The sequence below is a fragment of the Salmo salar genome, chromosome ssa19 (assembly GCF_905237065.1).
Source record: "Salmo salar chromosome ssa19, Ssal_v3.1, whole genome shotgun sequence".
NCBI classification, from domain to species: Eukaryota; Metazoa; Chordata; class Actinopteri; order Salmoniformes; family Salmonidae; genus Salmo; species Salmo salar.
Window position 1 is genome coordinate 47,753,700 of NC_059460.1, and position 68,014 is coordinate 47,821,713.

Here is a 68,014-nt window from a genome sequence, read left to right on the forward strand (position 1 = left end):
ATTACCGATGCACTTGCTAATATACTCACTCACCGAATCAGCGTATTCATCAATGTTGTTGTTCAACGCCATGCGGAACCTATCCCAGTCCACGTGATAGAAGCAATCTTGAAGCGTGGAATCCGATTGGTTGGACCAGCGTTGAACAGACCTGAGCACAGGTGCTTCCTGATTTAGTCTATAGGCTGGGAGCAACAAAATGGAGTCGTGGTCAGCTTTTCAGAAAGGAGGGCGGGGGAGGGGCTTATATGCGTCGCAGAAGTTAGAATAACAATGATCCAGGTTTTGCCAGCCCTGGTTGCGTAATCGATAGCGATGCTGGCCCATGTCATCGCCAATGCTTCCCACAGTTGTGTCAAGTTGGCTGGATGTCCTTTGGTTGATGGACCATTCTTGATACACATGGGAAGTCGTTGAGCGTGAAAAACCCAGCAGTGTTGCAATTCTTGACAAAAACCGGCGAGCCTGGCATCTACTACCATACCTCGTTCAAAGGCACTTAAATATTTTGTCTTGCCCATTCACCCTCTGAATGGTACACATACAGAGTCCATGTCTTAATATTCTCAAAGCTTGAAAATCATTGTTTAACTTGTCTCCTCCCCTTCCTCTACACTGGTTGAAGTGGATTTAACAAGTGACATCAATAAGGGATCATAGCTTTCACCTGGATTCTGTACCCCCTGTATATAGCCTTGTTATTGTTATGTAAATATTTTGTATTACCTTTTGATTTATTTAGTTTATTACTTTAGTTTATTTAGTAAATATTTTATTAAATCTATTTCTTGAACTGCATTCATTGTTGGTTAAGGGCTTGTAAGTATTTCACTGTAAGGTTGTATTCGGCGCATGTGACAAATAAAATTTGATTTGATTCGCCTGGTCAGTCTGTCATGGAAAGGTGTTCCTAATGTTTTATACACTCAGTGTAGATAGTGTTACACCAGTATAGAGGGAAATATTGAGTGTGTGTTCTACTTGTCCAGTAAACACTGTTGAACGCTTCTGGGACAAAGGACCTTGTGGAAACAACTATGTAAATGAGATTGGATGGGTGTGTGGGTTGATTGATTTGATTGTTTCAGAATCATTAATTAATGACCGTTCTCAAAATGGGTGGAGAGCTCTAACGATCAGAAAGAGGTTGGATCGGGATTCCGGAGACAAGTCTGCACCAAACATTCTGGGAAAGACGGATCAATAGTATTAGGGGACAGAGGAGGCTGGTGGGAGGAGCTATAGGAGGACGGACTCATTGTAATGGCTGGAATGAATTAATGGAACAGAGTTTCCATATGGTTGATGTGTTTGATGCCGTACAATGAGCCCTTCCTCTTATAGCTCCTCCCACCAGCCTCCTCTGTTAAGGGCATGGAGGGATATAGCAGGGAAAGTAGGGATGGATTAGGGGAGGGATGGAAGGATGCTGGAGGGGAGATAGAAGGATGGAAAGGGAGAGATGGAGAGTGTTGGATGTGGGTAGGCACTGATCCAGGGTCCATAGGGCAGTTTTAGTCTGATTGGAGATTTCTCAGCATGCGTAGCGTTGATCCTGTTCAAAGTAAAACAGGGATTCATTTTATTGATTAAAAACATGATTCTGATTAAAACGGCTGCTGCTGAGTGTGTGAGTGGATGAGTGTGTGTGTTTGTGTGTGTGTTTGCACGCTTGTGTGTGTTCGCCATTTTCAAGAACTCCCCGGATCCCAGGTGACCCCTGCAGTGATGCATCCTGGGTATCAGACCTGGGTTCAAATACTATTTAAGTTATTTCCATAAAAGTGGAGACTGGTGGGAGGAGCTATAGGAGGACGGGCTCATTGTAATGGCTGGAATGGAATTAATGGAATGGTATCAAACACATCAAACATATGAAAACCACACGTTTGACTCCGTTCCATTTATTCCATTCCAGCCATTCCAATGAGCATGTCCTCCGATAGTTCCTCCCACCAGCCTCCACTATTCACTAACTTTAACATACATTTCAAAGTAAGTATTTGAATATTTTTTGTCTTTGGAAATACAAGTAGTTTAATATTTGGAAATGTATTTGGAAATACACTTGGAAAGTATTGGTATGTATTTCAAATACTCCCATGCATTTGAACCCAGGAATGTTTGGTCCTAAGGGTGTTTTAAATTTATTTGGAAACAAGTATTTGAAAATAGTTTCAAATAGTATTTATAGGAAATTATTTGAAAAAATTGTCAAATACTTTAAATAGATGTAGTTGATTTTGCCACTTTATTTGAAAACACTCAAATACACAGAAAAAAAGTATTTCAAATACAAAAACTTACAGTGCCTTCAGAAAGTATTCACACCCCTTGACTTTTTCACATTTGGTTGTGTTACAGCCTGAATTTAAAATGTATTACATTTTGATGTTTTTGTCACTGGCCTACACACAATACCCCATAATGTCTAAGTGTGTTTTTTTTTTTTTAATTCATTCAAAATGAAAAGCTTAATAAGTATTCAACCCCTTTGTTATAGCAAGCCTAAATACATTCAGGAGTAAACATGTGCTTAACAAGTTCTTAACTTGTGTGCAATAATAGTGTTCACCATGATTTTTGAATGACTACCTCATCTCTATACCCCACACATACAATTATCTATAAGGTCCCTCAGTCGAGCAGTGAATTTCAAACACAGATTCAACCACAAAGACCAGGGAGGTTTTCCAGTACCACGCAAAGAAGGCCACCTATTGGTAGATAAAAGAAAAATGTAATTATCCCTTTGAGCATGGTGAAGTTATTAATTACACTTTGGATGACGTATCAAAACACCCAGTCACTACAAAGATACAGGCGTCCCTTCCTAACTCAGTTGCCAAAGAAGAAGTAAACCACTCAGGTATTTCACCATGAGGCCAATGGTGACTTTAAAACAGTTACAGAGTTTAATGGCTGTGATAGGAGAAAACTGAGGATGGATAAACAACATTGTAGTTACTCCACAATACTAACCTAATTGACGGAGTGAAAAGAAGGAAGCATATACAGAATAAAATAATCCAGAATATGCATCCTGTTTGCAACAAGGCACTGAAGCAGCGTTTCCCATAGTCAGTCTTCGGGGGCCCCCAAAGGGTACACGTTTAGTTTTTTGCCCTAACACTACACAGCTGATTGAAATTATCAAAGCTTGATGATTAGTTGATTGTTTGAATCAGCTGTGTAGTGCTAGGGAAAAAACCAAAGCATGTACCCCTTTGGGGTCCCCAGGACCAAGTTTGGGAAATCCTGCACTAAAGTAATACAGCAAAAAATGTGGCAAAGCAATTCACTTTTTGTCCTGAATACAAAGTGTTATCTCGGGGCAAATCCAATACAACACATTACTGAGTACCACTCTATATTTTCAGCATAGGGGTTGCATCATTTTATGGGTATGCTTGTAATTGTTAAGGACTGGGAAGTTTTTCAGGATAAAAAAGAAAGCACAGGCAACATCTTATAGGAAAACCTGTTTCAGTCTGCTTTCCACCAGACACTGGACGATGAATTCAAATCAAATTTCAAATCAAATGTATTTATATAGCCCTTCGTACATCAGCTGATATCTCAAAGTGCTGTACAGAAACCCAGCCTAAAACCCAAAACAGCAAGCAATGCATGTGAAAGAAGCACGGTGGTTAGGAAAAACTCCCTAGGAAAAACTCCCTAGAAAGGCCAAAAACCTAGGAAGAAACCTAGAGAGGAACCAGGCTATGAGGGGTGGCCAGTCCTCTTCTGGCTGTGCCGGGTGGATATTCACCTTTCAGCAGGACAATAACCTAAAACACAAGGATAAATCTACACTGGAGTTGCTTACCATGAAGTGAATGTTCCTGAGTGCCAAGTTACAGTTTTGACTTAAATCTACTTCAACATTTATGTCAAAACCTGAAAATGGTTGTTTAGTAATTATCAACAACCAATGTGACAGAGCTTGAAGAATTTTTAAAAGAATAATGGGCAAATGTTGCACAAATGTTGCACAGCTGTAATCACTGTCAAAGGTGTTTCTACAAAGTATTGACTTAGGGGTGTGAATACTTACGTAAATTAGATATTTCTGTATTTAATTTTCCATAAATTTGCAAACATAAAAAAAACATGTTTTTACTTTTTCATCGTGCGGCATTGTGTGTAGATGGCTGAAAAAAACATACGTTTAATCCATTTTGAATTCAGGCTGTAACACAACAAAATATGGAATGAGTCAAGGGGCATGATTACTTTCTGAAGGCACTGTTTTAAGAGTCAGTGATCTTGTTAATGTGTTTCCACTTCCGCAGGCGTTAAAGGGAGTCAGGTAGCCTAGCGGTTAAGAGCATTGGGCCAGTAACTGAAAGGTGTTGATTAAGGCAGCCCCCTGCACCTTTCTGATTCAGGGGGGCTGGGTTAAATGTGGTTGAATGCATTCAGTTGTGCAACTGACTAAGTATCCCTTCCCAAATGAATTAGCCTATGATTTTTGTGCACATAAAGATGTATGTAATTCATCTCTACTGAACATTAAAACAAATCTGGAAATTCTGGAGTCCTATTTTCACAGTAAAATACAGCAACTATAGTCTACATATCAACTCAAAATTCATGACAATCACTGGATTAGGATGCACATCAAAATATATTGAGTCATGCATGCCTGCTTGGACATGTTTAAATGAAACAAAGTATTTATTGAATACTTCAGTAGTCCATTTATTATACTTCTTAATAAAGCACTATGAATGTCTATATAAGATAATTACTTATGATGTGGGTCTGACCCAAATCGTGGACTGGTTCCACCACCTGTAAAAGTTCTCGGCACCAGTGATACCAGGAGAACATGTTAGTATGGAGACCTGTAATGTAATGAACACTTAGGGGAGGTAATGATTCAGGAGAACATGTTAGTATGGAGACCTGTAATGTAATGAACACTTAGGGGAGGTGATGATTCAGGAGAACATGTTAGTCTGGATACCTGTAATGTAATGAACACTTAGGGGAGGTAATGATTCAGGAGAACATGTTAGTCTGTAGACCTGTAATGTAATGAACACTTAGGGGAGGTGATGATTCAGGAGAACATGTTAGTCTGGATACCTGTAATGTAATGAACACTTAGGGGAGGTAATGATTCAGGAGAACATGTTAGTCTGTAGACCTGTAATGTAATGAACACTTAGGGGAGGTGATGATTCAAGAGAACATGTTAGTCTGGGGCCCTGTAATGTAATGAACACTTAGGGGAGGTGATGATTCAGGAGAACATGTTAGTCTGGATACCTGTAATGTAATGAACACTTAGGGGAGGTAATGATTCAGGAGAACATGTTAGTCTGTAGACCTGTAATGTAATGAGCACTTAGGGGAGGTGATGATTCAAGAGAACATGTTAGTATGGAGACCTGTAATGTAATAAACACTTAGGGGAGGTGATGATTCAGGAGAACATGTTAGTATGGAGACCTGTAATGTAATGAACACTTAGGGGAGGTGATGATTCAAGAGAACATGTTAGTCTGGGGCCCTGTAATGTAATGAACACTTAGGGGAGGTGATGATTCAGGAGAACATGTTAGTATGTAGACCTGTAATGTAATGAACACTTAGGGGAGGTGATGATTCAGGAGAACATGTTAGTCTGGAGACCTGTAATGTAATAAACACTTAGGGGAGGTGATGATTCAGGAGAACATGTTAGTCTGGAGACCTGTAATGTAATGAACACTTAGGGGAGATGATGATTCAGGAGAACATGTTAGTATGTAGACCTGTAATGTAATGAACACTTAGGGGAGGTAATGATTCAGGAGAACATATTAGTATGTAGACCTGTAATGTAATGAACACTTAGGGGAGGTGATGATTCAGGAGAACATGTTAGTATGGAGACCTCTAATGTAATGAACACTTAGGGGAGGTGTTGATTCAGGAGAACATGTTAGTATGGAGACCTGTAATGTAATGAACACTTAGGGGAGGTGATGATTCAGGAGAACATGTTAGTCTGGATACCTGTAATGTAATGAACACTTAGGGGAGGTAATGATTCAGGAGAACATGTTAGTCTGTAGACCTGTAATGTAATGAACACTTAGGGGAGGTGATGATTCAGGAGAACATGTTAGTCTGGATACCTGTAATGTAATGAACACTTAGGGGAGGTAATGATTCAGGAGAACATGTTAGTCTGTAGACCTGTAATGTAATGAACACTTAGGGGAGGTGATGATTCAAGAGAACATGTTAGTCTGGGGCCCTGTAATGTAATGAACACTTAGGGGAGGTGATGATTCAGGAGAACATGTTAGTCTGGATACCTGTAATGTAATGAACACTTAGGGGAGGTAATGATTCAGGAGAACATGTTAGTCTGTAGACCTGTAATGTAATGAGCACTTAGGGGAGGTGATGATTCAAGAGAACATGTTAGTATGGAGACCTGTAATGTAATAAACACTTAGGGGAGGTGATGATTCAGGAGAACATGTTAGTATGGAGACCTGTAATGTAATGAACACTTAGGGGAGGTGATGATTCAAGAGAACATGTTAGTCTGGGGCCCTGTAATGTAATGAACACTTAGGGGAGGTGATGATTCAGGAGAACATGTTAGTATGTAGACCTGTAATGTAATGAACACTTAGGGGAGGTGATGATTCAGGAGAACATGTTAGTCTGGAGACCTGTAATGTAATAAACACTTAGGGGAGGTGATGATTCAGGAGAACATGTTAGTCTGGAGACCTGTAATGTAATGAACACTTAGGGGAGATGATGATTCAGGAGAACATGTTAGTATGTAGACCTGTAATGTAATGAACACTTAGGGGAGGTAATGATTCAGGAGAACATATTAGTATGTAGACCTGTAATGTAATGAACACTTAGGGGAGGTGATGATTCAGGAGAACATGTTAGTATGGAGACCTCTAATGTAATGAACACTTAGGGGAGGTGTTGATTCAGGAGAACATGTTAGTATGTAGACCTGTAATGTAATGAACACTTAGGGGAGGTGATGATTCAGGAGAACATGTTAGTATGTAGACCTGTAATGTAATGAACACTTAGGGGAGGTGATGATTCAGGAGAACATGTTAGTCTGGAGACCTGTAATGTAATGAACACTTAGGGGAGGTGATGATTCAGGAGAACATGTTAGTATGTAGACCTGTAATGTAATGAACACTTAGGGGAGGTGATGATTCAGGAGAACACATAAAAAGGCATTAATTTGTGTCTCTAGTCTAAGTCGTTAGGTTTTATAACATGTCTTGAAGATGCATTCCGGGATCTTAAACACAAAAACATATGATATGACTTGACAAATTCATATGACATATAGAATTGGATGAGGTATTGCACAATTGGATGACGTAGTATATAAAAAATGCATAAGTTGGCGGCATACACATGATGTGGGCTGGTGTGAATAAAATGCCAGGGCTGAATTCTTGTCCTAGTCCGCCACTGACTACAAGGCAGGCGTAAATACCAGTAGATATTGGATTATTACGCTACAGAATAAATCAAATATAGTTGATCTGGTCCTTCTCTTCTACAGGACATATCCAGAGGCGTTCGTGTGTGTTGGTGTGTGTGTGTGTGTGTGTGGACATGTTTGACTATAATTCGACCAACTGGGGACATTTTGCCCCACAAGGAAAAAGGCTATTTCTAGGGGGGGTTAGGGTTAGGGTTATAATTAGGGTTAAGGTTTTGGGGTTAGGGCTAGGTTTAGGTGTAAGGGAAAATAGGATTTTAAATGGGAATCAATTTTCTGTCCCCACAAGGATAGTAAAACAAGACTGTGTGTCTGTGTGTGTCGATGTGTGCGCGCGTGCGTGCGCGGCTTAGATGCTGGGTGATGAAGCACTTGCTCACCCGGGGTGGTTGCTAGGCGTCCGTGTTACGGTCCAATGCAGTGCTTCGTGTGCTCAACACTACTCACCTCTTCACCTGCTCACACCTAGAATATACCCCCAACAGACAGTGTGATTATGTTTGCAACTTTTTTCATTCATTAGCAGGAAACACTTTTCCTGTAGAAACCCTGCTTCTTAAAATAACTTTTCTAAATAGGAGAGAGAGATGCAGAGTGGATACAGAGATAAAGATGTAATTTCTTAATTTGAGCCAGTTTACTATAGCAGGAAAATACTCCTGCAGCAACAGGAAATGTGAATTATTATGTGGATTATAATGAATGGACATTTTTTTGTAGGGGTTGATACATTTTTCTTCAGGGCAAATCAAGTATGACATTTCAAAGTGGAAATAACAAACTCCGGAATCGTTGTTAAACCTTGAATACACTACAGGTTTGCATTTCCTGCTGTGCAGCAACAAAAGAGTGATCAAATTAAGATCTGTATCGAGAGAGAAATATTTAAAGTGATGTAAATAAATAAATATAAAATGTGGATGTCACGCTTTAGATTCTGCAGGGGAAATCTGGGTGTAAAAATAAACTGCAGTTTCTAAATTTCTCTCCTCCTCCTCCTCCTCCTCCTCTTCCTCTTCTCCTCTCTTCCTCCTATTTTTAGATCAAGACATTTCTCGTTCAGAGAGCAGTGTGTGCCAGTCTGCCACAGGAGCACACGTGCAGGCTCTGGCACGTGTGTTAACACTCACATTGCTCAACGATGCAGGCGCAACTAGAGAAGGAAAGATGGAAGGACAGAGATGGAGAAAGGGAGCAGAGACAAAAGATGAGGGGGAACGAGGGAGGAAGAAAGGGAAAGAGGTGGAGGGAGATTAAAGAGAGGATGAACGAAAGGAAGAGAGGTGACTCAGAGAGAATCATAAACAACAGGACGGACAGAATGAAAGGAAAAGAAAGGAGAGTGATATTGAAGGAGAGAATGGTTGCAGACGGTTAATCAAACAGATTAATATTCCTTTGAGGAGAGGAGAGGCGAGACATAGGAAGGCGAGACATAGGAATGCAGTTACATTCAATTGTCACTCACACACACACACACACACACACACACACACACACACACACACACACACACACACACACACACACACACACACACACACACACACACACACACACACACACACATACATACACACACACGCATGCTTGATTGGATGAGGGAGTTGTGTCTCTCTGTTCAGCTACAGGATGTGATTTCCTTTCCAAGACTCACTGTAGCAAACTGTCACTCACAACTTAAAATGAGCAAACGTAACGTTTTTTTTGTTGCTTTATTTAATAAGAGTGTCACACTGAGACCAAGGTTTATTTTACAGATGAGCCCTGAATTACGCTACCGTTCAAAAGTTTGGGGTCATTTAGAAATGTCCTTGTTGTTGAAAGAAAAGGAATTTTTTTTGTCCATTTAAATAATATCAAATTGATCCGAAATACAGTGTAGACATTGTTAATTAATGTTGTTAAAAGACTATTGTAGCTGGAAACTGCTGATTTTTAATGGAATATCTACATAGGCGTAGAGAGGCCCATTATCAGCAACCATCACTCCTGTGTTCCAATGGCACGTTGTGTTAGCTAATCCAAGTTTATCATTTTAAAAGGCTAATTGATCATTAGAAAACCCTTTTGCAATTGTGTTAGCACAGCTGAAAACTGTTGTCCTGATTAAAGAAGCAATAAAACTGGCCTTCTTTGGACTAGTTGAGTATCTGGAGCATCAGCGTTTGTGGGTTAGATCACAGGCTCAAAATGGCCAGAAACAAAGACCTTTCTTCTGAAACTTGTCAGTCTATTCTAATTCTGAGAAATGAAGGCTATTCCATGCGAGAAATTTCTAAGAAACTAAACATCTCGTACAATGCTGTGTACTACTCCCTTCACAGAACAGCGCAAACTGGCCCTAACCAGAATAGAAAGAGGAGTGGGAGGCCCCGGTGCACAACTGAGCAAGAGGACAAGTACATTAATGTCTAGTTTGAGAAACAGACACCTCACAAGTCCTCAACTGGAAGCTTCGTTAAATAGTACCCGAAAACACCAGTCTCAACGTCAACAGTGAAGAGATGACTCCGGGATGCTGGCCTTCTAGACAGAGCTCCTCTGTCCAGTGCCTATCTTAATCTTTTCTTTTTATTGGCCAGTCTGAGATGTGGCTTTTTCTTTGCAACTCTGCCTAGAAGGCCAGCATCCCAGAGTCATCTATTTAGTCATTTAGTCATCCTTTAAAAAAATCTGCTTGTCATCTATTTAGATGCCTGGATATTGGACACGATCAATATGGACACCATCTAAAGTACATATGCTGAAATCATCAGTTATTTTTATGTGCTCTAGAGAACAACATATACTTAGTTTTACCTGCATTCAGTACTAATTTCAGGTCAATTAAGTGTATCTGTAATACAATTGCCACGTCTGCTCCCCTCCGGCATTTGGCTTTGCCGGTTTACTAACCCCTGGTCCTAGCAACCATCATTGCGCACACCTGGCATCAATCATTACGTGCACCTGCGCTTCATCATACCTGGACTCCATTACGTCACTCATTCCCTCCCCTTTATCTGGCACTCCCTTAGGTTCATTCCCTAGGCAGTATTGTTTCTGTGTTTCATGTCAAGGAGCTACTCCTATGTTGTATCGTTCCATGTTCTTTGTTGTATTAAACTTACCACCTGCACCTGCTTCTTGACTCCCAGCGTCTACGTTACAACAATGAAGGCAGACTCTAGATCAGATAGCGCCTGGTCAACCGTGGGGGCAATAGCATACGCAATAGTATACGCAATGAGCACAAGTTCTCATTTACAATTGTGACCTGGCCAAGATAAAGCAAAGCAGTTCGACACATACAACAACACAGTTACACATGGAGTAAAACAAACACAGTCAATAATACAGTAGAAAAATAAGTCTATATACAATGTGAGCAAATGAGGTGAGATAAGGGAGGTAAAGGCAAAAAAAGGCTATGGTGGCGAAGTAAATACAATATAGCAAGTAAAACACTGGAATGGTAGATTTGCAGTGGAAGAAAGTGCAAAGTAGAAATAGAAATAATGGGGTGCAAAGGAGCAAAATAAATAAATAAATACAGTAGGGGAAGAGTTAGTTGTTTGGGCTAAATTATAGATGGGCTATGTACATGTGCAGTAATATGTGAGCTGCTCTGACAGCTGGTGCTTAAAGCTAGTGAGGGCGATAAGTGTTTCCAGTTTCAGAGATTTTTGTAGTTCGTTCCAGTCGTTCCAGCAGCAGAGAACTGGAAGGAGAGGCGGCCGAAGGAGGAATTGGCTTTGGGGGTGACCAGAGAGATATACCTGCTGGAGCGCGTGCTACAGGTGGGTGCTGCCATGGTGACCAGCGAGCTGAGATAAGGGGGGACTATTGTAAAGTGGTTGTTCCACTGGATATTATAAGGTGAATGCACCAATTTGTAAGTCGCTCTGGATAAGAGCGTCTGCTAAATGACTTAAATGTTAAATGTTAGCAGGGTCTTGTAGATGACCTGGAGCCAGTGGGTTTGGTGACGAGTATGAAGCAAGGGCCAGCCAATGAGAGCGTACAGGTCGCAGTGGTGGGTAGTATATGGGGCTTTGGTGACAAAACGGATGGCACTGTGATAGACTGCATCCATTTTATTGAGTAGGGTATTGGAGGCTATTTTGTAAATGACATCGCCGAAGTCGAGGATCGGTAGGATGGTCAGTTTTACAAGGGTATGTTTGGCAGCATGAGTGAAGTTGTCAGGAATCCCGCTTCCTGAGTCTGTTTCTGCCTGAGCTGACTGTTTTTTGTTTGGAGTGTTGTCTAAGGTTCCTGAACGCACCCTGTCTGGTTGCTAGGCAACGAAGTTAGGCGGGAGATCTAGTAATTACCCGCACCTGCATCTCATCAATCTTCTGCACACCTGGTCCTGATCATCACCTCTTCTTAAGCCCTGAGCTGACATCCATTCCCTGCCGGATCGTTAGCAACGAACAGTATGTTGTGTCAGCGTATCAGCCTCATGTTTCCTGAGCTAGTTTTGTTGTTTTGTACTTGTTGCTGGTTACTCACTCCCGTTTACTCTGTCTACAGTCATTCTCCCGGAACATTCAACTCCCTTGCCTGGCCGTCGGTGGATACAGTGACTTCATTGGATCAACCCATTTACTCTCATCAACTCACCTCCGCTGCCGCTCCGTCTCCTGGTTTACTCAATATACACATCAAGACTACCAATAAATACTCACTTTCATTTTACTCACCTTGTCCTGGTCTGCTTCTGGGTTCTGTCTTAGAGAATCGTGACAGAAGGATGCTTTGTTGCGAAATAGGAAGCCAATTCTAGATTTAACTTTGGATTGGAGATGCTTGATGTGAGTCTGGAAGTAGAGTTTTCAGTCTAACCAGACACCTAGGTATTTGTCCACATATTCTAAGTCAGAACCGTCCAGAGTAGTGATGCTGGACGAGCGGGCAGGTGCAAGCAGCGATCGGTTGAAGAGCATGCATTTAGTTTTACTTGTATTTAAGAGCAGTTGGAGGCTACGGAAGGAGAGTTGTATGGCATTGAAGCTCGTCTGGAGGGTTGTTAACACAGTGTCCAAAGAAGGGCCAGAAGTATACAGAATGGTGTCGTCTGTGTAGAGGTGGATCAGAGAATCACCAGCAGCAAAAGCGACATCATTGATGTATACAGAGAAGAGAGTCGGCCCAAGAATTGAACCCTGTGGCACCCCCAGAGAGACTGCCAGAGACCCGGACAACAGGCCCTCCGATTTGACACACTGAACTCTATCAGAGAAGTAGTTGGTGAACCAGGAGAGGCAATCATTTGAGAAACCAAGGCTATTGAGTCTGCCGATGAGGATGTGGTGATTGACAGAGTCGAAAGCCTTGGCCAGGTCAATGAATATGGCTGCACAGTATTTTTTCTTATCGATGGTGGTTAAGATAGCGTTTAGGACTTTGAGCGTGGCTGAGGTGCACCCATGACCAGCTCTGAAACCAGATTGCATAGCAGAGAAGGTGCGGTGGGATTCGAAATGGTCGGTAATCTGTTTGTTGACTTGGCTTTCGAAGACCTTAGAAAGGCAGGGTAGGATAGATATAGGTCTGTAGCAGTTTGGGTCAAGAGTGTCCCCCCCTTTGAAGAGGGGGATGACCGCAGATGCTTTCCAATCTTTGGGAATCTCAGACGACACAAAAGAGAGGTTGAACAGGCTAGTAATAGGGGTTGCAACAATTTCGGCAGATAATTTTAGAAAGAAAGGGTCCAGATTGTCTAGCCCGGCTGATTTGTAGGGGTCCAGATTTTGCAGCTCTTTCAGAACATCAGCTGACTGGATTTGGGAGAAGGAGAAATGGGGAAGGCTTGGGCGAGTTGCTGTGGGGGGTGCAGTGCTGTTGACCGGGGTAGGGGTAGCCAGGTGGAAAGCATGGCCAGCCATAGAAAATGCTTATTGAAATTCTCAATTATAGTGGATTTATCGGTGGTGACAGAGTTTCCTATCCTCAGTGCAGTGGGCAGCTGGGAGGAGGTGCTCTTATTCTCCATGGACTTTACAGTGTCCTAGAACTTTTTTGAGTTTGTGTTGCAGGAAGTAATACCTTTCGTAATATCCACGAAACCTGAGTTAACACCATCAGTAGACACACAGTGAGTTCTATTTGTGAGAAAAAAAATTCAACCACTTACATGCAGCCTGGTCTAGGCTAATTGAGGAAAGTCTATGAATTAGCAATGAGTGATCAACAGTATCGAAGGCCTTTGACAGGTCAATGAAGAGGGCCGCACAATGTCACCTTTTATTCATACAGTTAACCACATCATTTATAAACTAAATCACAGAAACAAATGCATATGTATTCTGGTTTATGGACACATCTACAACCAGGAGCTAAAACGTCTTTGGAACAGAAATATTTGAAGATTGGGACGCAATGAAATACGATTTTACCTATATGGCCCCTCCTCCCCCATTCTGTAATCTGTCACATCTAAATACATTATAATAATTTACTTCAATGTCTTTATCAGATACAGAATAGTTTAACCATGTTTTCAGCGAGAACCAGAATGTCAGGACACGAATCCTGTACCCAAATGTCAATTGTGTCCATTTTTGAAATCATACTTCGCACATTTAGGTGCATTAGCCTAAATCCCAATGAGATTTAATGTCAGAGGGTTTATTCAGCTCATTCCCATTAGAGCTTACAGCCATAGGGTGATCTGCAGCTATTTGTTGAGTGAGCTGAGACTTTGCCAAGTTCCCTGGCCAACCACGTGAGAGCAGAGCAGACTGAGCATTTGACAGACCTCCCTCAAGCCGGTGGATGCAGGGGCTGGGGAGGGAACTGGGAGAGCAGCTGGCAGAGCTCAGTCCACCCTGATGAAGCTCCCGCCAAAGGAGTGCAGCTGCTGCAGGGATCAGGGTGGCTCCCAATGTTCCGTTCTAGGTGTGCACAGGAGGCCTTGGTTTGGCTCCTGTTGCAGGGTTGGGGCTACCAAGGGGGGCAGGAGTGTCCCAGGCTTGTCCTGGGGAGGGGAGTAGGGAGGGGAACCAAAACTAGCCTGGGAGGGTGGTTGTGGGGGAATTGAGGAGGGTGATGTGGAAGGAAGTGTGGCTGGCGAAGCTCCAAACTCTCAGCATATGAGGGCTGATGATGTGACTGATACATGGTGAGAACTGACTGCATCATGTGGTGCACTACCCTCAACAGTGTTTTGCCAGGACTTAGGGTAGTGGTCGGTGCTGGGTAGAGCCGGGCTGAGATGAGGTGGGCATGGTCCCATACAGTACAACTGTCCTGTGATAGGCCAGGTCTGATAGAGCTGTGCTGTGAAGGGACCGAGTCTGGTAGAGCTGTGCTGAGGCAGGCCGGGTCTGGTTGAGCATTGCTGTGACGGACCAGATCTGTTTGAGCTGTGCTGTGGTGGAAAGGTCCAATGAATGGAAATGACAGATAGGACCGGCCGGCCGGCCGGCCAAATTAGGGCGACAGATCGATTTGGCTGGCCAGGTAGGTAGGTCCAATCAGCAAAGTAGGTAAGTAGGTCTCGGTAAGTAGGTCCCGCCGGCTGGCCCAACAGGTAGAGAGTTCCAGCTGGAATGCCAAATAGGCCAGTTAGGTCCGGACAGCCGGCCATGTAGGTAGGTAGGTTCGGCCTGCTGGCCGAGTAGGTAGGTCCGGCTGGCAGACCAGGGAGATAGGTCCGGCCAATCTATCTGGCCGGATGGCCGGATGTTACTGACCTACAGTTGAAGTCGGAAGTTTACATACACTTAGGTTGGAGTCATTAAAACTCGTTTTTCAACCACTCCACAAATTTCTTGTTAACAAACTATAGTTTTGGCGAGTCGGTTAGGACATCTACATTGCAAGACACAAGTAATTTTTCCAACAATTGTTTACAGACAGATTATTTCACTTATAATTCACTGTAGCACAATTCATGTGGGTCAGAAGTTTACATACACTAAGTTGACTGTGCCTTTAAACAGCTTGGAAAATTCCAAAAAATGATGTAATGGCTTTAGAAGGTCCTGATAGGCTAATTGACATCATTTGAGTCAATTGGAGGTGTACATGTGGATGCATTTCAAGGCCTACCTTCAAACTCAGTGCCTCTTTGCTTGACATGGGAAAATCAAAGAAATCAGCCAAGACCTCGGAAAAAAATGTGTAGACCTCCACAAGTCTGGTTCATCCTTGGGAGCAATTTCCAAACTCCTGAAGGTACCACGTTCATCTGTACAAACAATAGAACGCAAGTATAAACCCCATGGGACCACGCAGCCGTCATACCGCTCAGGAAGGAGATGCGTTCTGTCTCCTAGAGATGAACGTACGTTGGTGCGAAAAGTGTAAATCAATCCCAGAACAACAGCAAAGGACCCTGTGAAGATGCTGGAGGAAACAGGTACAAAAGTATCTATATCCACAGTAAAACGAGTCCTATATTGACATAACCTGAAAGGCCGCTCAGTAAGGAAGAAGCCAGTGCTCCAAAACCGCTATAAAAAAAGCCAGACATGAGTACAAAAATCGTACTTTTTGGAGAAATGTCCTCTGGACTGATGAAACAAAAATATAACTATTTGGCCATAATGACCATCGTTATGTTTGGAGGAAAACAGGGGAGGCTTGCAAGCCAAAGAACACCATTCCAACTGTGAAGGACGGGTGGCAGCATCATGTTGTGCGGGTGCTTTGCTGCAGGAGGGACTGGTGCACTTCATAAAGTAAATGGCATCATGAGGTAGGGAAATGATGTAGATATATTGAAGCAACATCTCAAGACATCAGTCAGGAAGGTAAAACTTGGTCGCAAATGGGTCTTCCAAATGGACAATGACCCCAAGCATACTTCCAAAGTTGTGGCAAAATGGCTTAAGGACAACAAAGTCAAACAAAACCCTGACATCAATCCTATAGAAATTTGTGGGCTTCTGAAAAAGCGTGTGCGAGCAAGGAGGCGTACAAACCTGACTCAGTTACACCAGCTCTGTCAGGAGGAATGGGCCAAAATTCACAACACTTATTGTGGGAAGCTTGTGGAAGGCTACCCGAAACATTTGACCCAAGTTAAACAATTTAAAGGCAATGCTACCAAATACTAATTGAGCGTATGTAAACTTCTGACCCACTGGGAATGTGATGAAAGAAATAAAAGCTGAAATAAATCATTCTCTCTACTATTATTCTGACACATTCTTAAAATAAAGTGGTGATCCTAACTGACCAATTTTTACTTGGATTAAATGTCATGAATTGTGAAAAACTGAATTTAAATGTATTTGGCTAAGGTGTATGTAAACTTCTGACTTCAACCGTATCTGGACAAATGGACGGACCTAACTATATGGCCGGCCGGCAAGTAAGGTCCGGCCATCCGGACAGATAGATCCGGTCTGCAAGGTACAGTGGGGGAAAAAAGTATTTGATCCCCTGCTGATTTTGTACCTTTGCCTACTGACAAAGAAAGAATCAGTCTATAATTGTAATGGTAGGTTTATTTGAACAGTGAGAGACAGAATAACAACAAAAATATCCAGAAAAACGCATGTCAGAAATGTTATAAATTGATTTGCATTTTAATGAGGGAAATAAGTATTTGACCCCCTCTCAATCAGAAAGATTTCTGGCTCCCAGTTGTCTTTTATACAGGTAACGAGCTGAGATTAGGAGCACACTCTTAACCTGTTGGGGATAGGGGGCAGTATTTGCACGGCCGGATAAAAAACGTACCCGATTTAATCTGGTTACTAGTCCTGCCCAGTAACTAGAATATGCATATAATTGTTTGATTTGGATAGAAAACACCCTAAAGTTTCTAAAACTGTTTGAATGGTGTCTGTGAGTATAACAGAACTCATTTGGCAGGCCAAAACCTGAGAAGATTCCAAACAGGAAGCGCTCTCTCTGACTATTTCTTGGCCTTCTTGATCATCTCTAACCAAAACAGGGGATCTCTGGCATAACGTGACATTTTCTAACGCTCCCATAGGCTCTCAGAAGGCGCCAGAATGATGAATGGTGGCTTTGCAGGCCATGGCTGAAAAACATTAGCGCATTTGGATAGTGGTCGATCTGAGGACAATGAGACTGGAGGCGCGTGCACGAGCCAACACCATGTTTACTTTCTCTCTCTTTGAACGAAAACAACGACTCCCGGTCGGAATATTATCGCTTTTTTACGAGAAAAATAGCATAAAAATTGATTTTAAACAGCGTTTGACATGCTTCGAAGTACGGCAATGGAATATTTTGACATTTTTTGTCACGAAACGCGTCGGGCGCGTCACCCTTCTTTACCCTTCGGATAGTGTCTTGAACGCACGAACAAAACAGAGGATATTTGAACATAACTATGGATTATTTGGAACCAAACCAACATTTGTTATTGAAGTAGAAGTCCTGGGAGTGCATTCTGACGAAGAACAGCAAAGGTAATCAAACTTTTCTAATAGTAAATCGGAGTTTGGTGAGTACCACACTTGGTGGGTGTCAAAATAGCTAGCCTGTGATGGCCGGGCTATCTACTCAGAATATTGCAAAATGTGCTTTCACCGAAAAGCTATTTTAAAATCGGACATAGCAAGTGCATAAAGGAGTTCTGTATCTATAATTCTTAAAATAATTGTTATGTTTTTTGTGAATGTTTATCGTGAGTAATTTAGTAAATTCACTGGAAGTGTTCGGTGGGAATGCTAGTCACATGCTAGTCACATGCTAATGTAAAAAGCTGGTTTTTGATATAAATATGAACTTGATTGAACAAAACATGCATGTATTGTATAACATAATGTCCTAGGATTGTCATCTGATGAAGATCATCAAAGGTTAGTGCTGCATTTAGCTGTGGTTTGGGTTTATGTGACATTATATGCTAGCTTGAAAAATGGGTGTCTGATTATCTCTGGCTGGGTACTCTGCTGACATAATCTAATGTTTTGCTTTCGTTGTAAAGCCTTTTTGAAATCGGACAGTGTGGTTAGATTAACGAGAGTCTTGTCTTTAAAATGGTGTAAAATAGTCATATGTTTGAGAAATTGAAGTAATAGCATTTCTAAGGTATTTGAATATCGCGCCACGGGATTACACTGGCCGTTGAGTAGGTGGGACGGCCCAGAGAGGTTATATGCATATTCTAGTTTCTGGGGAGTAGTAATAACCAGATTAAATCGGGTACGTTTTTTATCCGGCCATGTAAATACTGCCCCATAGCCCTAACAGGTTAATCTCATAGAAAATCTGTGGAGGGAGCTGAAGGTTCGAGTTGCCAAACGTCAGCCTCGAAACCTTAATGACTTGGAGAAGATCTGCAAAGAGGAGTGGGACAAAATTCCTCCAGAGATGTGCGCAAACCTGGTGGCCAACTACAAGAAACGTCTGACCTCTGTGATTGCCAACAAGGGTTTTGCCACCAAGTACTAAGTCATGTTTTGCAGAGGGGTCAAATACTTATTTCCCTCATTAAAAGGCAAATCATTTTATAATATTTTTGACATGCGTTTTTCTGGATTTTTTTGTTGTTATTCTGTCTCTCACTGTTCAAATAAACCTACTATTAAAATTATAGACTGATCATTTCTTTGTAAGTGGGCAAACGTACAAAATCAGCAGGGGATCAAATACTTTTTCCCCCACTGTAGGTACGTCAAGCAAGGTCGGGTACAGTACTCATCAAAGTTTGGACACACCTTCTCATTCAAGGATTTTTCTTTATTTTTTATATTTTCTACATTCTAGAATAATAGTGAAGACATCAAAACTATGAAATAACACATACGGAATCATGTAGTAAACAAAAAAGTGTTAAACAAATCAAAATATATTTTAGATTTTAGATTCTTCAAAGTAGCCACCCTTTACCTTGATGACAGCTTTGCATACTCTTGGTTCTCTTAACCAATTTCACCTGGAATGCTTTTCCAACAGTATTTTCCTTCAATCTGCGGTCCAACTCATCCCAAACCATCTCAATTGGGTTGAGGTCGAGTGATTGTGGAGGCCAGGTCAGCTGATGCAGCACTCCATCACTCTCCTTCTTGGTCAAATAGTAATTACACAGCTTGGAGGTGTGTTGGGTCATTGTCCTGTTGAAAAACAAATGATAGTCCTACTAAACACAAATCAGATGGGATGGCGTATCGCTGCGGAATGCTGTGGTAGCCATGCTGTTTAAGTGTGCCTTGAATTCTAAATAAATCACAGACAGTGTCACCAGAAAAGCACCCCCACACCATCACACCTCCTCCTCCATGCTTCACGGTGGGAACCACACATGCAGAGATCATCCGTTCACCTACTCTGCATCTAACAAAGACATTTTCGGCTGGAACCAAAAATCTCAAATTTGGACTCATCAGACCAAATGACAGATTTCCACCGGCCTAATGTCCGTTGCTCGTGTTTCTTGGCCCAAGCAAGTCTCTTCTTCTTATTGGTGTCCTTTAGTAGTGGTTTCTTTGCAGCAGTTCAACCATGAAGACCTGATTCATGTAGTCTCCTTGAACTCTGTGAAGCATTTATTTGGGCTGCAATTTCTGAGGCTGGTAACTCTAATGAACGTATCCTCTGCAGCAGAGGCAACTCTGGGTCTTCATTTCCTGTGGTGGTCCTCATGAGAGACAGTTTCATTATAGCGCTTGATGGTTTTTGCGACTGCACTTGAAGAAACTTTCAAAGTTCTTGAAATTTTCTCTATTGACTGACTTTCATGAATTAAAGTAACGATGGACTGTCATTTCTCTTTGCTTATTTGAGCTGTTCTTGCCATAATATGGACCTGGTCTTTTACCAAATAGGGTTATCTTCTAAATACCACCTCTACCTTGTCACAACACAACTGATTGGCTCAAACGCATTGACAAGGAAAGAAATTCCACAAATTAACTTTTAACAAGGCACACTTGTTAATTGAAATGCATTCCAGGTAACTACCTCATGAAGCTGGTTGAGAGAACGCTAAGCATGTACAATGATGACATCAAGGCAAAGGGTGGCTACTTTGACCAATCTCAAATATAAAATACATTTTGATTTGAATGATTAAGTGTGTCCAAACTTTTGACTGGTACTGTAGGTCCGCCAGGCAGGCCAGGTAGGGAGGTCCGGCTGGCCAGCCAGGTAGGTAGGTTCGGCTTGCCGGCCAAGTAGGTAGGTCCGGCCGGCCAGGTAGGTAGGTCCTGTCCTGCCGGCCAGGTAGGTAGGTCCATCCGTCCAGCCAATCAAATTGGTGCGGCCGACTGGTCAGATAGGTTCAGCCAGCTGTCCAGATTGGCCCTGATACGGTCAGCAGGCCAGCCAGGTAGGTCCTGCCAGACATGTAGTTCCAGCCGGTAGGTCTGTTCCGCCAGCCGGCCAGCTAGATCGGTCCGGCTGTCAAGGGAGAGTTACGTCCGGAAAGTAAGTTAGGCCAGGTAGGTCCGGCCGGCCGGTCAGCCAGGTCCGGTAGGTTCGGCCGGAAGGTCCTGATACGGTCGGCAGGCTGGCCAGGTAGGTCCCGCCTGCCATGCAGGTAGGTAGGTCTGTCCTGCTGGCCAGGTAGGTAGGTCCGGCTGGATGGCTAGATCGGTCCGGCTGTCAAAGTAGATCGGTCTGGCTGGCCATCCAGATCGGTCCAGCCAGGTAGGTATGTCCTGCCGGTCAGATAGTTGCCCAGAACAGAGCTGCACGTCTTGCTCTTCATTGTAATCAGAGACTATGCACTCTTGGCTAAGAGTTGAGGCTAGACTGACTGCGTCACTTGTTTCATAAAAAGCATTCATGTGTTGGGAATTCCAAGTTGTTTGCATAGTCCACTTACACACAACACTAACACACACACTTACCACACCAGACATGCCACAAGGTTTTTTTTTCAAAGTCCCCAGGTCCAGAACAAATTCAAGGAAACGCACAGTATTATACAGAGCCATGAGCGCATGGAACTCTCTTCCATCTTATATAGTGCAAATGAACAGCAAACCTGGTTTCAATAAACAAATAAAGCAACACCTCAGGGTACAACTGGAGGACCATCCTCCTCAGTGAAATTTCATAAAAACAGTGAAACATTAAAAAACGTTATCCTTTTTAGATAAAACTATACTAAATATATTCATATGTCACCAAATAATTGGTTAAAATACACTGTTTTGCAATGAAGGTCTACAGTAACTTCAATAGCGCTGTCAGAGCGAGCAAAAGCGCGAGAGAAAGAGAGAGAGAGAGAGAGAGAGAGAGAGAGAAAGAGAGAGAGAGAGAGAGCGAGAGAGAGAGAGACAGAGAGAGAGAGAGAGAGAGAGAGCTCTATATTGTTGCAGTAAGTCTCTATACGGACCTCTTCTGGTTGATTGGCAGACTTCAGCTAAATCCTCATTGGCCAGGACCTGGTTATGAGTCATAGTCAGTTTCAGTTTAGGTATCAGTTTCACTATATAGTGTGGTGTATACTCCATAAAGCCAAATTTGTAAGGATCACGCAATGCAAGAACACATTTAGCTACTGCAAAATGGACAGATTTGACTGACATGTTTATGTGCAGGGAATACATTTGCATGGCTAATTGCGTTCTTGCTTTGCGCACTTACGTCAGGTACAGTATAAATGACGGTTAAACGCTTCTCCCTTCACAGACAAAGCAGCCAATGAGAAGACAAAGCCAGATGAGTGGTTACATCCCCAGTAGCAGAGCAGTGGTAATAACTTTATTATGAAAAAATACAGGATCCCTCTTTCCCCCCAGCAACGATACCCAAACACACATTAACACACCCACACACACACAAATCCCTCTCTCTCTCTGGAAATGACTCCTAGCCTTCTTTTATCCTCACACTCTAATCACACACATACATACTTCTCTATCCTTCATCCTTCCCTTCATTCATCATAGCTCTCTTTCTCTGTCTTTCTTCCCTATTGCTTTTTTTGCATTGATTTCCATTGGCTGTTCCTACTATGGTAAACAGTATACCTTCTTACAACATAGAGAACCACTTCAGTACTATATATATACAGTTGAAGTCAGAAGTTTACATACACTTAGGTTGGAGTCATTAAAACTCATTTTTCAACCACTCCACAAATGCCTTGTTACCAAACTATAGTTTGGGAAGTCGGTTAGGACATCTACTATGTGCATGACACAAGTCATTTTTCCAACAATTGTTTACAGATAGATTATTTCACTTAAAATTCACTGTATCACAATTCATGTGGGTCAGAAGTTTACATACACTAAGTTGAGTGTGCCTTTAAACAGCTTGGAAAATTCCAGAAAATGATGTCATGGCTTTAGAAGCTTCTGATAGGCTAATTGACATCATTTGAGTCAATTGGAGGTGCACCTGTGGATGTATTTCAAGGCCTACCTTCAAACTCAGTGCCTCTTTGCTTGACATCATGGGAAAATCAAAGAAATCAGCCAAGACCTCAGAAAAAGAATTGTATACCTCCACAAGTCTGGTTCATTCTTGGGAGCAATTTCAAAATGCCTGAAGGTACCACGTTCATCTGTACAAACAATATATAAACACCATGGGACCACGCAGCTATCATACCGCTCAGGAAGGAGATGCGTTCTGTCTCCTAGAGATGAATGTACTTTGGTGCGAAAAGTGCAAATCAATCCCAGAACAACAGCAAAGGACTTTGTGAAGATGCTGGAGGAAACAGGTACAAAAGTATCTATATCCACAATAAAACATGTCCTATATCGACATAACCTGAAAGGCCGCTCAGTAAGGAAGAAGCCACTGCTCCAAAAAGGCCATAAAAAAAGCCAGACTACGGTTTGCAACTGCACATGGGGACAAAGATCGTACTTTTGGAGAAATGTCCTCTGGTCTGGTGAAACAGAAATAGAACTGTTTGGCCATAATGACCATCGTTATGTTTGGAGGAAAAAGGGGGAGGCTTGCAAGCAGAAGAACACCATCCCAACTGTGAAGCACGGGGTGGCAGCATCATGTTGTGGGGGTGCTTTGCTGCAGGAGGGACTGGTGCACTTCATGAAATAGATGGCATCATGAGGTAGGAAAATTATGTGGATACATTGAAGCAACATCTCAAGACAGTCGGGAAGTTAAAGCTTGGTCGCAAATGGGTCTTCCAAATGGACAATGACCCCAAGCATACTTCCAAAGTTGTGGCAAAATGGCTTAAGGGAAACAAAGTCAAACAAAGCCCTGACCTCAATCCTATAGAAACTTGTGGGCAAAACTGAAAAAGCGTGTGCGAGCAAGGAGGCCTACAAACCTGACTCAGTTACACCAGCTCTGTCAGGAGGAATGGGCCAAAATTCACAGCACTTATTGTGGGAAGCTTGTGGAAGGCTACCCAAAACGTTTGACCAAAGTTAAACAATTTAAAGGCAATGCTACCAAATACTAATTGAGCGTATGTAAACTTCTGACCCACTGGGAATGTGATGAAAGAAATAAAAGCTGAAATAAATCACTCTCTACTATTATTCTGACATTTCACATTCTTAAAATAAAGTGGTGATCCTAACTGACCTAAAACAGGGAATTTTTACTAGGATTACATGTCAGGAATTGTGAAAAACTGAGTTTAAATGTATTTGGCTAAGGTGTATGTAAACTTCCAAATTCAGCTGTATATGGCGCAAATCTGAAATCACCCACTATTCCCTATTTCGGGCTCTGGCCAAAAGTGGTGTGTACTATGTAAGGAATATGGTGGCATTTGGGATCGAGCCTATGACTTACTACAGAGTTCAACAGCAGCATTTAATCATGTATCTTCTGTACTTCATTTTGTATAAAAGTGTCCGTTCGTGAGCGTATCCACTTCCTGTTTCCGGTCTGTCAGTTCAGAGGTCATGGGTCAGGAGGGAAGGTTAATTTGCATAGCGGACTCATGCGCTACAGTTGGCTACAGTCTCCCACGTCCACAACACAAATAACAATAACAAAACAAACAGATACATTTAAATAAATAAAATGACAATGTTAAAGACGGAGATCTTTGTCTAAGTGCCAACCTTTGGTTTAGATACAACAATAATTTACCAGTTCTGTCTCGATCTCGTTCTGCACTGGCCACTAGTCTCCAAATAGGGATTAGTTATAATGTATTATATCTTTGTACATATTGTGTATGTACATAGACATGCTATGTACATATTATGACATAACATGTTCAGTAGGTTAAAACATATCGTAAAATTTCAAGACATGTCAGTATATTTCAGTTAAGTCTACATCAGAGAAATGAAATGTGTTACTTACTTAACTTTTTTCTAACTATGTTATAACTGAAGGATGAGAGACAATTCCCATTAATAAAATATATCACGGCATAGCCTAAAATATATCTCTAGTACATACAGTACATACCATATATAAAGTATATTTATAATATAGTGTTTCACCATTCATATCTGAGTAACATCAGAGTCAGAGCTGGACAAAGGTCCAAAGGAAGATTCAGTAACTAAGAACCAATCATGTTAACCTGAGGCCTCAACTAAACATTTACCCTTTAAGTACACTTCAAAAAGTACCCTTCAGCAAATACACTTCCCAAAGTACACTTGAGTTCCCTTACCCTCCCTCTATCATAGTTCCCTTACCCTCCCTCTATCATAGTTCCGTTACCCTCCCTCTATCATAGTTCCGTTACCCTTCCTCTATCATAGTTCCCTTACCCTCCCTCTATCATAGTTCCCTTACCCTCCCTCTATCATAGTTCCCTTACCCTCCCTCTATCATAGTTCCCTTACCCTCCCTCTATCATAGTTCCCTTACCCTCCCTCTATCATAGTTCCCTTACCCTCCCTCTATCATAGTTCCCTTACCCTCCCTTTATCATAGTTCCCTTACCCTCCCTCTATCATAGTTCCCTTACCCTCCCTTTATCATAGTTCCCTTACCCTCCCTCTATCATAGTTCCCTTACCCTCCCTCTATCATAGTTCCCTTACCCTCCCTCTATCATAGTTCCCTTACCCTCCCTCTATCATAGTTCCCTTACCCTCCCTTTATCATAGTTCCCTTACCCTCCCTCTATCATAATTCCCTTACCCTCCCTCTATCATAGTTCCCTTACCCTCCCTCTATCATAATTCCCTTACCCTCCCTCTATCATAGTTCCCTTACCCTCCCTCTATCATAATTCCCTTACCCTCCCTCTATCATAGTTCCCTTACCCTCCCTTTATCATAGTTCCCTTACCCTTCCTCTATCATAGTTCCCTTACCCTCCCTCTATCATAGTTCCCTTACCCTCCCTCTATCATAGTTCCCTTACCCTCCCTCTATCATAGTTCCCTTACCCTCCCTCTATCATAGTTCCCTTACCCTCCCTCTATCATAGTTCCCTTACCCTCCCTCTATCATAGTTCCCTTACCCTCCCTCTATCATAGTTCCCTTACCCTCCCTCTATCATAATTCCCTTACCCTCCCTCTATCATAGTTCCCTTACCCTCCCTCTATCATAGTTCCCTTACCCTCCCTCTATCATAGTTCCCTTACCCTCCCTCTATCATAGTTCCCTTACCCTCCCTCTATCATAGTTCCCTTACCCTCCCTCTATCATAGTTCCCTTACCCTCCCTCTATCATAGTTCCCTTACCCTCCCTCTATCATAGTTCCCTTACCCTCCCTCTATCATAGTTCCCTTACCCTCCCTCTATCATAGCTCTTTATCACATTACTTTAGGTGTGCAAAAGTTTGTTCCATTTAGCTACCGTTATCTGTAAAAAAAAAAAACTAAAAGAAAATGAAGCGCTAGTCCGGTAGTTTCTCCGGGTAGAAATGAGAGCGCAGCGTTGGCAGCTACAACTGTCAGTCAGGTGACCTCCAGCTAGACACTTGTGAAGGTCACTCACTCCAGAACCAGTAGGTACCACTAAATGATCAATATCTTCATTATTATCATTATTAATATTCCATAAGGTCTTAATAACATACAGGTTTCATATATAGTGTTTCTGTACATGACTTTAGTTATTATTAGAGTTCAGTCTATAGGTAGCTATGTGGGCACATATGCACTAGTCCAGAGGTTGCCATGGAAACAGCACAGCCAGGTGTGGTGTGCCATCATCTGACAGGAAATGTCTATTAAGAAAGAGGAAGAGGCGTGGCTAATCGTTAACCCCCTCCCCCTTTGGATCTGTCAATTTGAAGGTTCCAGAGCCCCTCTGATTGGGGCAGGTAAAGCAGGGTGGTTAGGGGCTAAACCAGGCTAGCTAATGTACTTTCTCCTTTATAGACCCAAAGAGGAACAGGCTAGCAGGCTAACGTTCAGAGTCGGCCCATATTAGGAGGCTAACAGAAGAGTAATTAGATGAGTTTGTTGTTTTCTAGTTTGGGGTTTCAGAGTAATTCCTGCTGAGGGGAGCTGAGAATGACTGCATAGACTGAATAGTTGGAAAAGGTCAGGGAGGGGCGACAGCCCAAACTCGCCAAATAATATATTTCTAAACAAATGAATATATTCCGAATACATTTACAAATGTATGTCACACATTAAAATACATTTACAAATGCATAAAAAAGACATTATTTGGCAAATGTTTTATATTTCACATGTATCCTAAGCTGCATCCTAAAAATATATTTTAAATGCATTTTTTTTCCCGTATGGGAAACTAATCCAATCATTTACTTAGATTTTTTGGCACCCATTAATGAAATGGTTGTTCCAGTTTAAATGGTTTCTAACCCTGGCAGTCATTATAAATGCAGGTTGCGGGTAAATTAAAATGTCAACTGTTTTACACATCACTTTACAAGCCAGCCTAATGTGATTTGCAGGTAGGGATGGCAAAAATTGGGTATGTTGTGCAGAAATCCTTCAACCAGGATTTTTTTGAAAATCAAGTAATTTTGGGAAAGCGTCCAGAAGTTTGCAACCCTATTTGCAGGCCTGATGTGGCCTGTAAACCATGAGTTTCAGGCCACTGTATTAGGGTAACACTAGGCCTCAAAATAAGGTCTTATGAGATAAGTAATAAAGAACTATAATTATAATGATAACATTTACCTTGGAATTCAATTGGTGGTCACAGGACAAATATAAAAGAAATGAATTCAACTACCATGTCACTAACAAATACAGTCATGGGTGGTAACTCTACAATTTACTCAAAAAGGCAAGGCACACTGGGAAATTCTATTGGAGGCGTGGCTTAGAGGTTCCTGTAAGTCACTCTGGATAAGAGCATCTGCCAAATGACTAAAATGTATATATTAAGTGCAATGAGCTTCCTCAAAAGTTTTGAGTAATGACAGCACATTGGGGTTTACAGTGTAGCGGTGTGGAGGGTTAGGACCCCAGAGGGCTGGCCTGGAAGGAGCCTGTAGCGGTGTGGAGGGTTAGGACCCCAGAGGGCTGGCCTGGAAGGAGCCTGTAGCGGTGTGGAGGGTTAGGACCCCAGAGGGCTGGCCTGGAAGGAGCCTGTAGCGGTGTGGAGGGTTAGGACCCCAGAGGGCTAGCCTGGAAGGAGCCTGTAGTGGTGTGGAGGGTTAGGACCCCAGAGGGCTGGCCTGGAAGGAGCCTATAGCGGTGTGGAGGGTTAGGACCCCAGAGGGCTGGCCTGGAAGGAGCCTGTAGCGGTGTGGAGGGTTAGGACCCCAGAGGGCTGGCCTGGAAGGAGCCTGTAGTGTAGATGCATATGGAGGCGGATCAGTGGCCTGAAGACAGCTTCACCCCAGTCAGACACCAGAAACTCCCCGCACCATTGGACATCTCCTGCAGGGGCAGGGACAACACAGAGTGACGGACAGGCCCAAGAGGTGAAGGGTAAGGGGTGACGTTAAAATGACCTGAATGTAGATATGGATGGACTGATGATGATGATGATGATGATGATGATGATGATGATGATGATGATGATGATGATGATGATGATGATGACACTGTCTCATCCCAGATGAGATTAGGTAAGAAGCAGAGGCACCTTCAGAAGGGGAGAGAGTAGAGAGGAGAGGAGAGAGACTGACGGATAGAGAAAGAGAGAGAACAGTAGAGTGATGATAGAGTGTAGATGAGAATTGAAGGTGAAACAGTCTACAAGTCTACAACATGACGAGTGGAGAGTAGCAATGCATGTGTATGCGTGTTTGTACGATACACTCACAAAGCTGCGTGTTGAGGTGAGACGATGGCGACGCGGGTTGATGATTGTGCCGCTCAGACTACGGACCATTGTGCTGCTGCAGTCAGTCTGGTACACACTCCTCTCCATGTTGGCATTGGGGGTGAGGGAACGAGCTGGCCCTCCTACCCCACACTGCAGCCTCCTGACCGGGCTACTACCTAGACACACACAGGGCATAGTCTGGAGGTCAGGGATCACTCTCACTATATACACACACAACTTCATACATATACTAGACACACACAGGGCATAGTCTGGAGGTCAGGGATCACTCTCACTATATACACACACAACTTCATACATATACTAGACACACACAGGGCATAGTCTGGAGGTGAGGTCAGGGATCACTCTCACTATATACACACACAACTTCATACATATACTAGACACACACAGGGCATAGTCTGGAGGTCAGGGATCACTCTCACTATATACACACACAACTTCATACATATACTAGACACACAGCTACTATAGTCTGTAGTACCTACTTCTACATCCTGGCTGGAGGCTGGCCCGGTATAGGAAGTCCAGCTCTGAAAACTCTGCCTCCTCAGGGTCACAGGGGTCATGCTGCCCAGGGGCAGGCTGGGAGTTGTAGTTTCGGTAGGGGAGGTGTGGCCTAAAGGGGAGGCGGCGGTCTGGAGGGGTGTCATATGGCGTAACCATGGCATCTGGGCGGTCCACGCTCCAGGAGGACCAATGACGTGTGACGGTGTTGGAGGCGGAACCTTGATCGGGCCAATGTGGAGAGGCAGTGGAGGGTGAGGGGTGGGGCTGACTGCGGGAGGAGCAGAGTGTGTGTGTGGGTGCTCAGGGTTTGTATGTGAGGGTGGAGGGTGTGTGTGTTGGCGGTCAGAGTAAGAGTGTGTGTGTGAGGGGGGAGTGTGTGTGTGAGATATATCCCAGAGTCTGAGAGGTAGAGAGGGGAGAGAGATGGCCAGGTGTCTGCCAACAGGTCTCACACCCCCAACCTGTAACAACTCTTCCAGGCTCATCCCCTGTCCTTCCTCACCCCTCCTCACCCGCTCCCCCTTCTCACCCTCCTCAACCTGTGCTGGGGGGTTGTTGGTGGGAGGGCGTGGGAGGGATGAGTGGAGAGGGGGCTGACCAGGGCCCAGGGTTGCATCCTGGTAGGCTGGCCGGACCTCTTCCCCCTCCTGATTGGGCATCAGCAGTACTTGGAGCGGGCCAGACTGTTCACTGATTGGACCACAGAAGAGAAGGGGTGGGTCAGAGACACTCAGGAGCCAATCACAATCAGAGTAAATAAAGATTTTTGAAAAACACTTCAAATGAAAATGATGAAATATTTAGAAATAAAAGCCTCTTATGTTAGGTTTATAACTGTGTAATGTAGTATTTATAGAGCTACACGGCACTATGTCACCACACATACTCACACACACCATCCCCCACCCCCCACATTAATTCTCCACATCTCCGCTGGCTGGCTCAGTAATAATTACCCAGAAGCCTTTGCAGCAGTCACCATAAATCACAGGTCTATTTTGATGAATAGAGGAGAGGAGGAAGAGAATAGAGAATACATGAGATAGAGCAGGATAGTGTATACCTGCCATCCAACCCAGCACCAGCCCCTCACAGATATCTCACCATCAAGTACTAGTACAAACCAGTCAAGATCAGCATTGACAAACACAGACAGATACAGACACTTTCCACTCTACTGCACTACACACAGAGGAGGTTTTGGACAGGCAGATCTGGGACACACACAGAGGGGTCCTGGGTTGGGTTTTGGACAGGCAGATCTGGGACACACACAGAGGGGTCCTGGGGTGGGTTTTGGACAGGCAGATCTGGGACACACACAGAGGGGTCCTGGGGTGGGTTTTGGACGGGCACATCTGGGACACACACAGAGGGGTCCTGCAGTGGGTTTTGGACAAGCAGAGCTGGGACACACACAGGGGGGTCCTGTGTGGGTTTTGGGGACACACAGGGGACAGTTATGGTACCTGCGATGTCCCTGTGGACTGGCACTTCCTGTTTCCTGCTCCATATCCTGTTCCTGTGTGATTGGCTCCGCAGTGCTCCTCATGCACGCAACTACAGTCAGTCCACTACGAGCATTAGCCTCATGCAGGGGGCTGAGCACAGCTGAGAATGTTGATGAGAAAGCAGGAGGAGAGATACAGAGAGAGATGGAAATAGAGATGGAAAGAGAGATACAGAGAGAGATGGAAGGAGAGAGAGATGGAGAGAGATACAGAAAGAGATGGAAATAGATAGAGATGAGGGGAGATACAGAGAGAGATGGGGAGAGAGATGCAGAGAGAGATACAGAAAGAGATGGAAGGAGAGAGAGATGGAGAGAGATACAGAAAGAGATGGAAATAGAGAGAGATACAGAGAGAAATGGAAGGAGAGCAATACAGAGAGAGAAATGGAAGGAGAGAGATACAGAGAGATATGGAAATAGAGAGATACAGAGAGAGATGGAGAGAGATACAGAGAGAGATGGAAGAAGAGAGAGATGAAGAGAGAGATACAGAGAGAGATGGAAATAGAGATAGATACAGAGAGAGATGGAGAGAGAGGTACAGAGAGAGACAGAAATAGAGAGAGATACAGAGAGAGACGGAAATAGAGAGAGATGAGAGAGAGAGATACAGAGAGCGATACAGAGAGAGATAGATACAGAGAAAGATGGAGAGAGAGATACAGAAAGAGATGGAAGGAGAGAGATACAGAGAAAGACGGAAATAGAGAGAGATACAGAGAGAGATGGAAATAGAGAGAGATGAGAGAGATGGAGAGAGACAGAGAGAGACGGAAATAGAGAGAGATATGGAGAGAGATGGAGAGAGAGATACAGAGAGAGATGGAAATAGAGAGAGATATGGAGAGATGGAGGGAGAGATACAGAGAGAGATGGAAGTAGAGAGAGATGAGAGAAAGATGGAGAGAGAGATACAGAGAGAGATGGAAATAGAGATAGATACAGAGAGAGATGGATAGAGAGATACAGAAAGAGATGGAAGGAGAGAGATACAGAGAGAGACGGAAATAGAGAGAGATACAGAGAGAGACAGAAATAGAAAGAGATGAGAGAGAGATGGAGAGAGAGATAGAGACGGAAATAGAGAGAGATATGGAGAGAGATGGAAATAGAGAGAGATGGAGAGAGAGATGGAGAGAGAGATAGAGACGGAAATAGAGAGAGATACAGAGAGAGACAGAAATAGAAAGAGATGAGAGAGAGATGGAGAGAGAGATAGAGAGAGACGGAAATAGAGAGAGATATGGAAATAGAGAGAGATGGAGAGAGAGATGGAGAGAGACAGAGAGAGATGGAAATAGAGAGAGATGGAGAGAGAGATGGAGAGAGAGACAGAGAGAGATGGAAATAGAGAGAGATTGAGAGAGAGATGGAAAACATGAGGAGAAAGAAAGAGTACAGGAGGAGAAAGAGAGAGAAAAAGTGAGGTGGAGAAGAAGAGAGAGAGATGGAAAGGGAAATGAGAAAGAAAGATGGAAAGACAGAAAGGAATAGAATTGAAAGAGAGATGGAAAGAAAGAGAGGAATAGAATAGAAAGAGAGGAATATAATACAAAGAGGAATAGAACAGAAAGAGAGGAATAGAACAGAAAGAGGGGAATAGAACAGAAAGAGAGGAATCGAACAGAAAGAGAGGAATAGAACAGAAAGAGAGGAATAGAACAGAAAGAGAGGAATCGAACAGAAAGAGAGGAATCGAACAGAAAGAGAGGAATAGAACAGAAAGAGAGGAATCGAACAGAAAGAGAGGAATCGAACAGAAAGAGAGGAATAGAACAGAAAGAGAGGAATAGAACAGAAAGAGAGGAATTGAACAGAAAGAGAGGAATCGAACAGAAAGAGAGGAATAGAACAGAAAGAGAGGAATAGAACAGAAAGAGAGGAATCGAACAGAAAGAGAGGAATAGAACAGAAAGAGAGGAATAGAACAGAAAGAGAGGAATCGAACAGAAAGAGAGGAATCGAACAGAAAGAGAGGAATAGAACAGAAAGAGAGGAATAGAACAGAAAGAGAGGAATCGAACAGAAAGAGAGGAATAGAACAGAAAGAGAGGAATAGAACAGAAAGAGAGGAATAGAACAGAAAGAGAGGAATAGAACAGAAAGAGAGGAATAGAACAGAAAGAGAGGAATCGAACAGAAAGAGAGGGGGAAAGAGGTATGAAGGAAAGACAGAAAAAGAGAAGCAAAGTAGAGGAGTGGTTATGAAGCATGCAAACAACTCCTTTGTGTGTGTGTGTGTGTGTGTGTGTGTGTGTGTGTGTGTGTGTGTGTGTGTGTGTGTGTGTTAGTCAATGAGAGAGAGGTGAGGTTTTCACACACACACACACACACACACACACACACACACACACACACACACACACACACACACACACACACACACACACACACGCACACACTTTCTCCTTAAAACACAGACACATACTCACACATTCTCTCTCTCTCACACACACACCCTCCCCGTCGTCACCTTGGTGTTGTAGCTGGTCTAAGTCCATGTATTTGGAGGGTCTGGGGTTGAATCCCACGGCAGCTTGTCTCTCCGCCTCTTTCCTCCTCTGCTGCTCCTGCTGCCTCGCTCTCCTCACTACCTCCTCCTGAAGCTCATCCAGCTCGCTACGGCCAGCGCCTGCACACACACACACACACAAACACGCATGCACGCACACGCACGCACAGGAACGTGGGAGAAACAAACATGTATAAATATTGTACAAACACACACACACTCTACTAATCTGATACCGTTAGATATCTTACACACATACACACACCCAGGTTGTTGTTGCAGCCCCAGCGAGGTGCTGGCAGCTCCTGCAGGATGGCACTGGTGCTTTTAGACTTGGGCACCGTGCGCCACGATGGACCAAACATCAACACACGCTTCTGACCTACCTCCCTGAGAGAGAGGGAGAGAAACGCTGTAAGACTACAAAACATATGTCACAGTATGTTGGGGGTGTGTGTGTGTGTGTGTGTGTGTGTGTGTGTGTGTGTGTGTGTGTGTGTGTGTGTGTGTGTGTGTACCTGTCAGGGCTGCTCTCATAACCACTCTCCATCCTCTGGATCAGACGAGGCTGAGACTCCGCCCCTCTCAACGGGGGAGGAGGGGGGCAGTCCGTGCCGTTGCCTAGCAACCCAGGCATCCCTGCCACCTCCTCCGTATCTCCCCACACACCGCCTACACCCCCGGCCCTCTCTCTTGCCCCCTGCAGATCAGCCGTGTTAGTTGGACAGTGTTGTTGAACCTCTGAAGGTAGAGGGGGCCCAGGCAGGGTGCTATAGCCCAGCGGAGAGCCTCTCTGGCGGGTGAAGATGCTGTCGATGTTCAGGGCTTCCCTCCGTGGCCTCCAGGCTGGCCGGTAACTTCGACTCCCAGGTGAACTGGAGAGGATAGGTTACATTTTACATTACACATGAGTCAAAACACTTTACAAAATACTGCAGCAGGTAACAATGTAAAATGTTAACTTACTGTAATAAGTTTGGAGAACTCAAACTTTAACAGATATATTACATAAGGCTTCTACTGTGCATGCACTTTGTACAGTCACTCCCACATGGACTAGTATATATGTCAGTATATACACTATATATATACAAAAGTATTTGGACACCCCTTCACATTTGTGGATCCGGCTATTTCAGCCATACCCATTGCTGACAGGTGTATAAAATCGAGAACACAGCCATGCACTCTCCATAGACAAACATTGGCAGTAGACTGGCCTTACTGAAGAGCTCAGTGACTTTCAACGTGGCAACGTCATACGATGCCACCTTTCCAACAAGTCAGTCCGTCAAATTTCTGCACTGCTAGAGCTGCCCTGGTCAAAGTCCTGTTATAGTGAAGTCGAAACATCTAGGAGCAACAACGGCTCAGCCGCGAGGTGGTAGGCCACACAATCTCACAGAGCGGGACCGCCGAGTGATGAAGCACGTAGCGCGTAAAAATGATCTATCCTCGGTTGCAACACTCACTACCGAGTTCCAAACTGCCTCTGGAAGCAACATCAGCACAATAACTGTTCGTCGGGAGCTTCATGAAGTGGCCGAGCAGCTACACACAAGCCTAAGATCATCATACGCAATGCCATCGGCTGGAGTGGTGTAAAGCTCACCGCCATTGGATGAATCATACTTCACTATCTGGCAGTCCGACGGACGAATCTGGGTTTGGCGGATGCCAGGAGAATGGTACCTGCCTCGATGCATAGAGCCAACTGTAAAGTTTGGTGGAGGAGAAATAATGGTCTGGGGCTGATTTTCATGGTTCAGGCCAGGCCCCTTAGTTCCAGTGAAGGGAAATCTTAATGCTACAGCATACAATGACATTCTATACGATTTTGTGCTTCTAACTTTGTGGCAACAGTTTAGGGAAGGCCCTTTCCTGTTTCAGGATGACAATGCCACGTACACAAAGCGAGGTCCATACAGAAATGGTTTGTTGAGATCGGTGTGGAAGAACTTGACTGGCCTGCACAGAGCCCTGACCTCAACCTCATCGAACACTTTTGGGATGAATTGGAATGTCGACTGCGAGCCAGGCCTAATCTCCCAACATCAGTGCCTGACCTCACTAAAGCTCTTGTAGCTGAATGGAAGCAAGTCCCCGCAGCAACGTTCCAACATCTAGTGGAAAGCCTTCCCAGAAGAGTGGAGGCTGTTATAGCAGCAAAGGGGGGACCAACTCCATATTAATTACCATGATTTTGGAATGAGATGTTCAACAAGCAGGTGTCCACATACTTTTGGTCATGCAGTGTCTGTGTGCGGTAGCGCCCACCTAGACTTGGACTCACTGCTGGTGCTCTCATCCTCCCAGTGTGGCCCCACGGCCCCTGCCTCAGATCCCAGCACAGACCCCCCTATCCCCGAGGAGGAGGAAGAGGACATGGGACGGGAGGAAGAGCAGGAGGAGGAGACGGGATAGGAGGAACAGGTAGAGGAGGGGGGATGGAAGGAACATGAGGAGAGAGGATGGGAGGAAGAGCAAGATGACGTGGGACGACGAGAGGAAAGGAGGAACACAGCTGTCTCTTTATAGTCACCCTGCTGCAGGGGAGGGGGAGGGGGGCAGAGGGGGGTCTCTGCTACTTTGTTTGATAGAGTGAGAGAGCGAGAGAGAGAAGGAGAGAGAGAGAGAGAGAGAGAGAGAGAGAGGGGAGAGAGAGAGAGAGAGAGAGAGAGAGAGAGAGAGAGAGAGAGAGAGAGAGAGAGAGCGATGAGAGAAAGAGTGCGAGGGAGGGAGGGAGGGAGGGAGGGAGGGAGGGAGGGAGGGAGGGAGGGAGGGAGGGAGGGAGGGAGGGAGGGAGGGAGGGAGGCCGGGAAAGAGACAAAAAGCGAGAGAGGGTGGTTAGATAGTTTACCAGTGGACCATCCACCTCAGGGAATTTCATAAAAATAAAAATGGTAAAACATTGAAAAACTATACTAAATATATTCACGTCACCAAATAATTGATTAAAATATACTGTTTTGCAATGAAGGTCTACAGTAGCCTCAAAAGCACTCTGTAGGATAATACCATGAACTGACATGTTGTCCAACCAATCAAAGGATCAGAGAATGAATCTAGTACTGAAAGCATAAGCTACAGCTAGCTAGTATTGCAGTACATGAAATGTGCTGAGTAGAGAAAGAGAAAGACAATAGCTGAACCGTTTTCAACAAATTAAGTTCTTCAAAATTTAAGGAGAATCAAGAGACAGAGAGAGATTTCTCATTTTTTTCACTTTCAGTTTCACTTACTTAGCTAGCAAATGCAGCTGGCTAGATAAGTTACTCAAACAGAGGGATGCTATGTTAGCTAGCTGGCTATGACTATCCAACACAACACTGGAACTCTTCCAGGTCAAGGTAAGCTTTTGGTTTTACTAATTTATTGCCACCGAGGCCCGCCGGTGTAACAGCTTACTGACTGTACACTGTAATGTTACTGCTGATTGTAGCAGGTTTACTAACGCATTAGTTCTATTAGCTATGTTGACTAGGACGTTACTGTAGATAATATGTGGACAATGAGGTAGGCTGTGTGTAGTGGTTATGACATGGTTTAGCTTGGAAAGGTTTTTTCGCCTGGTCCCATACTGCTGATGTGTTCATTGAAGTCCACAAACGAAGGGAAAAGGTGAGAGGAGGAGAATGCATAGAGGCTAGAAGGAATACAACGTGGCTGCTATGATCAGGGGTGTATTCATTCCGCCGATTCTGTTAAAAAACGTTTCTTAAACGGAAGCAAACAAAACAGAGAAAAAAGTACCTGAATTTGTCCAATAGAAACCCTTGTTTGCAACTGTTGGACTAATGATTACACCCTAGATAAGCTAGATGCAGGCAAGAGTGTGTAAGCCGGTGTTGAATGTGTCACTGTCTGTTCATGTGTCACTGTCTGTCATCTCAAATGTATCTCTCGACATGTGTGCACCTACGTTGTAAACTTTCATTCATAGGCTAGGTTGTAGCAACCTCATGATGGGTATAGAGACAATTAGAGTATCATGTAGTAGTCTGAATCACTGTTGCATTGAGCTGGGTGAATAGAATATGAATGACAGTCATCAAACATGCTGTAATAGAAATAAGGCCATGTTCATGGAAAACAATCATAAGAAACGGCACTGACCGCCACTGGTGTTTACGGTTCTCTGATCCTGGGGGACTATAGAATGTGTGCAGGCTTTGGTTATAGCCCAGCACTAACACACCTGAACAACTAGTGGTGTTGTAACATACACTATGTTAATCACCTGCTGCAACTGCACTGTGTAGCGGTGTGCTGTTGTCATGGTTACCGACAACGATGGTCTGCGTTTTGTTGGACAGGTGGCTGCCTGTTGACTGGCGGAGAGGGCGATTTCGAGATGCTCGGTGGCTGGAGCTGTCAGAGGAATCTGTACGGGTATCACTGGATATGGAGGGCTCCCGTCCTGAGAGAGAAAGAGGGATGAAAGGAGAGAGAGGCAGAAAAGAAGAGAGCTTTAGGGTTAGGAAGTTTTGGAGTGAGGCTCAGGGTTTAGAAGTCAGAGGTTAGGGGTTAAAGGTTACCAGAGTCCTCGCTCTCATATCCTGCCTTGCTGCAGTGCAGCAGGTCCAGCTGGGGGTAAGAGAGGGAGGAGATGTCCTGCGATACCACCGGCGTCCCCCGGGGGTCAGCATAGAGCAGCAATAGAGGCTGGTAGTGACCCTTTATACAGCGTGCCACCACGTCCTTCCACTTAGGACCGATCTATAGAGATAACACACCCACACATTCTAACCAACATATCTACTGTTGTACCATTGAGCAAGGCACTTAACCCCCTCCAGGGAAGATTCCTTTATATTCTAACCAAATGGACAATAAAGTATCTATTCATTATATTCGTTCATTCTATCCTCTATGCAGCTAGATTCTAAATAACACACATTTCAACTAACTAACTCATTCACTCAGTCACTAACTCACCTCTTTGACGTGAGCGTCGTCGAAGTACATCCACTTGCGTATCTTAGTCTGGAAGAAGAATGTGGAGTAGTGTTTACCATAGTAACACACCATACCAACCAGGTACAGCTCAGCCTGACGAGCCCTCTCCTCTGTCACACGATAAAACAACTAGGGGGAAGGGAGAGGGGGAGAGATAAGGACGAAGGGAGAGAGAAGGTAGGAGAGAGAGGGGAGAGATGAGGGAGAAGGATGGAGAGAGAGAAGGAGAGAGAACGAAAGAGAGAGAAGGGGAGAGAGAGACAAGGAGAGAAAGAGAGAGAGAAGGGGGAGAGAGAAGGAGAGAGAGATAAGGAGAGATAGAGAGAGAGAGAGAAGAGCGAAAAAGAAGGGGAGAGAGAGAGAGAGAGAGAGAGAGAGAGAGAGGGAGAGAAAGAGAAGGGGAGAGAGAAAGAAGGGGAGAGAGAGAGAGAGAGAGAGAGAGAAGGAGAGAGAAAGAAGGGGAGAGAGAGAGAAGGAGAGAGAGAGGAGAGAGCGATTGAGAGAGAGAGAAATCAGATGTAATAGAGGATAAAAGGAGAGAGAAGAAGAAAAGAGAAGAAGAAAAGAAGAGGTGTAGGCATGTTATCGGGCTAATCGAAGCGAGTCAAGACCACATTAGACTACTGAGCTAAAGCATTGGCTAAGGTTAATCATTGTGTGTAAATACCTGCGTGGGTGCGGACATGTGCAAACGTGTGTGTGTGTGTGTGTGTGTGTGTGTGTGTGTGTGTGTGTGTGTGTGTGTGTGTGTGTGTGTGTGTGTGTGTGTGTGTGTGTGTGTGTGTGTGTGTGTGTGTGTGTGTGTGTACGTGTCTTACATCCCCCAGGTGTAGACAGGTGCCCAGGCTGTGAATGACGTCCTCAGCTAGGTCAGAGTGGTCTGAGTCCCAGACCAGACCGATGGACACTATCTCTGGAGAGTTCATCAACACACGGCGGATACGCAACACCTCCCCACAGTTACTCTGCAGGGAGAGAGGAAAACAGAAACAAAAACAAATATTAAAAGAGAAGAAGAACAGTTTCAAGTGATTATTGAAAGAAAACTGATTTGGAATCTGAGAGAGAGAAAGAGAGAGAGAGAAAGAAAGAGAGAGAGAGACAGAGAGAGAGAGAGAGAAAATGTTGCAATGTAAACATATGTTTCCCATGTCAATAAAGCCCCTTCAAATTGAGACTCTGCATGCAGAATTCTGCAAAAATATCCTGTGTACAATGTAAAACACCAAATAATGCATACAGAGCAGAATTAGGCCGTTACCCGCTAATTATCAAAATTCAGAAATAAGCAGTCAAATTCTACAACCACCTAAAAAGGAAGCGATTCCCACACCTTCCATAACAAAGTCATCACCTACAGAGAGATGAACCTGGAGAAGAGTCCCCTAAGCAAGCTGGTCCTGGGGCTCTGTTCACAAACACAAATAGACCCCACAGAGCTCCAGGACAGGAATAGAAAGACAATTAGACCCAACCAAATCATGAGAAACAAAAAAGATAATTACTTGAAACATAGGAAAAAATTAACAAAAAAACAGAGCAAACTAGAATACTATTTGGCCCTAAACAGAGAGTACACAGTGGCAGAATACCTGACTACTGTGACTGACCCAAACTTAAAGAAAGCTTTGACTATGTACAGACTCAGTGAGCTTAGCCTTGCTATTGAGAAAGGCTGCCGTAGGCAGACCTAGCTCTCAAGAGAAGACAGGTTATGTGCACACCGCCCACAAACTGAGGTGGAAATGAGCTGCACTTCCTAACCTCCTGCCAAATGTATGACCATATTAGAGACACATATTTCCCTCAGATTACACAGATCCACAAAGAATTCCAAAACATTCTATTTTGTACTTTAGCTATTTGCACATCATTAAATGTACATAGCCAAAATATGACATTTGAAATGTGTCTATTCATTTGAAACGTGTCAGTGTAATGGTTTTTTCACTTTCGTTTGGTATCTATTTGACTTGCTTTTGATGTAGACAATGTAAACATTTGTTTCCCATGCCAATAAAACCCATTGAATTGAGAGAGAGAGGGGGGGGGGGTAGTTTTCTGAGTTAGACCCTTCCACTGACTCACGACCCACCACAGAGCTGTCAGAACACACACACACCTAAACACACACACTCCCCTGACAACCAGAGAGAGTGCCAGAACACACACACACACACAAATACACACACTCCCCTGACAACCAGAGAGAGTGCCAGAACACACACACACACCTAAACACACACACTCCCCTGACAACCAGAGAGAGTGCCAGAACACACACACACACAAATACACACACTCCCCTGACAACCAGAGAGTGCCAGAACACACACACACACCTAAACACACACACTCCCCTGACAACCAGAGAGAGTGCCAGAACACACACACACACAAATACACACACTCCCCTGACAACCAGAGAGAGTGCCAGAACACACACACACACAAATACACACACTCCCCTGACAACCAGAGAGAGTGCCAGAACACACACACACCTAAACACACACACTCCCCTGACAACCAGAGAGAGTGCCAGAACACACACACACACACAAATACACACACTCCCCTGACAACCAGAGAGAGTGCCAGAACACACACACACACAAATACACACACTCCCCTGACAACCAGAGAGAGTGCCAGAACACACACACACACAAATACACACACTCCCCTGACAACCAGAGAGAGTGCCAGAACACACACACACACCTAAACACACACACTTCCCTGACAACCAGAGAGAGTGCCAGAACACACACACACACCTAAACACACACACTTCCCTGACAACCAGAGAGAGTGCCAGAACACACACACACACACAAATACACACACTCCCCTGACAACCAGAGAGAGTGCCAGAACACACACACACCTAAACACACACACTCCCCTGACAACCAGAGAGAGTGCCAGAACACACACACACACAAATTCACACACTCCCCTGACAACCAGAGAGAGTGCCAGAACACACACACACACAAATTCACACACTCCCCTTGTGGGCAGGGGGTAGGTCCAGGCTGGCACTGGTACTGACAGGGAGGGATTATGCCAGGATGACCTGGTTCTGAGAAAGGGACCCACACACCATTCCTGTTATTGACACACACTGGGTGTGGGGATATGGGACAAACACACAGTTAACCCAAGGGACATACTGTAGCTTAGGGCCAAAGCTATCACAGGCAGTATTGTAGAAGCATAGAGCAAAGGTATCCTCTCAGCCTCACAATAACATGGTGGTGTGACTAGCTGGGAGGCTGAGGGGCTGGAGAGGGGGTCAGCTGCCAGGCTCTGCCCAGAGAAGAGGTCCATTGTGTGGATACTCTGGCAGAGGTGGCTGGTGTGATCAGCCCTGGATCTATTCACCGCCTCACACCAACAGCTTTTTACTATGTGGCAGCAGAACAACACTGTACACTGCACACTGCACACACACACACACACACACCTGCATGCAAGCACAGTATAAAGAGCTGTCAATGTGTGTTCACCAGTGTGTGTGTGTGTGTGCGTGCGTGCGTGCGTGCGTGCGTGCGTGCGTGTGTGTGTGTGCGTGTGTGTGTGTGTGTGTGTGTGTGTGTGTGTGTGTGTGTGTGTGTGTGTGTGTGTGTGTGTGTGTGTGCGTGTGTGCGTGCCTGTACAAACTCACCGGGCAGTTGCGTAGGTCTCCCATGTTGCTGGCGTTGCGGAGCAGCTCTCCAAACATGTTGGGGGTGGGCTTCTCTCTACACTCTAACATCCTCACTGCCTGGTTACTGCAGCAAGGACACACACACATACACACTGGACTATACACACACACACACGTCCTTAAGAACACACAATGGACTATACACACACACACATACACACACATCCTCAAGAACACACAATGAACTATACACACATGCGAATGCAAACATTGTAGTTCACACACACACGTGCACACACACACTACACACACTACACACATAGGCATGCCTGGTGTTACCAGAGGGACGTGGTAGAGATGTAGTGAACCATCTGAATGAAGGGAAGGGGGTCCGACGAGGCTCCACAACTACTGCACACACACTGACAAACACAAACAAAATACATTAGAAAAACGTCCTCTTATCATTTTACATTTACATTTTAGTCATTTAGCAGACGCTCTTATCCAGAGCGACTTACTTTTTTTCATACTTATCCACCAAGGGCCGGCCTGGATGCAGTAACACATCTGATGTGTAGCCCCAGTTCTCAGGGGCCTCGGCGTCCACCGGTTGTCTCTTCTGTCCAACACTCCATTGATCCATCAATGCCACAATTGTTCTTAGAAAATCCCTATGAATGTGGTAATGAAGTGGTTTAGTGTCTCACCTGTTCGAACAGAGTCATGGCAAACTTCTGGTGTGGTATACAATGTTTAGCCGTACAGATGTCCTCTCTGGTCTCGGCGCTGATGTGGAAATGGATACGCATCAGTAGATTCTCCTGTAACACACACACACACACACACACACACACACACACACACACACACACACACACACACACACACACACACACACACACACACACACACACACACACACACACACACACACACACACACACACACACACACACACACACACACACACAGCCTGGTCAGTCAGGATCCAAGGCAATACCTCACGTTCGTCCAGGTGCCTAGGAAGTCGGGAGATGCATTCAAAACCAGCCCCTAGGGGCAACGGTGAGCACTATTACCATCAAGTAGGTAGTGGCTTGCTAGGGCGTTGTGGATGAGGACGTTGGATGGGCGTAAGCTGCTGTGAACTCCATCTCCGAGGGTCGCGTGTTCAATCCCAGTGCCTTCTCCCAAACCTTAACCCTCACCTTAATTATTGCCTAAACTTAACAATGAAAATGTGACGTTTTTCCACTCCTGGACATGTTGAATACTGAAGTCACACCGTGAAATCTTGTTGTGTGTGTGTGTGTGTGTGTGTGTGTGTGTGTGTGTGTGTGTGTGTGTGTGTGTGTGTGTGTGTGTGTGTGTGTGTGTGTGTGTGTGTGTGTGTGTGTGTGTGTGTGTGTGTGTGTGTGTGTGTGTGTGTGTGTGTGTGTGTGTGTGTGTGTGTGTGTGTGTGTGTATGTGCTCTAGTTAATGTGATTGTGGATGCAGCATCTACACTAATGTTCAAAAGTTTGGAGTCACTTAGAAATGTCCTTGTTTTTGAAAGAAAAGCTAATTTTTTGTCCATTAAAATAACATCAAAATGATCAGAAATACAATGTAGACATTGTTAATGTTGTTAAAAGACTATTGTCGCTGGAAACTGCTGATTTTTAATGGAATATCTACTTAGGTGTACAGAGGCCCATTATCAGCAACCATCACTCCTGTGTTCCAATGGTACGTTGTGTTAGCTAATCCAAGTTTATCATTTTAAAAGTAATTGATCATTAGAAAACCCTTTTGTATTTATGTTAGCACAGCTGAAAACTGTTGTCCTGATTAAAGAAGCAATAAAACTGGCCTTCTTTAGACTAGTTGAGTACCTGGAGCATCAGCATTTGTGGGTTCGAGTACAGGCTCAAAATGGCCAGAAACAAATAACTTTCTTCTGAAACTCGTCAGTCTATTCTTGTTCTGAGAAATGAAGGCTATTCCATGCGAGAAATTGCCAAGAAACTGAAGACCTCATACAACGCTGTGTACTACTCCCTTCACAGAACATCGCAAACTGTCTCTAACCAGAATAGAAAGAGGAGTGGGAGGCCCCGGTGCACAACTGAGCAAGAGGACAAGTACATTCGAGAGTCTAGTTTGAGAAATAGATGCCTCACAAGTCACACTGGGATAAACACTGATACACTGGGATAAACACTGATACACTGGGATAAACACTGTCACACTGGGATAAACACTGTCACACTGGGATAAACACTGATACACTGAGATAAACACTGATACACACTGTTACACTGGGATAAACACTATCACACTGGGATAAACACTGATACACTGGGATAAACACTGTCACACTGGGATAAACACTGATACACTGGGATAAACACTGATACACTGGGATAAACACTGAAACACTGGGATAAACACTGATACACTGGGATATACACTATCACACTGGGATAAACACTGTCACACTGGGATAAACACTGATACACTGGAATAAACACTGATACACTGGGATATACACTGTCACACTGGGATAAAAACTGTCACACTGGGATAAACACTGTCACACTGGGATAAACACTGATACACTGGGATAAACACTGTCACACTGGGATAAACACTGATACACTGGGATAAACACTGATACACTGGGATAAACACTGAAACACTGGGATAAACACTGATACACTGGGATAAACACTATCACACTGGGATAAACACTGTCACACTGGGATAAACACTGATACACTGGGATAAACACTGATACACTGAGATAAACACTGATACACTGAGATAAACACTGATACACTGAGATAAACACTGATACACACTGATACACTGGGATAAACACTGTCACACTGGGATAAACACTATCACACTGGGATAAACACTGATACACTGGGATAAACACTGATACACTGAGATAAACACTGATACACTGAGATAAACACTGATACACTGGGATAAACACTGATACACTGGGATACACACTGTCACACTGGGATAAGAACTGATACACTGGGATAAACACTGTCACACTGGGATAAACACTGATACACTGGGATAAACACTGTCACACTGGGATAAACACTGATACACTGGGATAATCACTATCACACTGGGATACACACTGATACACTGGGATAAACACTGATACACTGGGATAAACACTATCACACTGGGATAAACACTGATACACTGGGATAAACACTGTCACACTGGGATAAACACTGATACACTGGGATAATCACTATCACACTGGGATAAACACTGATACACTGAGATAAATACTGATACACTGAGATAAACACTGATACACTGAGATAAACACTGATACACTGGGATAAACACTGATACACTGGGATAAACACTTTCACACTGGGATAAACACTGATACACTGGGATAAACACTATCACACTGGGATAAACACTATCACACAGGGATAAACACTGATACACTGGAATAAACACTATCACACAGGGATAAACACTGTCACACTGGGATAAACACTGATACACTGGGATAAACACTATCACACAGGGATAAACACTGATACACTGGGATAAAGACAGACACACCGGGATAAACACAGACACGTCCTGTACGTCCAGATAGTCCTATAGAGAGGGACAGTGTTCTTAGCTAAATGGCTAATGCTAGCAGAGCTGGGCTGGGCTGTGAGCAATGAAGGCAGGAGAACAGAACAGACAGGAGTTAGATCGACAACCTTCCCTTTGCAGGATTTAGTTCCAGCTCTACACTAACACACCTGATTCAGTTAACCAATTAGAATCAGGTGTGTTAAAGCAGGACTGGAGTAAAAGACTGCATACCCAGTTACTCTCCATGAGGAGTGTTAGCACGCGTGTGTGTGTGTGTGTGTGTGTGTGTGTGTGTGTGTGTGTGTGTGTGTGTGTGTGTGTGTGTGTGTGTGTGTGTGTGTGTGTGTGTGTGTGTGTGTGTGTGTGTGTGTGTGTGTGTGGGTGGGTTAGTGGGTGGCTGTGTGTGGGTGGGTGTCTTACTTACAAAGCATTCTGCTGCATCGTCCATGATCCCCAGCTGGAAGCGTTGTTCATCCTGGAAGGTCTTGGCTAGTGCGCTCCGCAACATGTCCGACGGTAACACACGCTCACTGCTGAACTGGAACTGGGCAAAGATACTCTATATACACACACACACACACACACACACACACACACACACACACACACACACACACACACACACACACACACACACACACACACACACACACACACACGCACACACACACACTAGAACTGAGCAAATTGCAGCTTTATGGAGTAGAACATAATACCACTCTGTCCAGGTAGTTGTATCTTGGTTGAACGTCTACCATGGTGTGAGGAAAAGTATTACAACAGTACTACTACAACAGTACTACTACAACAGTACTACTACAACAGTACTACTACAACAGTACTAATATTACCTCTTTGCTCATTGTTTCACTAAAACTGGGATACCCATTTAAGGCTAGAGAGGTGTGTGTGTGTGTGTGTGTGTGTGTGTGTGTGTGTGTGTGTGTGTGTGTGTGTGTGTGTGTGTGTGTGTGTGTGTGTGTGTGTGTGTGTGTGTGTGTGTGTGTGTGTGTGTGTGTGCGCCAGTGGAGGCTCCTCCTCAGAGGAAGGGGTGGACCATCCTCCTCAGTGAAATTTCATAAAAATAAAACCAGTGAAACATTAAAAAAGTTATCCTTTTTAGATAAAACCATACTAAATATATTCATATGTCACCAAATAATTTATTAAAACACACTGTTTTGCAATGAAGGTCTACAGTAACTTCAACAGCACTGTCTGGGGTAGCACCATGGTGTAGCCAGAGGACAATTAGCTTCCGTCCTCCTCTGGCTACATTGACTTCAATACAAAACCTAGGAGGCTTGTTGGCCTCACCCCCTTCCATAGACATACATGGTAATTTTGACCACTTCCAGAGGACGTCCTCCAACCAATAAAAACTATTGCAGTATGAACTGACATGTTGTCCATCCAATCATAGATGTAGGATCAGAGAATGAACCTAGTGTGTTGTATTGGGATTGTGCCACAGAGCATTATGGGGGTTCTATGTGTAGAGAAGCTTGGTGACATTGTTGGATAGAGATTTAGAGTGAAAAGTGATAGTTTTTAAAATATTATTCAATTCAAATTAGTTTTTTCAATTTACAGGAGACGGAGGAAGTATATTAAAAATAGTTTTTTTGGTTTTAGAACTTTATTTTTGTGTCCAGTTACTGCAATTTATTTAAATGTGCCATGGTAACTTCAGTAGCTAGCTAGCTAACGTTACCAGCACGAGTGTGCAGTTTTTCTGGAATGATCAATCAACATAATAGTGATGACAGATGTGAGTAAATGTTTTATAAGGCCTACAGTTACATAGGCCTGCATGATGCAAACATGCATAAAGCACAGCCCTGTGAGTTCTACTGTCTATCAGTTGTCTATGTCTGGGTAGAGGAAATTCCCTTCCTAATCTCGTCTAAATATAATTCATATGAACAAGTATAAGGTTGCTGCAGTTTGACAGGGTTTTCAAAAAACTCCGGGCCCCAGGGGATAAAAATTGCCCCACCACTCTGGGACCTATGGTGCCACCAGTCTGCTTGCAGTTGTCAGTTATTGTCAGGTATGTGGATGATCAGGGCTTTATTCAGGAACGTTTCTTGAGCTACTTTGATGTGTCAAGTGGGGGACATGCACAGTCTGTGTTTAACTTCATGGAGAAACTTGTTGTTCAACCTACAATGGCACAGCTGTAATGGAATGTATGTGCTATTTGTATTTACAGCTAAGTCCCCTCCTGTTTCCTGATTGAGAGGTAATGACAGCTCCACTCCACTACCATTGTCAACTCTCTCCTGACATGAACTGAAGCCACGTCTCATGTGTCCGCTCATCCACTGGCACATTGAATGTTTTCTCTCCAAGCACTGTGCAGCCCTCTACATGTTAAGTGAACCTCATCTACTATAGCGATGTCAAAGGTTTGTACACCTATTCATTCAAGGGTTTTGGTTTATTTGAACTATTTTGTGCATTGTGGAATAATAGTGAAGACAACTGTGGAATCGTGTAGTGCTCGGGGTGTTGAACAGATCAAGATATATTTTAGTTTCCACACAAATCAGAATTTCACATTGAGCTAGCTAAATAAGGCAGGTCGTAGCTAGTGTTTCTATATGGATATAGAAAAGGTATAACATTTTAGATGTGGCTCAATTCATACCTCATTACTGTATGTAGAGTCAATCACATACACAATCACATTATTACACATCAATGATTTTACTCCTTGCTTGGACTAACTCATTCTGAACTCTTTTGTCTAACTGTGTAGTGTTATTGTTTATTGTCTTCCCAGTCAAATCCTGTCCTGCACTGAAGTCAAGCCACTGAACACCTCAACTCATACCTCATACCCTCATTCAATCACTGCTGTGATACCTTCCCAAAACGGTGTAAGTAGCCCTCTCATTCCCATTCCCCAAAACATTGTACTATAAATGTCTTTATTAAATGCTTTAGGTTAAAGTAATTACTCTTTTGACGATTTTTGAAACACACTTTGACATCTCTGTGCCTACACCGTGGGTCTCCCATCCTCCTCAACTTTTCAAGTCACCGGCCTCCACTGGTGTGTGCGAGCGTGTGTGTCTGTGTGTGTGTCACGATGGCGCTGCTGACTGCAGCAATGCTCCAAGGAAAATAGAGGGGGAATATATCCTACAGAGAGGGAGGGATGGAGATGGGGAGGAGGAGAGATATAGACAGTGGGAGGAGGGAGGTGTGTGGGTGATTGAGCTGAAGGGAAAATTCCTAAGCATCACTAAGAGAGGACAGGCGCAATCGACACCACTCCCACATTCATTCATCCCTCACTTCCCCTGTCACTCCCCCTCCCTCGCTCCCTCTCCCTCTCCCTCTCTCTCCCTCCCCTTCTCTCTCTCCTCACCCTCCCATTCTCTCTCTCCTACGGGTGCAGAAGGAGGGCCAAAGTGAAAATTGTTTGCCCTGCACAATTAATGAACCAGCAGCATCGCCTAGGCCTATACGTTCTCTCCCAGACTCATAGATAGAACATTTGGAGCGCAGTATACTGTGGCAATTTTAGCATGTAAATCTTGGTGGGACAAACAAAACACTTTTTTTTTAGATACAGGCCAGATGTATGGTCCAGTGTTCTAAAGAAAGACTTGTTGTCCTAGCACCACACTGCCAGTTCTCTGACCTCCTCCCTATAGGCCATCTCATCGTTGTCCGTGATCAGTCCTACCACTGTTGTGCCATCAGCAAACTTAATGATGGTGTTGGAGTTGTGTTTGGCCACGCAGTTGTGGGTGAACAGGGAATACAGGAGGGGACTAAGTACACACCCCTGAGGGGCCCCAGTGTTAAGGATCAGCATGGCCAACGTGTTGATGCCTACTCTTACCACCTGGGGGCGGCCCGTCAGGAAGTCCAGGATCCAGTTGCAGAGGGAGGTGTTTAGTCCCAGAGTCCTTAGCTTAGTGATGAGCTTCGTGGGCACTATGGCGTTGAACACTGAGCTGTAGTCAATGAACAGCATTCTCACATAGGTGTTCCTTTTGTCCAGGTGAGAAAGGGCACTGTGGAGTGTTATTGAGATTGCGTCATCTGTGGATCTGTTGGGGCGGTATGCGAATTGGAGTGGGTCCGGGAGGATGCTGTTGATGTAAGCCATGACCAGCCTTTCAAAGCACTTCATGGCTACCGGCGTGAGTGCCACAGGGCGGTAATCATTTAGGGAGGTTACCTTCGCTTCCTTGGGCACAAGGACTATGGTGGTCTGCTTGAAACATGTAGGTATTACAGACTCGGTCAGGGAGAGGTTGAAAATGTCAGTGAAGACACTTGACAGTTGGGCCACTTATGCTTTGAGTACACGTCCTGGTAATACATCTGGCCCAGCGGCTTTGTGAATGTTGACCTGTTTAACCTCTTAGGGCTAGGGGGCAGTATTTACACCGCCGGATAAAAAACGTACCCGATTTAATCTGGTTACTACTCCTACCCAGTAACTAGAATATGCATATACGTATTAGATATGGATAGAAAACACCCTAAAGTTTCTAAAACTGTTTGAATGGTGTCTGTGAGTATAACAGAACTCATATGGCAGGCAAAAACCTGAGAGATTCCTTTACAGGAAGTGGCCTGTCTGACCATTTATTGGCTTTCTTTGACATCTCTTTCCAAAACAAAGGATCTCTGCGGTAACGTGACACTTCCCACGGCTCCCATAGGCTCTCAGAGCCCGGGAAAAAGCTGAATGTCGTCATTCCAGCCCCAGGCTGAAACACATTATCGCCTTTCTCAAGTGGCCGATCAGGGGACAGTGGGCTTAGGCGCGTGCACTGATCGCCCCCGTCTTTCTTTTTTTTCCTCTATTTACCGAAACGCAGATTCCCGGTCGGAATATTATCGCTTTTTTACGAGATAAATTGCATAAAAATTGATTTTAAACAGCGGTTGACATGCTTCGAAGTACGGTAATGGAATATTTCGATTTTTTTTGTCACGAAATGCGCCATGCTCGTAACCCTGATTTACCATTTCGGATAGTGTCTAGAACGCACAAACAAAACGCCGCTGTTTGGATATAACGATGGATTATTTGGGACCAAACCAACATTTGTTATTGAAGTAGAAGTCCTGGGAGTGCATTCTGATGAAGAACACCAAAGGTAATAACATTTTTGTTATAGTAAATCTAATTTTGGTGAAGGCTAAACTTGCCGGGTGTCTAAATAGCTAGCCCGTGATGGCTGGGCTATGTACTTAGAATATTGCAAAATGTGCTTTCACCAAAAAGCTATTTTAAAATTGGACATATCGAGTGTATAGAGGAGTTCTGTATCTATAATTCTTAAAATAATTGTTATGCTTTTTGTGAACGTTTATCGTGAGTAATTTAGTAAATTGTTAGTAAATTCCCCGGAAGTTTGCTAGTTCTGAACTTCACATGCTAATGTCAAAAAGCTGTTTTTTGATATAAATATGAACTTGATTGAACAAAACATGCATGTATTGTATAACATAATGTCCTAGGGTTGTCATCTGATGAAGATCATCAAAGGTTAGTGCTGCATTTAGCTGTGGTTTGGGTTTATGTGACATTATATGCTAGCTTGAAAAATGGGTGTCTGATTATTTCTGGCTGGGTACTCTTGCTGACATAATCTAATGTTTTGCTTTCGTTGTAAAGCCTTTTTGAAATCGGACAGTGTGGTTAGATTAACGAGAGTCTTGTCTTTAAATAGCTGTAAAATAGTCATATGTTTGAGAAATTGAAGTAATAGCATTTCTAAGGTATTTGAAAATCGCGCCACAGGATTCAACTGGCTGTTACGTAGGTGGGACGATTTGGTGCCACCTAGCCCAGAGAGGTTAAAGGTTTTGTTCACATCGGCTACCGAGAGCGTTATCACACAGTCATCCAGAACAGCTGGTGATCTCATGCATGCTCCAGTGTTGCTTGCCTCGAAGAGAGCATAAAAGGCATTTAGCTTGTCTGGTAGGCTCACGTCACTGGGCAGCTCGCGTCTGGGTTTCCCTTTGTAGTCCATGATAGTTTTCAAGTCCTGCCACATCCAATGAGCGTCAGAGCTGGTGTAGTAGGATTCAATCTTAATCCTGTATTGACGCTTTGCTTGTTGTCTATGTTGTTCGTATCTTCGTTCAGCCACATCCCCGCGTGGGTTCTGCTGGCTCAGCACTTTCAGTCAGCCAATTAATTACACAGCGGCTCAGGAGATAGAACAGCGTGTAAAACACACACACATACACCACTACAAACACACTTATACACACACATAGCACACACCGACAACACTACATTATACAATGCTGACATCTCTGTACACACCAACACTGCTACACTACACAATGTACTCAGACAGACACACACACATACTGTACACACAGCATCATTAGAATGCTTTATAGAACACACACACTCATAATAGCTAAATAAGTGCTCATGAGAATGAAGGGCCCTTGGAGACCTACCTTGAGGGCACAGAAGATACAGGAGTCTTCCATACACTTGTGGGTGGTCAGCTGGCGGAAACTTCTACGGAAGATATCCAGATGCCACAGGACCTAAAGAGAAAACACACATTTTATATATTTAAATGTTTTGTATATTTTACATATTTACATTTTTAAAGGTCCAATGCAGAGGTTTTTATATCAATATCCAATCATTTCTGGGTAACAATTAAATACCTCACTGTGATTGTTTTCAATTAAAATGGTCAAAAAGAAAGGACCAATTTGTCACGATTTTTTTTGCTAAGACAGTGGTCTGAGTGGGGAGGGGAAAAACGGAAAACTAGCTGTTTGCAGAGTGGTTTGGAACAAATTCTTATTTGACAATTAACAAATGTTGATGTCACCAGGCAAGCCAAAACTCCATCCCATCAAAAGAAGGGCATTATCATAATTTTCACAATTTCACAGTATTCCAACCTCATAATGTGGAAATATATATAAAACACAGAACAATCACGTTTTTGACTGCACTGAGGGAGGTCAGGTCATCTAGAGGTTGGACCACTTCCCTCTGTCCTCCCTCTTCCCTCTGTCCTCCCTCGTCCCTCTCTCCTCCACCCTCCACCCTCTCTCCTCCATCTTCCCTCTGTCCTCCCTCTTCCCTCTCTCCTCTTTCCTCCCTCTCTCCTTCCACTTCCCTCTCTACTCCCTCTTCCCTCTTTCCTCCCTCTTCCCTCTCCTTTACAATGGTGTTTGTTCTTCATTGGTTGCCCTTTTCTTGTGGCAACAGCTCACAAATCTTGCTGCTGTGATGGCCTACTGTGGTATTTCACCCAGTACATATGGGAGTTTATCAAAATTGGGTTTGTTTTTGAATTCTTTGTTTTTTTCTCTCTCTCTCTATCATATCTCCTTCTTCTCTCCCTCTCTCACTATCTATTTTTATCTCTCCTTATCTCTCTCTCTCTTTCTTTCTTTCTTTCTTTCTTTCTTTCTTTCTTTCTTTCTTTCTCTCTTTCTTTCTTTCTTTCTTTCTTTCTTTCTTTCTTTCTTTCACTCTCTGTATCTTTCCCATCATTGCTCCCCAGGGACTCAGAGAGTGAGAGATCACTGAGAATGACAGTCCAGCATAGCCGATGTGTGCGTGTGTGTGTGTGAGTGTGTGTGTGTGTGTGTCTGTGTGTGTCTGTGTGTGTGTGTGTGTGTGTGTGTGTGTGTGTGTGTGTGTGTGTGTGTGTGTGTGTGTGTGTGTGTGTGTGTGTGTGTGTGTGTGTGTGTGTGTGTGTGTGTGTGTGTGTGTGTGTGTGTGTGTGTGTGTGTGTGTGTGTGTGTGTGTGTGTACCTGCAGAGCACTGTTTAGGAAGCAGCTGTTCTGTCCAGGTTCGTTGCTGAGGCCTTTACTCGGGGCGAAGGAGGCCATAGTCCGAGGGGTCGTGATCAGTCCTTGTAGCCCTCCACCAGGACCTCCGCAGCCACCGCCCGACGCAAAGTAGTTCCTCTTCCACGACATCACTTCCTGCTGGGCGCTCCCGGCATGAGATGGAGCAACGTGTTCTAAGTTACTTCCATTAGAGAGAGAGTGGGGATAGAGAAAGAATGACAAACAAAGAGAATAGGTAGAAAGAGCGATGGAGAGCTTTGGTCTCTTTCTGGTAAGTCTTGACTGGCAGGTGTCTTCAGTCCTTCCACAGTCCTTTACTTCTGTTCAGCCTAATATGTCTCTTCTCTGCTCTCACTCTGCCTGCAAGAGACAAACCACACAACACAATCACCACATCTCCTATACAGTACCACACACACACAACACAATCACCACATCTCCTATACAGTACAACACACACACAACACAATCACTACATCTCCCATACAGTACCACACACACACAACACAATCACTACATCTCCTATACAGTACCACACACACAACACAATCAACACATCTCCTATACAGTACCACACACAACACAATCACTACATCTCCTATACAGTACCACACACACACAACACAATCAACACATCTCCTATACAGTACCACACACAACACAATCACCACATCTCCTATACAGTACCACACACACACAACACAATCACTACATCTCCTATACAGTACCACACACACAACACAATCACAACATCTCCTATACAGTACCACACACACACAACACAATCACTACATCTCCTATACAGTACCATACACACACAACACAATCACTACATCTCCTATACAGTACCACACACACACAACACAATCACTACATCTCCTATACAGTACCACACACACACAACACAATCACTACATCTCCTATACAGTACCACACACACAACACAATCACCACATCTCCTATACAGTACCACACACACACAACACAATCACCACATCTCCTATACAGTACCACACACAACACAATCACTACATCTCCTATACAGTACCACACACACAACACAATCACCACATCTCCTATACAGTACAACACAATCACCACATCTCCTATACAGTACCACACACACACAACACAATCACCACATCTCCTATACAGTACCACACACAACACAATCACTACATCTCCTATACAGTACCACACACAACACAATCACTACATCTCCTATACAGTACCATACACACACAACACAATCACCACATCTCCTATACAGTACCATACACACACAACACAATCACTACATCTCCTATACAGTACCACACACACAACACAATCACCACATCTCCTATACAGTACCATACACACACAACACAATCAACACATCTCCTATACAGTACCACACACACACAACACAATCACTACATCTCCTATACAGTACCACACACACACAACACAATCAACACATCTCCTATACAGTACCATACACACACAACACAATCACCACATCTCCTATACAGTACCACACACACACAACACAATCACCACATCTCCTATACAGTACCACACACACACAACACAATCACCACATCTCCTATACAGTACCACACACACACAACACAATCACCACATCTCCTATACAGTACCACACACAACACAATCACTACATCTCCTATACAGTACCACACACACAACACAATCACCACATCTCCTATACAGTACAACAATCACCACATCTCCTATACAGTACCACACACACACAACACAATCACCACATCTCCTATACAGTACCACACACAACACAATCACTACATCTCCTATACAGTACCACACACAACACAATCACTACATCTCCTATACAGTACCATACACACACAACACAATCACCACATCTCCTATACAGTACCACACACACACAACACAATCACTACATCTCATATACAGTACCACACACACAACACAATCACTACATCTCCTATACAGTACCATACACACACAACACAATCACCACATCTCCTATACAGTACCACACACACACAATACAATCACCACATCTCCTATACAGTACCATACACACACAACACAATCACTACATCTCCTATACAGTACCACACACACACAACACAATCACTACATCTCCTATACAGTACCACACACACAACACAATCACCACATCTCCTATACAGTACCACACACAACACAATCACCACATCTCCTATACAGTACCATACACAACACAATCACTACATCTCCTATACAGTACAACACAATCACCACATCTCCTATACAGTACCACACACACACAACACAATCACCACATCTCCTATACAGTATCATACACACACAACACAATCACCACATCTCCTATACTGTACCACACACACACAACACAATCACCACATCTCCTATACAGTACCATACACACACAACACAATCACTACATCTCCTATACAGTACCACACACAACACAATCACTACATCTCCTATACAGTACCATACACACACAACACAATCACCACATCTCCTATACAGTACCACACACACACAACACAATCACCACATCTCCTATACAGTACCACACACACACAACACAATCACCACATCTCCTATACAGTACCACACACACACACAACACAATCACCACATCTCCTATACAGTACCACACACACACAACACAATCACCACATCTCCTATACAGTATCATACACACACAACACAATCACCACATCTCCTATACAGTACCACACACACACAACACAATCACCACATCTCCTATACAGTACCATACACACACAACACAATCACTACATCTCCTATACAGTACCACACACAACACAATCACTACATCTCCTATACAGTACCATACACACACAACACAATCACCACATCTCCTATACAGTACCACACACACACAACACAATCACCACATCTCCTATACAGTACCACACACACACAACACAATCACCACATCTCCTATACAGTACCACACACACACACAACACAATCACCACATCTCCTATACAGTACCACACACAACACAATCACTACATCTCCTATACAGTACCACACACACAACACAATCACCACATCTCCTATACAGTACAACAATCACCACATCTCCTATACAGTACCACACACACACAACACAATCACCACATCTCCTATACAGTACCACACACAACACAATCACTACATCTCCTATACAGTACCACACACAACACAATCACTACATCTCCTATACAGTACCATACACACACAACACAATCACCACATCTCCTATACAGTACCACACACACACAACACAATCACTACATCTCATATACAGTACCACACACACAACACAATCACTACATCTCCTATACAGTACCATACACACACAACACAATCACCACATCTCCTATACAGTACCACACACACACAATACAATCACCACATCTCCTATACAGTACCATACACACACAACACAATCACTACATCTCCTATACAGTACCACACACACACAACACAATCACTACATCTCCTATACAGTACCACACACACAACACAATCACCACATCTCCTATACAGTACCACACACAACACAATCACCACATCTCCTATACAGTACCATACACAACACAATCACTACATCTCCTATACAGTACAACACAATCACCACATCTCCTATACAGTACCACACACACACAACACAATCACCACATCTCCTATACAGTATCATACACACACAACACAATCACCACATCTCCTATACAGTACCACACACACACAACACAATCACCACATCTCCTATACAGTACCATACACACACAACACAATCACTACATCTCCTATACAGTACCACACACAACACAATCACTACATCTCCTATACAGTACCATACACACACAACACAATCACCACATCTCCTATACAGTACCACACACACACAACACAATCACCACATCTCCTATACAGTACCACACACACACAACACAATCACCACATCTCCTATACAGTACCACACACACACACAACACAATCACCACATCTCCTATACAGTACCACACACACACAACACAATCACCACATCTCCTATACAGTATCATACACACACAACACAATCACCACATCTCCTATACAGTACCACACACACACAACACAATCACCACATCTCCTATACAGTACCATACACACACAACACAATCACTACATCTCCTATACAGTACCACACACAACACAATCACTACATCTCCTATACAGTACCATACACACACAACACAATCACCACATCTCCTATACAGTACCACACACACACAACACAATCACCACATCTCCTATACAGTACCACACACACACAACACAATCACCACATCTCCTACACAGTACCACACACACACACAACACAATCACTACATCTCCTATACAGTACCATACACACACAACACAATCACCACATCTCCTATACAGTACCACACACACACACAACACAATCACCACATCTCCTATACAGTACCACACACACACAACACAATCACCACATCTCCTATACAGTATCATACACACACAACACAATCACCACATCTCCTATACAGTACCACACACACACAACACAATCACCACATCTCCTATACAGTACCATACACACACAACACAATCACTACATCTCCTATACAGTACCACACACAACACAATCACTACATCTCCTATACAGTACCATACACACACAACACAATCACCACATCTCCTATACAGTACCACACACACACAACACAATCACCACATCTCCTATACAGTACCACACACACACAACACAATCACCACATCTCCTATACAGTACCACACACACACACAACACAATCACCACATCTCCTATACAGTACCACACACACACAACACAATCACCACATCTCCTATACAGTACCACACACACACAACACAATCACTACATCTCCTATACAGTACCACACAACAAACAGACCTCCAGTACAGGAGATATTTAAAGAGCCACTGAACATGCCGATTGGCACGTGCGTTTTTATGTTGCTCATTAGAAAAACGAGATGTCAGTTTCCTGACCGATTCAGAGTTCAGTTAATGATGTTTGTCCCCCATAAGACACTTCAGACGAGGAAGCCTATTTCACTTCCTCTAAATCCCCAGAATGAATCTAAAATCACTCCAGAAAATCTGTAATTTATTTTGACGTTTTTGCAGAGGATATTTTGGTTTGGTGAAGTATTTTGGAGCTGCTGGGCAGGTCTGTCTCACTGCTTATGCTATTGGATAGAGAGCAATCACCACAGCTGTTCACCCCATGTTAGTGAGCAAATGGTCATCGTCAAATCAAAACCCAACCTTCATTTACCCATTGTGATGCAGAAATGTTCCAAACTCTGTTTTAGACCAGACTGACTCCATGGCCAAAATAATCCCATTTATTTGTAGTCAATATTGTCACTAGAATAACTGTTTCAGACACACTGATGCCAGATAGACCGTTTTCAAAGGGATTTTGTTGCTTTTTAAAGGCAGTCTCTCTTTAACTGCACAGGAAATAGCATTTCACAATATTGTCGCACCACGAGCAGTCGCACCACGCTTCGCTCCACAGGTAATATTCCACTTCGCTACATTACAACGGCTTGATTTGTTTGATCTGAGCAATTCTTCTTAGCTAGCTACATAGCCGTCTTTGTATCAAAGATAATTGTGTAGTTTAGAGTAACTGAGTAATTATCGAGGCTAGCTATCTTCGTCCTCCTAACGTAGTCAACACTGCTAGCTGCTAGCTAGCTAGTCATCACTGTTAGCTAGCCAACTTCTACCGACTAACAGCACCGCAGAAACTATTACATTACAACGCAACGACTTGATTAGTGTGGTGTTAGTGTTAGTTAGCCAGCTACATAGTTGTCTGTGCTGTCTCTGTATCTAAGATAATTGTGTAGCTTGAGTTTGAGTATTATCGAGGTGGGCTAGCCAGCCGCGACGCGGCGCCAGACTTACTCAACACACCTAGTCATCATTAACCCACTGCCAGATAGCCATCCGTTACCGACTAGCAGCGCTGTAGTTACTAACACTTCACAACGGAACGATTTGACTAGTGCAGTGTTACCTAGCGAGCTACCTAGTTGTCTTTGTCATAGCTTGATAATTGTTAATTGATAATTGTTAGCTAGCCAGCCATCGAGGTTAGCTAGCCAGCTATTTCCGTCCCCCGCGACGCCATTTTTCCTAACCTAGCCAACTATTACCGACGAGCAGCATTGTTGAAACTAAATACACTACAAGGAACGTCTTGATTAGTGTTATGTTAGCTAGCTAGCTACAAAGTTGCTTTGTATCATGACAAGGTGTAGTACTGAAACTACCGAGGTTACCTAGCCAGCTACACGCTCAAAGTCAACAACGCAGCCACTGCTAGCTAGCCTACTCCACCAGCCAGCAGTACTGTATCATTTTAGTCAATAACATTTTTGCAACGTAAGCTTAACTTCCTGAACATTCGAGACGTGTAGTCCACTTGTCACTCCAATCTCATTTGCATTAGCGTAGCCTCTTCTGTAGCTTGTCTACTATGTGTCCGCCTATCCCTGTTCTCTCTCCTCTGCACAGGCCATACAAACGCTCCACACCGCGTGGCCGCTGCCGCTCTAACCTGGTGGTCCCAGCGCGCACGACCCACGTGGAGTTCCAGGTCTCCGGCAGCCTCTGGAACTGCCGGTCTGCGGCCAACAAGGCTGAGTTCATCTCAGCCTATGCTACCCTCCAGTCCCTAGACTTCCTGGCGCTGACGGAAACATGGATCACCACAGATAACACTGCTACTCCTACTGCTCTCTCCTCGTCTGACTACGTGTTCTCGCATACCCCTAGAGCATCGAGCCAGCGGGGTGGTGGCACTGGAATCCTCATCTCTCCCAAGTGGACATTCTCTCTTTCTCCCCTGACCCATCTGTCTATCTCCTCATTTGAATTCCATGCTGTCACAGTTACCAGCCCTTTCAAGCTTAACATCCTTATCATTTATCGCCCTCCAGGTTCCCTTGGAGAGTTCATCAATGAGCTTGACGCCTTGATAAGTTCCTTTCCTGAGGATGGCTCACCTCTCACAGTTCTGGGTGACTTTAACCTCCCCACGTCTACCTTCGACTCATTCCTCTCTGCCTCCTTCTTTCCACTCCTCTCCTCTTTCGACCTCACCCTCTCACCTTCCCCCCCTACTCACAAGGCAGGCAATACGCTTGACCTCATCTTTACTAGATGCTGTTCTTCCACTAATCTCATTGCAACTCCCCTCCAAGTCTCCGACCACTACCTTGTATCCTTTTCCCTCTCGCTCTCATCCAACACTTCTCACTCTCCCCTACTCGGATGGTATTGCGCCGTCCCAACCTTCGCTCTCTCTCTCCCGCTACTCTCTCCTCTTCCATCCTATCATCTCTTCCCTCTGCTCAAACCTTCTCCAACCTATCTCCTGATTCTGCCTCCTCAACCCTCCTCTCCTCCCTCTCTGCATCCTTTGATTTCCTCTGTCCCCTATCCTCCAGGCCGGCTCGGTCCTCCCCTCCTGCTCCGTGGCTCGACGACTCACTGCGAGCTCACAGAACAGGGCTCCGGGCAGCCGAGCGGAAATGGAGGAAAACTCGCCTCCCCTGCGGACCTGGCATCCTTTCACTCCCTCCTCTCTACATTTTCCTCTTCTGTCTCTGCTGCTAAAGCCACTTTCTACCACTCTAAACTCCAAGCATCTGCCTCTAACCCTAGGAAGCTCTTTGCTACCTTCTCCTCCCTCCTTAATTCTCCTCCCCCTCCCCCCCTCCTCCCTCTCTGCGGATGACTTCGTCAACCATTTTGAAAAGAAGGTTGACGACATCCGATCCTCGTTGCTAAGTCAAACGACACTGCTGGTCCTGCTCACACTGCCCTACCCTGTGCTTTGACCTCTTTCTCCCCTCTCTCTCCAGATGAACTCTCGCGTCTTGTGACGGCCGGCCGCCCAACAACCTGCCCACTTGACCCTATCCCCTCCTCTCTTCTCCAGACCATTTCCGGAGACCTTCTCCCCTACCTCACCTCGCTCATCAACGCATCCTTGACCGCTGGCTACGTCCCTTCCGTCTTCAAGAGAGCGAGAGTTGCACCCCTTCTGAAAAAACCTACACTCGATCCCTCCGATGTCAACAACTACAGGCCAGTATCCCTTCTTTCCTTTCTCTCCAAAACTCTTGAACGCGCCGTGCTTGGCCAGCTCTCTTGCTATCTCTCTCAGAATGACCTTCTTGATCCTAATCAGTCAGGTTTCAAGACTGGGCATTCAACTGAGACTGCTCTTCTCTGTGTCACGGAGGCTCTCCGCACTGCTAAAGCTAACTCTCTCTCCTCTGCTCTCATCCTTCTAGACCTATCTGCTGCCTTTGATACCGTGAACCATCAGATCCTCCTCTCCACCCTCTCCGAGCTGGGCATCTCCGGCACCGCGCACGCTTGGATTGCGTCCTACCTGACAGGTCGCTCCTACCAGGTAGCGTGGCGAGAATCTGTCTCCGCACCACGTGCTCTCACCACTGGTGTCCCCCAGGGCTCTGTTCTTGGCCCACTCCTATTCTCGCTATACACCAAGTCACTTGGCTCTGTCATATCCTCACATGGTCTCTCATATCATTGCTATGCAGACGACACACAATTAATCTTCTCCTTTCCCCCTTCTGACAACCAGGTGGCGAATCGCATCTCTGCATGTCTGGCAGACATATCAGTGTGGATGACGGATCACCACCTCAAGCTGAACCTCGGCAAGACGGAGCTGCTCTTCCTCCCGGGGAAGGACTGCCCGTTCCATGATCTCGCCATCACGGTTGACAACTCCCTTGTGTCCTCCTCCCAGAGTGCTAAGAGCCTTGGCGTGACCCTGGACAACACCCTGTCGTTCTCCACCAACATCAAGGCGGTGACCCGATCCTGTAGGTTCATGCTCTACAACATTCGCAGAGTACGACCCTGCCTCACACAGGAAGCGGCGCAGGTCCTAATCCAGGCACTTGTCATCTCCCGTCTGGATTACTGCAACTCGCTGTTGGCTGGGCTCCCTGCCTGTGCCATTAAACCCCTACAACTCATCCAGAACGCCGCAGCCCGTCTGGTGTTCAACCTTCCCAAGTTCTCTCACGTCACCCCGCTCCTCCGCTCTCTCCACTGGCTTCCAGTCGAAGCTCGCATCCGCTACAAGACCATGGTGCTTTCCTACGGAGCTGTGAGGGGAACGGCACCTCCGTACCTTCAGGCTCTGATCAGGCCCTACACCCAAACAAGGGCACTCCGTTCATCCACCTCTGGCCTGCTCGCCTCCCTACCTCTGAGGAAGCACAGTTCCCGCTCAGCCCAGTCAAAACTGTTCGCTGCTCTGGCACCCCAATGGTGGAACAGGCTCCCTCACGACGCCAGGACAGCGGAGTCAATCACCACCTTCCGGAGACACCTGAAACCCCACCTCTTCAAGGAATACCTGGGATAGGATCAAGTAATCCTTCTAACCCCCCCCTTAAAAGATTTAGATGCACTATTGTAAAGTGGTTGTTCCACTGGATATTATAGGTGAATGCACCAATTTGTAAGTCGCTCTGGATAAGAGCGTCTGCTAAATGACTAAAATGTAAAATGTAATTGTAACCTGAATGGTCATGCAACTCATAGTATGGAGTATAGTAGTGTACTGTAACGATAAGCTGCTGACATCAATTTATGTTTCTCAGTTATGTCATTACTAGGAGAGTTTTATCTGGGATTTATTATAAAGCAGTACTTCTCAAAGTGTTTGTGTGCGTGTGTGTGTGCGTGTGTGTGCGTGTGTGTGTGCATGTGTATGTGTGCGTGTGTGTGTGTGCGTGTGTATGTGTGTGTGCGTGTATATGTGTGTGTAAGTGTGTGTGTGTGTGTGTGTGTGTGTGTGTGTGTGTGTGTGTGTGTGTGTGTGTGTGTGTGTGTGTGTGTGTGTGTGTGTGTGTGTGTGTGTGTGTGTGTATGTGTGTGTGTAAAGTGGTTGTTCCACTGGATATCATAAGGTGAATGCACCAATTTGTAAGTCGCTCTGGATAAGAGCGTCTGCTAAATGTGTGTATGTGTGTATGTGTATGTGAATGTGTAAATGTGTGTATGTGTGTGTATGTGTGCGTGTGTGTGTGTGTGTGTGTGTGTGTGTGTGTGTGTGTGTGTGTGTGTGTGTGTGTGTGTGTTTGTGTGTGTGCGTGTATGTGTGTGTGTGTGTGTGTGTGTGAGTGTATGTGTGTGTGTGTGTGTGTGTGTGTGTGTGTGTGTGTGTGTGTGTGTGTGTGTGTGTGTGTGTGTGTGTGTGTGTGTGTGTGTGTGTGTGTGTAAACAGGTTGCATAACAGACTGGCCAGTAGCGGAGCCGCAGTGCCCTCCCTCCCCCCGTTGCCGTGCTGTGCTGCCATAGCGACCCCTTGGCGATGGGCCAGATGTCACAGGGATGCTGCGGTGTACGGGTGGTGTGTGTCTGCATGTGTGTTTGTGTGTGTGTGGATGGATGGATGGAGTGGGCTGTTACTATAGCGATGGCTACAGTAGAACATGGTTGTGTGGCATTAGAGATACAGTGTGTACCCTGCTGTCATTACATTTTGTCAGCAGGGGATTGTCAAGCAAATATCTGACCGTTAATTAACATAAACACATTTAGCATCTCCTGATGCTTGTGACGTGGTGAGGCTGAACCCAGGTGTAGAGAAGGGACCAGACCAGGAATCAGTGGTTAAGGCTAAACATAATACTTTACTGAGAAACGGTAGTCGCTGGATCACAGTACACTTGAAAAACAACAAACACTAAGTTTAAAAAAACTCACTCAGAAAACAAACGCACACAGTAAACAATTCCAGCTTCAGCAAAGAACACCAGAAAACACACCTCTTTTAACAGTGTCATCATAATGAGTAAATAGGACACACCTGAGTGTCGTTAATGTCTCTAGGACGGTCTCTGGCACCCTCTGGTGACAGCAGGAACCATGACAACCTGAGTGTCGTTAATGTCTCTAGGATGGTCTCTGGCACCCTCTGGTGACATCAGGAACCATGACAACCTGAGTGTCGTTAATGTCTCTAGGATGGTCTCTGGCACCCTCTGGTGACAGCAGGAACCATGACAACCTGAGTGTCATTAATGTCTCTAGGACGGTCTCTGGCACCCTCTGGTGACAGCAGGAACCATGACAACCTGAGTGTCGTTAATGTCTCTAGGACGGTTTCTGGCACCCTCTGGTGACAGGTAGAACTATGACAATGCAGACCTTTGGAACATCTACATTTAAAAAAGTCTAATAAATCCATGTAATATAGCCTACACCTTCACAATAAATCCATTATTTATTTTAGACAGGTCTAAAGAAGCATGACATGAAGAAAATGTAGTCTATTTCAGAAGAACAGAATAGCATACTCTGAGTTGTCCTTATGTTAGGTCCTGATCTGGCTATGCCAAATGGCTGTGGGCTACATTAGTTCATTTAGCAGACAAGATTTGCTTAGAATTCCGAGGCCTTATTTTATATTATTTTATAGTATGAAGAATGAAATAGAAAGGATATTCTCTCCAAATGATTTGAGGGTGGGCACATGCGGCTATTCTGTGTTGAGCAGTTAACAAATAAATATGTACTCCTATATGCTTAATTTAGAGTTATTAATGTAACTTTAGTTGTTCTACAAACGTTGGGCTATATGTTTAGATGTTTAATACATTGTAAGGCTGCATGATGAGACTAATGATGATTTGAAAAAAGTAGCATGAAAGCCATGAGCTCTGCTTTGTTTTTTTTCAGAGGCTGTACACACTTCATCAGTCTCTCATTCACAATCTGACAAGCACTTGATAAAGCCTTGAATATCCCGGTGACATCTCATAATGCCACCTAAAAAAATCCATGCCTCCCTGACTAAAGCCCTTCTTCCCCGATTGCTCAGTTTGGCCGGGCGGCCAACTCTAGGAAGAGTCTTGGTGGTTCTAAACTTCTTCCATTTAACAATGATGGAGACCACTGTGTTCTTGGGGACCTTCAATGCTGCAGAAATGTTTTGGTACCCTTACCCAGATTTGTACATCAACACAATCCTGTCTCGGAGCTCTACGGACAATTCTTTCGACCACATGGTTTGGTTTTTGCTCTGACATGCACTGTCAACTGTGAGACCTTATATAGACAGGTGTGTGCCTTTCCAAATCATGTCCAATCAATTTAATTTACCACAGGTGGACTCCAATCAAGTTGTAGAAACATCTCAAGGATGATCAATGGAAACAGGATGCACCTGAGCTCAATTTCGAGTCTCATAGCAAAGGGTCTGAATACTTATGTAAGTAAGGTATTTCTTATTTTTTATAAAATTAGCAAACATTTCTAAAAAACTGTTTTCACTTTGTCATTATGAGGGTATGGTGTGTAGGTTGATGAAGATTTTTTATTTGTTTAATCCATTTTAGAATAAGGCTGTAACGTAACAAAATGTGGAAAAATTAAGGGGTCTGAATACTTTCCAAATGCACTGTATGTGTGAAATTTGTTTTGATTTATAATGGACCATTATCATGCACCTGTCTCGAAACAGGGGCAGGGGGAAAAAATACATGTCATCAATGCACTGCAATAGTTCCTTTTCATGCCAACCAGGTAGGCTATACTCCTGTCATAAAGAGAAGCAATGTGCTTAATATTAAGAAAGTTATAAATATAGTAGGCCTAACCTATAGAACGCTGATGGGATCTACAGTATCTCGTTTTCTCACGCAATTGCATCGTATATAGAAATGTTGCGTTACATGAGCTCACCTATGACGTGTTTGATCAGATTTTTTATGACATTTGTCAAAGTGATTAGAGGGACTATAGAGTGCTGAGTACCAGGCAGTTAGCAAGTTTGGTAGGCTACCAATGACCATACAGGAGCATCAGAGCTTGGAGAAGCATAATTACCATGGAATTTGACTGCCTTCATGACTCTTGACCGCCGGTGTGATCACCATAACAGCCCTAACTACAGGACATAAACACCTTCATGTTTGGTTGGAGCAAGGAGCATATGCCTCTATGCTACTCTAATAACACTGTATTATTTGGGTGAGAATGAGAGAGGAACACAGGGAGGGTCAAAAGAGGGACATGTTGAGAGAAACTGAGGGAGGGGGAGAGAAACAGAGGGAAGGGGAGAGAAACAGGGAGGGAGAGAGAAACAGAGGGAGGGGAAAGAGAAACAGAGGGAGGGGGAAAATTGGGAGGGGAAGAGAAACAGAGGGAGGGGGAGAGAAACAGAGGGAGGAGGAAGAGAAATAGAGGGAGGGGGAAAGAGAAACAACGGGAGAAGGAGAGAGAAATAGAGGGAGGGAGACAGAGAAACAAAGGGAGGGGAGTGAGAAACAGAGGGAGGGGAGAGAAAAACAGAGGGAGGGGGAGTGAGAAACAGAGGGAGGGGAGAGAAAAACAGAGGGAGGGGGAGTGAGAAACAGAGGGAGGGGAGAGAGAAACAGAGGGAGGGGAGAGAGAAACAGAGGGAGGGGAGAGAGAAACAGAGGGAGGGGAGAGAGAAACAGAGGGAGGGACAAATTATAATTAACAGCAGACTCGTACATTTCCTCAGTGAAAACAATGGACTGAGCAAATGCCAAATTGGCTTTTTACCAAATGACCGTACGACAGACCACATATTCACCCTGCACACCTTAATTGACAAACAAACAAACCAAAACAAAGGCACAGTCTTCTCATGCTTTGTTGATTTCAAAAAAGCTTTTGACTCAATTTGGCATCAGGGTCTGCTAGGCAAAATGATGGAAAACAGTGTTGGGGGAAAACATACAACATAAAATCCATGTACACAAACAACAAGTGTCTGGTTAAAATTGGCAGAAAACACACACGTTTCTTTCCACAGGGGCGTGGGGGGAGACAGGGATACAGCTTGAGTCCCACCCTCTTCAACATATATATCAATGAATTGGTGAGGGCACTAGAACAGTCTGCAGCACCCGGCCTCACCCTACTAGAATCTGAATTCAAATGTCAGTTTGCTGATGATCTGGTACTTCTGTCCCCAACCAAGGAGGGCACAGCAGCACCTAGATCTTCTGCACAGATTCTGACAGACCTGGGCCCTGACAGTATATCTCAGTAAGACAAAAATAATGGTGTTCCAAAAAAGGTCCAGTCGCCAGGACCCCAAATATGAATTCCATCTAGACATCGTTGCCCTAGATTAGAGCACACAAAAATATTTATATACCTCGGCCTAAACATCAGCGCCACTGGTAACTTCCACAAAGCAGTGAACGAGCTGAGGCACAAGGCTAGAAGGGCCTTCTATGCCATCAAAAGGAACATAAAATTTGACATACCAATTAGGATCTGGCAAAAAGTACTTGAATCAGTTAAAGAACCCATTGCCCTTTATGGTTGTGAGGTCTGGGATCCGCTCACCAAGCAAGAATTCACAAAATGGGACAAACACCAAATTGAGACTCTGCATGCAGAATTCTGCAAAAATGTCCTCAGTGTACAATGTAAAACACCAAATAATGCACGCAGAGCAGAATTAGGCAGATACCCACTAATTATCAAAATCCAACCCCTCTAAAAGTAAGCGATTCCCAAACCTTCCAGACCAAAGCCATCACCTACAGAGAGATGAACCTGGAGAAGAGTCCCCTAAGCAAGCTGGTCCTAGGGCTACGTTCACAAAAACAAACAGACCCCACAGAGCCCCAGGACAGCAACACAATTAGACCCAATCAAATCATGAGAAAACAAAAAGATAATTACTTGATACATTGGAAAGAATTAACAAAAAAACTGAGCAAACTAGAATGCTATTTGGCCCTAAACAGA

At 44.2% G+C, this 68,014-nt stretch overlaps 1 protein-coding gene across 1 annotated transcript; it reads right to left on the minus strand.

The window, feature by feature from the left end:
* Positions 1-26,819: 26,819 nt before the first annotated feature.
* Positions 26,820-53,505, minus strand: LOC106593932 (inactive ubiquitin carboxyl-terminal hydrolase 54). Its single transcript, XM_045702388.1, has 18 exons — positions 53,111-53,505; positions 51,784-51,876; positions 45,752-45,886; positions 42,420-42,533; positions 42,049-42,131; positions 41,728-41,833; positions 38,873-39,019; positions 38,034-38,183; positions 37,634-37,814; positions 37,336-37,515; positions 35,373-35,679; positions 33,614-33,970; positions 33,361-33,485; positions 33,057-33,215; positions 30,540-30,681; positions 29,049-29,760; positions 28,534-28,712; positions 26,820-28,145 (listed from the first exon to the last, which is right to left on the minus strand). Exons 1-17 carry the CDS (start codon positions 53,276-53,278, stop codon positions 28,677-28,679), a joined length of 3,195 nt encoding a protein of 1,064 aa, XP_045558344.1. The 5' UTR covers positions 53,279-53,505; the 3' UTR covers positions 26,820-28,145; positions 28,534-28,676.
* Between the last annotated feature and the right edge of the window lie 14,509 nt (positions 53,506-68,014).

Coding starts and splice junctions, on each gene's coding strand:
- LOC106593932 (XM_045702388.1), bottom strand. CDS start 53,278: ATGTCGTGGAAGAGGAACTACTTTGCGTCGGGCGGTGGCTGCGGAGGT. Junction 42,534..45,751: donor ACGATGCAGCAGAATGCTTT/GTAAGTAAGACA, acceptor TGTGTGTTACAG/GAGAATCTACTGATGCGTAT. Junction 41,834..42,048: donor ATCTCTACCACGTCCCTCTG/GTAACACCAGGC, acceptor TCCTTGCTGCAG/TAACCAGGCAGTGAGGATGT.